Source organism: Diorhabda carinulata, chromosome X, assembly GCF_026250575.1.
Source record: "Diorhabda carinulata isolate Delta chromosome X, icDioCari1.1, whole genome shotgun sequence".
Taxonomy (NCBI): Eukaryota; Metazoa; Arthropoda; class Insecta; order Coleoptera; family Chrysomelidae; genus Diorhabda; species Diorhabda carinulata.
Window position 1 is genome coordinate 2,844 of NC_079472.1, and position 66,358 is coordinate 69,201.

At 29.9% G+C, this 66,358-nt stretch overlaps 1 long non-coding RNA gene across 1 annotated transcript; it reads right to left on the minus strand.

The window, feature by feature from the left end:
* Positions 1 to 34,860: 34,860 nt before the first annotated feature.
* LOC130902643 (uncharacterized) lies at positions 34,861 to 56,962 on the minus strand. The gene is made up of 4 exons (XR_009060445.1): positions 56,742 to 56,962; positions 54,989 to 56,305; positions 44,904 to 46,603; positions 34,861 to 39,882 (listed from the first exon to the last, which is right to left on the minus strand). It is a non-coding gene; the product is annotated as an uncharacterized LOC130902643 (long non-coding RNA).
* Between the last annotated feature and the right edge of the window lie 9,396 nt (positions 56,963 to 66,358).

Sequence of the window (66,358 nt, forward strand, 5' to 3'; positions counted from 1 at the left end):
CTAACCTAACCTAACCTAACCTAACCTAACCTAACCTAACCTAACCTAACCTAACCTAACCTAACCTAACCTAACCTAACCTAACCTAACCTAACCTAACCTAACCTAACCTAACCTCTAACCTAACCTAACCTAACCTAACCTAACCTAACCTAACCTAACCTAACCTAACCTAACCTAACCTAACCTAACCTAACCTAACCTAACCTAACCTAACCTAACCTAACCTAACCTAACCTAACCTAACCTAACCTAACCTAACCTAACCTAACCTAACCTAACCTAACCTAACCTAACCTAACCTAACCTAACCTAACCTAACCTAACCTAACCTAACCTAACCTAACCTAACCTAACCTAACCTAACCTAACCTAACCTAACCTAACCTAACCTAACCTAACCTAACCTAACCTAACCTAACCTAACCTAACCTAACCTAACCTAACCTAACCTAACCTAACCTAACCTAACCTAACCTAACCTAACCTAACCTAACCTAACCTAACCTAACCTAACCTAACCTAACCTAACCTAACCTAACCTAACCTAACCTAACCTAACCTAACCTAACCTAACCTAACCTAACCTAACCTAACCTAACCTAACCTAACCTAACCTAACCTAACCTAACCTAACCTAACCTAACCTAACCTAACCTAACCTAACCTAACCTAACCTAACCTAACCTAACCTAACCTAACCTAACCTAACCTAACCTAACCTAACCTAACCTAACCTAACCTAACCTAACCTAACCTAACCTAACCTAACCTAACCTAACCTAACCTAACCTAACCTAACCTAACCTAACCTAACCTAACCTAACCTAACCTAACCTAACCTAACCTAACCTAACCTAACCTAACCTAACCTAACCTAACCTAACCTAACCTAACCTAACCTAACCTAACCTAACCTAACCTAACCTAACCTAACCTAACCTAACCTAACCTAACCTAACCTAACCTAACCTAACCTAACCTAACCTAACCTAACCTAACCTAACCTAACCTAACCTAACCTAACCTAACCTAACCTAACCTAACCTAACCTAACCTAACCTAACCTAACCTAACCTAACCTAACCTAACCTAACCTAACCTAACCTAACCTAACCTAACCTAACCTAACCTAACCTAACCTAACCTAACCTAACCTAACCTAACCTAACCTAACCTAACCTAACCTAACCTAACCTAACCTAACCTAACCTAACCTAACCTAACCTAACCTAACCTAACCTAACCTAACCTAACCTAACCTAACCTAACCTAACCTAACCTAACCTAACCTAACCTAACCTAACCTAACCTAACCTAACCTAACCTAACCTAACCTAACCTAACCTAACCTAACCTAACCTAACCTAACCTAACCTAACCTAACCTAACCTAACCTAACCTAACCTAACCTAACCTAACCTAACCTAACCTAACCTAACCTAACCTAACCTAACCTAACCTAACCTAACCTAACCTAACCTAACCTAACCTAACCTAACCTAACCTAACCTAACCTAACCTAACCTAACCTAACCTAACCTAACCTAACCTAACCTAACCTAACCTAACCTAACCTAACCTAACCTAACCTAACCTAACCTAACCTAACCTAACCTAACCTAACCTAACCTAACCTAACCTAACCTAACCTAACCTAACCTAACCTAACCTAACCTAACCTAACCTAACCTAACCTAACCTAACCTAACCTAACCTAACCTAACCTAACCTAACCTAACCTAACCTAACCTAACCTAACCTAACCTAACCTAACCTAACCTAACCTAACCTAACCTAACCTAACCTAACCTAACCTAACCTAACCTAACCTAACCTAACCTAACCTAACCTAACCTAACCTAACCTAACCTAACCTAACCTAACCTAACCTAACCTAACCTAACCTAACCTAACCTAACCTAACCTAACCTAACCTAACCTAACCTAACCTAACCTAACCTAACCTAACCTAACCTAACCTAACCTAACCTAACCTAACCTAACCTAACCTAACCTAACCTAACCTAACCTAACCTAACCTAACCTAACCTAACCTAACCTAACCTAACCTAACCTAACCTAACCTAACCTAACCTAACCTAACCTAACCTAACCTAACCTAACCTAACCTAACCTAACCTAACCTAACCTAACCTAACCTAACCTAACCTAACCTAACCTAACCTAACCTAACCTAACCTAACCTAACCTAACCTAACCTAACCTAACCTAACCTAACCTAACCTAACCTAACCTAACCTAACCTAACCTAACCTAACCTAACCTAACCTAACCTAACCTAACCTAACCTAACCTAACCTAACCTAACCTAACCTAACCTAACCTAACCTAACCTAACCTAACCTAACCTAACCTAACCTAACCTAACCTAACCTAACCTAACCTAACCTAACCTAACCTAACCTAACCTAACCTAACCTAACCTAACCTAACCTAACCTAACCTAACCTAACCTAACCTAACCTAACCTAACCTAACCTAACCTAACCTAACCTAACCTAACCTAACCTAACCTAACCTAACCTAACCTAACCTAACCTAACCTAACCTAACCTAACCTAACCTAACCTAACCTAACCTAACCTAACCTAACCTAACCTAACCTAACCTAACCTAACCTAACCTAACCTAACCTAACCTAACCTAACCTAACCTAACCTAACCTAACCTAACCTAACCTAACCTAACCTAACCTAACCTAACCTAACCTAACCTAACCTAACCTAACCTAACCTAACCTAACCTAACCTAACCTAACCTAACCTAACCTAACCTAACCTAACCTAACCTAACCTAACCTAACCTAACCTAACCTAACCTAACCTAACCTAACCTAACCTAACCTAACCTAACCTAACCTAACCTAACCTAACCTAACCTAACCTAACCTAACCTAACCTAACCTAACCTAACCTAACCTAACCTAACCTAACCTAACCTAACCTAACCTAACCTAACCTAACCTAACCTAACCTAACCTAACCTAACCTAACCTAACCTAACCTAACCTAACCTAACCTAACCTAACCTAACCTAACCTAACCTAACCTAACCTAACCTAACCTAACCTAACCTAACCTAACCTAACCTAACCTAACCTAACCTAACCTAACCTAACCTAACCTAACCTAACCTAACCTAACCTAACCTAACCTAACCTAACCTAACCTAACCTAACCTAACCTAACCTAACCTAACCTAACCTAACCTAACCTAACCTAACCTAACCTAACCTAACCTAACCTAACCTAACCTAACCTAACCTAACCTAACCTAACCTAACCTAACCTAACCTAACCTAACCTAACCTAACCTAACCTAACCTAACCTAACCTAACCTAACCTAACCTAACCTAACCTAACCTAACCTAACCTAACCTAACCTAACCTAACCTAACCTAACCTAACCTAACCTAACCTAACCTAACCTAACCTAACCTAACCTAACCTAACCTAACCTAACCTAACCTAACCTAACCTAACCTAACCTAACCTAACCTAACCTAACCTAACCTAACCTAACCTAACCTAACCTAACCTAACCTAACCTAACCTAACCTAACCTAACCTAACCTAACCTAACCTAACCTAACCTAACCTAACCTAACCTAACCTAACCTAACCTAACCTAACCTAACCTAACCTAACCTAACCTAACCTAACCTAACCTAACCTAACCTAACCTAACCTAACCTAACCTAACCTAACCTAACCTAACCTAACCTAACCTAACCTAACCTAACCTAACCTAACCTAACCTAACCTAACCTAACCTAACCTAACCTAACCTAACCTAACCTAACCTAACCTAACCTAACCTAACCTAACCTAACCTAACCTAACCTAACCTAACCTAACCTAACCTAACCTAACCTAACCTAACCTAACCTAACCTAACCTAACCTAACCTAACCTAACCTAACCTAACCTAACCTAACCTAACCTAACCTAACCTAACCTAACCTAACCTAACCTAACCTAACCTAACCTAACCTAACCTAACCTAACCTAACCTAACCTAACCTAACCTAACCTAACCTAACCTAACCTAACCTAACCTAACCTAACCTAACCTAACCTAACCTAACCTAACCTAACCTAACCTAACCTAACCTAACCTAACCTAACCTAACCTAACCTAACCTAACCTAACCTAACCTAACCTAACCTAACCTAACCTAACCTAACCTAACCTAACCTAACCTAACCTAACCTAACCTAACCTAACCTAACCTAACCTAACCTAACCTAACCTAACCTAACCTAACCTAACCTAACCTAACCTAACCTAACCTAACCTAACCTAACCTAACCTAACCTAACCTAACCTAACCTAACCTAACCTAACCTAACCTAACCTAACCTAACCTAACCTAACCTAACCTAACCTAACCTAACCTAACCTAACCTAACCTAACCTAACCTAACCTAACCTAACCTAACCTAACCTAACCTAACCTAACCTAACCTAACCTAACCTAACCTAACCTAACCTAACCTAACCTAACCTAACCTCACCTAACCTCACCTAACCTAACCTAACCTAACCTAACCTAACGGGAAAAGAGGGGAAAAGGAAAAGGGGGAAAAAGGAAAAGGGGGAAAAAGGAAAAGGGGGAAAAAGGAAAAGGGGGAAAAAGGAAAAGGGGGAAAAAGGAAAAGGGGGGAAAAGGAAAAGGGGGAAAAAGGAAAAGGGGGAAAAAGGAAAAGGGGGAAAAAGGAAAAGGGGGAAAAAGGAAAAGGGGGAAAAAAGGAAAAGGGGGAAAAAAGGAAAAGGGGGAAAAAGGAAAAGGGGGAAAAAGGAAAAGGGGGAAAAAGGAAAAGGGGGAAAAAGGAAAAGGGGGAAAAAGGAAAAGGGGGAAAAGAAAAATTTGGAATGTTTTTTTTTTTTTTTTTTTGGTTGGACTTAACAAAATATTTAAATTCAGTTTGGAAAAAGTGGACTTTGAACTTTGGAAAATAAAATTGACTCGCTTAAAAAAATAATGAATAAATTAGACTTGAAACAGAAGGGAAAAGGGGGAAAAAAAGGAAAGGGAAAAAAAAAAGGAAAGGGAAAAAAAGGAAAGGGAAAAAAAGGAAAGGGAAAAAAAGGAAAGGGGAAAAAAGGAAAGGGAAAAAAGGAAAGGGAAAAAAGGAAAGGGAAAAAAGAAAAGGAAAAGGGGAAAATTGAAAATTTGCCATGTTTTTTTTTTGTTTGGTTGGACTTAAAAAAAAAATTAAATTAAATTAAATCTTAGTTGAGAGAAAAAAAATTCACAAAATAAATTTAAATTATGAATTTAAATAATTTATAAATATAACTCATTATTTCCCAACTTGACTGACAAAATGTGACTTCAAAATAAAGTTTTTGAAATTTGTCCTAAGGAACAAAATAGACTTTTTTGTAATAAAAAAATTTCAAATTTGTTTTCGAAACAATAAAAAAATAAAAAAGGGGCCTTGGAAAAAGGTGTGAACAAAAATGGATTTCACAATTTTTTTTCGTATTGTAAAAATTTCAAGGTTGGTTTTGGAAGAAAAAAAAAACACGACAGGTACCTCACAAAAAAACTATCTCATCATCAAAAATGAGTCGTGGGGCGCGTGAAATTTCTATCAACAATCCCTTCCGCTCATATATATCAACTGCTATTTTTTATTTTACGCCGAATTTCATTTCTAGTCTTTTCAAAATCCTTGATTGATGAAAAGATGTGCTTCTGGTATTAAGCCTCACAAAACTATCTCATCAATCGAGTTCTTTTAATCTTAAATAATTGGATGAAAAATTTGACTAAAGTTTTTGAAATTTGTCCTAGGAAAGAAAAATTATTTGTATTTAAAATTATAAATCAAGTTGGAAAAATAAGTTTAACTTTGAAAATAATTTGATTTGGAAACAGGTTAGGGAAATGGACGTGGAAAATAAAAAAAATTTTATTTAGATTAGACGAGGTTAGGTTAGGTTGATTTTTTTTAATAAACCGGCGAGGTTAGGTTAAGTTAGGTTTTAAATTAGAATCTAAAAATACTATCTAAAAACTGCTAAAGTAAATCAAAAATTCTCATTTCTAAATGTGGGAGAGAAAATTTTCAATGAACAGAATCAAAAAATGTTTAAACGGCGAGGTTAGGTTAGGTTTTAAATTCCAAGACTCAAAAAAAAGACTTAAAAAAAAAATACTGAAACTGCTAAAGATTTATCCAAAAATTCTCATTTCTAAATAGAATCTACTTGAAAGGTGAGAAGAAAAAAAAAATTCATTTTTTATTTTTATTAAAAAAAAAATATGCTAACGGGCGAGATTTGGTTAGATTAGGTTTTAAATTGTAACACTAAAATAAAATCTGAAACTGCTAAAGAAAATCTAAAAATCCTTATTTCTAAAGAGAATCCTAAAGATACGAGCTAAAGACAATACGAACTGCTAAAGATAATCTAAAAAATTCTAAGGACTAAAGAATATCTAAAAATTCTATTTGCTAAGAAAATCTAAATTCTAAGGACTAAAGAAAATCTAAAAAATCCAAGGACTAAAGAAAATCTAAAAATTCTAAGGACTAAAGAAAATCTAAAAATTCTAAGAACTAGTGAAAATCTAAAAATACTAACTGCTACAGAATATCTAAAATCTAATTGTTCTAAATGTAAAATTCTAGTTATTTATATAATCTATTTGCTAAGAGAATCTAAATTCTATGGACTAAAGAATATCCAAAAATTCTAAAGACTAAAGATAATCTAAAAATTCTAAGGACTAAAAGAAAATCTTAAAATTCTAAAGACTAAAGAAAATCTAAAAAATATTGACAACTGCTAAAGACAATCTAAAAAATTCTAACGACTAAAGAATATCTAAAAATTCTAAGGACTGAAAGAAAATCTAAAAATTCTAAAGACTAAAGAAAATCTAAAAGTACTGCTAAAGACAATCTAAAAAATTCTAAGGACTAAAGAATATCTAAAAATTCTAAAGACTACAAAAAATCTATGAATTCTATTTGCTAAAGAATATCTAAAAATTCTAAAGACTACAAAAAATCTATGAATTCTATTTGCTAAAGAGATGCTAAAAACAATCCAAGACTAAAAACAAACATGCCCAAGTCTAGAGAAAATATTCTTAAACGTCAAAGAAAATCCCAAAATTCAAGAATATCAAAGAAAAATGTACATATCAAAAAATTATATAAATTATAAATTTATACAAGTATTAGATTAGGTTAGGTGATTTTCGATTAAAACATTCAAGAAAATTTATTCTCACAAATGTTTTTGAATCTCAACTAACAAAATTCATCTTTCTATATAAATAAAATAAATTTTGACAAATGTTTCAATTTTCAAAATAAACCGGAATTGTATCGAACCAATTAAGCAACACAAGACACAAAGCACGACGCCGTACAAACACAACACAACACTGATTTCATTCAGACTCCATCCAACTCGCATTCTATTTATTCAAACTAATATTTTATATCAACTCAATATTAAATTGCAAAATATGTTATGTTAAATAAAGTGTAGTTAAATAAAATAGATGGAAGAATTATTATTACGAGTTTCAATTGAGGCGCAACCTCGTGTACCATTTTATTTATTTTCTACAACCAAATTCCTGAAAAGTCAAAACTTCTCCCAAATACTAAATAAATATTTTTCAGAGTTTCCATATTTTCTGTGCGAAAAACCAAATAATAAAACCAAAACAAATATTTGACAAATTGGAAATAAATTAAAGTCTCAACGTATTTTTTATTGAAATTTATTTCAACAGTGAGCTGTTTGTTAGCTTCGCTTCTACTCTCCCGTCCTAGAGGCTCGAAAGAGTAGCAAGTTACTGAGCCACTCCACCAACTTCAAGGTCTTACAGCTCCCAGGAGTGGACCTAACCTAAGCTTACATTAATCAACTAACTATAAACATATTTACAAATCATTAAAGTCAATTTCCTAGCTCTTACAATAAAACTAAAAAAATTACATCATCACATAACAACATAAATATAACATAACACTTCACTTCAACTCCTGCTGCCTCCTTAGCCATTACACAAACTTCCGGGACGCTAAAACAAACAAAAATTAATACAACTCTTTCAATAACTTTTCAAATAAAGCTAATAAAATTTATTCCATTACCTAATTAATATTTTGTCCATAAAATTGTTCAAGTAAACACTTACCTTCAAATTAAACACAACACTTTAGTAACTTTACGTTAAAAATTAGTAGTTAGTAGTTGGTTTTCGCACAGAATGGTGAAGAATTCAATGGAAAGATAAAATCAAAAACATTAAAACACTCAACTCTCAATAGTTACAATTTGTTGCAACAAGTTCTTACCTTAAAGTTGACGAAATAGATTTGATATTTATATTTTTCTTTGATATTCTTGAATTTTGATATTTTCTTTGACTTGAGCATGTTGTTTTTAGTCTTGGATTGTTTTTAGAATCTCTTTAGCAAATAGAATTCTTAGATTCTCTTAGCAAATAGAATTTTTAGATTTTGTTTAGTCTTTAGAATTTTTAGATATTCTTCAGTCCTTAGAATTTAGATTCTCTTTAGCAAATAGAAAAATTGGAACACAAATGAAGCAAAACGAGAAACAATGAGAGAGAACATTCTCAGTTGACTGAATGAGGAAATGGAATCACTCCTAGAAGACACAAAAGAGGGATCGAAACAGGAATGTTTGAATTAATTGAAGGGAAAAAAGAAAAATTATTCAGCTGAATGTTTGATCGAGAGGAAAGATGTAGTGCAGGTGATGGTTGAAAAGCAGGTATAATCGGTGAAACCCCACGTACTGAGCCTCACAAAACTATCTCATCAATCGAGTTCTTTTGATCAGACTAAAAAATGAGTCGTGGTGCGCCTGAAATTTCTATCAACAATCCCTTCCGCTCATATATATTAACTGCTATTTTTTTATTTTACGCCGAATTTCATTTTTAGTCTTTTTCAAAAGTCTCTAAGATCGATGAGAGAGAAGTGTGAAGAATAGTACCTAGGACCAATTACCCATATTGCTTTTGTTACATCAATCCTACACGAATCACCAATCCGTATTCCCGATAAAAACAATCAACGTGAATATAATGGAGAAAATTTTGGGATTTACGTACTGGAAACTAATGTCAAAGATGATTTGAGGAGACCCACCATCACAATTGGTTTCAATATAATAAAGAAAAACTTGGGTTTTGCGTATGAGAAAAGGAGGGAGAACCTACAACCCTTAGTTGACTGGGTAGATTAATGAGAAATGGAATCACGCTTAGAGGATACAAAAGAGGAGTCGAAAAAAGAAAGTGTGAATTAATTGAATGAAAAAAAGAAAAATTATTCAGCTGAATGTTTGATCGAGAGGAAAGATGTAGTGCAGGTGATGGATGAAAAGCAGGTATAATCGGTTAAATCCCCGGTACTAAGCCTCACAAAACTATCTCATCAATCGAGTTCTTTTGATTAGACTAAAAAATGAGTCGTGGGGCGCGTGAAATTTCTATCAACAATCCCTTCCGCTCATATATGTTAACTGCTATTTTGTATTTTCATTTTTTAGTCTTTTCAAAAGGCTCTAAGATCGATGAGAGAGAAGTGTAAAACATAATACCTAGGACCAATTATCCATATTGCTTTTGTTACATCAATCCTACACGAATCACCAATCCGTATTCCCGATAAACACAATCAACGTGAATATAATGGAGAAAATTTTGGGATTTACGTATTGGAAACGAATGTCAAAGATGATTTGAAGAGACCAACCAACAATTGGTTTCAATATAATAGAGGAAATCTTGTGTTTTCTGCACGAGAAATGCAGGGAGAACTACAACCCTTAGTTGACTGCGTAGATTAATGAGAAATGGAATCACACCTAGAGGACACAAAAGAGGAGGCGAAAAAAGAAAGTTTGAATTAATTGAAGGGGAAAGAGGAAAATTATTCAGCCAAATGTTTAATCGAGAGGAAAGATGTAGTGCAGGTGATGGATGAAAAGCAGGTATAATCGGTTAAATCCCCGGTACTAAGCCTCACAAAACTATCTCATCAATCGAGTTCTTTTGATTAGACTAAAAAATGAGTCGTGGTGCGCGTGAAATTTCTATCAACAATCCCTTCCGCTCATATATATTAACTGCTATTTTTTTATTTTACGCCGAATTTCATTTTTAGTCTTTTCAAAAGGCTCTAAGATCGATGAGAGAGAAGTGTGACGAATAGTACCTAGGACCAATTACCCGTATTGCTTTTGTTACATCAATCCTACACGAATCACCAATCCGTATTCCCGATAAAAACAATCAACGTGAATATAATGGAGAAAATTTTGGGATTTTCGTACTGGAAACGAATGTCAAGATGATTTGAGAAGACCAACCAGCAATTGGTTTCAATATAATAGAGGAAATCTTGTGTTTTCTGCACGAGAAATGCAGGGAGAACTACAACCCTTAGTTGACTGCGTAGATTAATGAGAAATTGAACCACTCCTAGGGGACACAAAAGACGAATAAAAACAAAAAAATCTGAATTAATTGGAATGAAATAAGAAAAATATTCAGCTGAATGTTTGATCGAGAGGAAAGATGTAGTGCAGGTGATGGATGAAAAGCAGGTATAATCGGTGAAACCCCACGTACTGAGCCTCACAAAACTATCTCATCAATCGAGTTCTTTTGATCAGACTAAAAAATGAGTCGTGGTGCGCCTGAAATTTCTATCAACAATCCCTTCCGCTCATATATATTAACTGCTATTTTTTTATTTTACGCCGAATTTCATTTTTAGTCTTTTTCAAAAGTCTCTAAGATCGATGAGAGAGAAGTGTTAAACATAATACCAAGGACCAATTACCCATATTGCTTTTGTTACATCCATCCTACACGAATCACCAATCCTTATTCTCGATGGAAACTTTCAACGTGAATATAGAAAATATTTGGAGTTTATAGACCAGGAAATGAAACTGAAAAGAAAAGGACTCCTTACAATTTATATAAATGTCAATGATGATTTGAGACTCTCAACTAATTAATTTTGGTTTTATAAAATAAGAGAAATTTTGGGGCGAATGATATATTTGTGAAAGAACGACTACATACTATATCGACTACGTAGATTACCGAGAATATTGGGACGATGGCAATAATAAGATAAGAGAGCCCAACGATTCCAATTTCAGAAGGAAATAAAATTACCTACTTCACGGGGGGATACAAAATTTGAATTAAACAAGGAAATTTTCAATTGATAAAAGTGAAAAGAAAAGAAAAACTCATTCTTCAGTTCAGTCAAAAGTTTTATAGGGACATTTTTTGTCTTTAATTATAATAAACTACTTTTATTTGTCTTGCAAATAAAATCAAAATAAGGAGTATTTTGAGATTAAACATCTCAATTGGTAAGTACATGATTATTGAAATTGGTTTAAAATTGATTAAATTTTGAAATCTACAACATGAAAAATAAAATAAGATGTGCCTCATTCTCCCGGAAATGGAATAATTGATCTAAATTTAAGAGAGTTAATGCTTAGATCCCAAGTACCTACCGGTTATCATAACATTCATCATCAATCTGGGGTATTGATTAGACTAAAATATGTATTTGTTAAAATGAAAAATGAAATCTGGGTATTATATTAATGGCAGTTAATATATATGAGCGATAGAGTATTGATATTAATTTCACGCACCCCACGATTTTAGTCTAATCGATACCTCAAACTGATGACGAATATCATGATGATTTGTAGGCACATAGAAATTCGATCAAGATAAATGTTTTTGAAGACTGAAATGTGAAATGATCAAAATGAGTTCGCTAAAACGTTCATAGATATTTTTTCATTTGTTGTTAAATAGAGATGGAACTGAAGAAAATATTAAGTTATATAGAATAGAGAGCGGCAATAAATATCATAATCAATTTCGAAGATATGATTAATTTATGAAATGAAATTGTAAGAAGTTCTTGAGCCCCAGTAGTAATAAGATTATTTTGAAAACATAAATATATATAGATAGCAACAATACGTATGTCCCATGAAAATGTTCAATATGATGAAATAAGCGGATATTTTGAGTTTTACGTTTACGAGATAATAAGACTGAACTGAAGAACTCTGGAATCGAGAATTTCGGAAAGATTCGAAGCCCTAAATGAATTTGATTAGTTTAAAAATAATACATTTCGAGTATTTCGCACCACAGAAAATAAGAAACAAAAAACGAGACTATGTGTATTACCAACAATTTTGGAAAATTGGCAAAACAATACAATTATTTACTCCCACTTTAGAAACCGGACGCATCGGCACAGCGACGAAATTGGGAACCCATAGTCCAATTCACGTTGCCTCGATCCGATGCGGTATTTCACCGGGCGATGCGAGTGGGTCACATCTACCACATCAATGGAGGATGAAAAGGAAATAATGGGATTGAAAAACACTCCATAGAAAATTGGAAATTTCGAAATATGAAAATTTATATGATATCCTGTAAACATGAATGAATAATAAAGAGAATTTTTAGTTTTTAGCATAGAAAAAAAAATGTTCATTCACGGTTTGCATTCGTAAATCTGTTTTTATGAAATTATTTATTATATGTGATATTTTTGTGTTCAATTAGAAAATCCTTTCTCTTCAGTTTTACCAGTTATATAATACACAACAGTGAATATGAAGGTTTTTTTGACATTGAATCCCTCGATTTATCGGTATATAATAATCTCTGAAATGATGGAACAAATAATAAGAAATACTGAGAATCATAAATCTACTCTACTCTACTTATTTCTACTCTATTCTATTCTACTCTATTCTACTGACATAAAACAACCAAAGTGGCAATCGTTTTCCCCTAACTAGTCTCACCTATCCTATACGGAGTGTATACGAAAGTCGAGACTACATTCCAATACGAAATGTATGAGAAGGATAGAAATTAAAATAATACAGGGTGTAGCTCTAGAAATTAGATATCAATGATTAATGTAGTTGAATGAGGAATTAAACCACTCCTTAGGGACACGATAGACGAATCAAAACAGAAAAATCCGAATTAATTGGAATGAAATAAGAAGAATGAAAAGACGAATCAAAACGAGAAACAACACCCTTAGTAGACTGCGCAGATTTATGAGAAATGGAATCACACCTAGAGGACACAAAAGAGGAGTCGAAAAAAGAAAGTTTGAATTAATTGAAGGGAAAAAAGAAAAATTATTCAGCTGAATGTTTGATCGAGAGGAAAGATGTAGTGCAGGTGATGGTTGAAAAGCAGGTATAATCGGTGAAACCCCAGGTACTAAGCCTCACAAAACTATCTCATCAATCGAGTTCTTTTGATCAGACTAAAAAATGAGTCGTGGGGCGCGTGAAATTTCTATTAACAATCCCTTCCGCTCATATATATTAACTGCTATTTTTTTTAATTCACGCCGAATTTCATTTTTAGTCTTTTCAAAATCCTTGATTGATGGAAAGAAGTGTGAAGAATAGTACCTAGGACCAATTACCCATATTGCTTTTGTTACATCAATCCTACACGAATCACCAATCCATATTCTCGATGGAAACGTTCAACGTGAATATAATGAAGGAAATTATGGGATTTTCGTACTGGAAAAGAATGTCAAAGATGATTTGAGGAGACCCACCAACAATTGGTTTCAATATAATAGAAGAAATCTTGTGTTTTCCACACGAAAAAGCAGAGAGAAAAACAACCCTTTATTAACTACGTAGGTGAATAAGAAATTGAACCACTCCTCGGGGACACAAAAGACGAATCAAAACAAGAGACAATGACAGAGAACAACACCCTTAGTTGACTACGTAGATTAATGAGAAATGGAATCACTCCTAGAGGACACAAAAGAGGAGGCGAAAAAAGAAAGTTTGAATTAATTGAAGGGGAAAAAGAAAAATTTTTCAGCTGAATGTTTGATCGAGAGGAAAGGTGTAGTGCAGGTGATAGATGAAAAGCAGGTATAATCCGTGAAACCTCAGGTACTAAGCGTCACAAAACTATCTTATCAATCGAGTTCTTTTGATCAGACTAAAAAATGAGTCGTGGGGCGCGTGAAATTTCTATCAACAATCCCTTCCGCTCATATATATTAACTGCTATTTTTTTATTTTACGCCGAATTTCATTTTTAGTCTTTTCAAAAGGCTCTAAGATCCATGAGAGAGAAGTGTAAAACATAATACCGAGGACCAATTACCCATATTGCTTTTGTTACATCAATCCTACACGAATCACCAATCCTTATTCCCGATAAAAACAATCAACGTGAATATAATGGAGAAAATCTTGTGTTTTAAGCACGAGAAAAGCAGTGAGAACAACAACCCTCAATTGACTACGAAGATGAATGAGAAATTTAATCACTCCTAGGGGACACGGAAGGCCAATCGCAACAGGAAAGTTTGAATTAATTGAAATGAAAAGAAAAATTATTCAGCTGAACGTCTGATCGAGAGGAAAGATGCAGTGCAGGTGATGGATGAAAAGCAGGTATAATCGGTTAAATCCCCGGTACTAAGCCTCACAAAACTATCTCATCAATCGAGTTCTTTTGATTAGACTAAAAAATGAGTCGTGGTGCGCGTGAAATTTCTATCAACAATCCCTTCCGCTCATATATATTAACTGCTATTTTTTTATTTTACGCCGAATTTCATTTTTAGTCTTTTCAAAAGGCTCTAAGATCGATGAGAGAGAAGTGTGACGAATAGTACCTAGGACCAATTACCCGTATTGCTTTTGTTACATCAATCCTACACGAATCACCAATCCGTATTCCCGATAAAAACAATCAACGTGAATATAATGGAGAAAATTTTGGGATTTTCGTACTGGAAAAGAATGTCAAAGATGATTTGAGGAGACACGCCAACAATTGGTTTCAATATAATAAAGATCTTGTGTTTTCCGCACGAGAAAAGCAGAGAGAAAAACAACCCTTAATTAACTATGAAAGTGAATAAGAAATTGAACCACTCCTAGGGGACACAAATGACGATCGAAACGAGAAAAAATGAGAAAGAGAATAACACCCTTAGTTGACTGCGTAGATGAATGAGAAATGGAATCACTCCTAGAGGACACAGAAAAGGAGTCGAAAAAAAAGTTTGAATTGATTTAACGGGAAAGAGGAAAATTATTCAGCTGAATATTTGATCGAGAGGAAAGATGTAGTGCAGGTGATGGATGAAAAGCAGGTATAATCGGTGAAACCCCAGGTACTAAGCTTCACAAAACTATTTCATCAATCGAGTTCTTTTCATCAGACTAAAATGTGAGTCATGAGGCGCGTGAAATTTCTATCAAAAATCCCTTCCGCTCATATATATTAACTGCTATTTTATATTTTACGCCGAATTTCATTTTTAGTCTTTTCAAAATCCTTGATTGATGGAAAGAAGTGTGAAGAATAGTACCTAAGACCAATTACCCATATTGCTTTTGTTACATCAATCCTACACGAATCACCAATCCTTATTCCCGATAAAAACAATCAACGTGAATATAATAGAGAAAATCTTGTGTTTTCCGCACGAGAAAAGCAGTGAGAACAACAATCCTCAATTGACTACGAAGATGAATGAGAAATTTAATCACTACTAGGGGACACGGAAGGCCAATCGCAACTGGAAAGTTTGAATTAATTGAAATGAAAAGAAAAATTATTCAGCTGAATGTTTGATCGAGAGGAAAGATGTAGTGCAGGTGATGGATGAAAAGCAGGTATAATCCGTGAAACCTCAGGTACTAAGCGTCACAAAACTATCTTATCAATCGAGTTCTTTTGATCAGACTAAAAAATGAGTCGTGGGGCGCGTGAAATTTCTATCAACAATCCCTTCCGCTCATATATATTAACTGCTATTTTTTTATTTTACGCCGAATTTCATTTTTAGTCTTTTCAAAATCCTTGATTGATGGAAAGAAGTGTGAAGAATAGTACCTAAGACCAATTACCCATATTGCTTTTGTTACATCAATCCTACACGAATCACCAATCCTTATTCCCGATAAAAACAATCAACGTGAATATAATAGAGAAAATCTTGTGTTTTCCGCACGAGAAAAGCAGTGAGAACAACAATCCTCAATTGACTACGAAGATGAATGAGAAATTTAATCACTACTAGGGGACACGGAAGGCCAATCGCAACTGGAAAGTTTGAATTAATTGAAATGAAAAGAAAAATTATTCAGCTGAATGTTTGATCGAGAGGAAAGATGTAGTGCAGGTGATGGATGAAAAGCAGGTATAATCCGTGAAACCTCAGGTACTAAGCGTCACAAAACTATCTTATCAATCGAGTTCTTTTGATCAGACTAAAAAATGAGTCGTGGGGCGCGTGAAATTTCTATCAACAATCCCTTCCGCTCATATATATTAACTGCTATTTTTTTATTTTACGCCGAATTTCATTTTTAGTCTTTTCAAAATCCTTGATTGATGGAAAGAAGTGTGAAGAATAGTACCTAAGACCAATTACCCATATTGCTTTTGTTACATCAATCCTACACGAATCACCAATCCTTATTCCCGATAAAAACAATCAACGTGAATATAAAGGAGAAAATTTTGGGATTCTCGTACTGGAAATGAATGTCAAAGATGATTTGAGGAGACCCACCAACACAATTGGTTAGGATATAATAGAGGAAATCTTGTGTTTTCCGCACGAGAAAAGCAGAGAGAACAACAACCCTCAATTGACTACGAAGATGAATGAGAAATTTAATCACTCCTAGGGGACACGGAAGGCCAATCGCAACAGGAAAGTTTGAATTAATTGAAATGAAAAGAAAAATTATTTAGCTGAACGTCTGATCGAGAGGAAAGATGTAGTGCAGGTGATGGATGAAAAGCAGGTATAATCGGTGAAACCCCAGGTATTAAGCCTCACAAAACCATCTCATCAACCTAGTTCTTTTGATCAGACTAAAAAATAAGTCGTGGGCGCGTGAAATTTATATCAACAATCCCTTTCGCTCATATATATTAACTTCTATTTTTTAGTTTTCGCAGAATTTCATTTTTAGTCTTTTCAAAAGGCTCTAAGATCGAAGAGGTAGAAGTGTAAAACATAATACCAAGGACCAATTACCCATATTGCTTTTGTTACATCAATCCTACACGAATCACCAATCCATATTCCCGATAAAAACAATCAACGTGAATATAATAGAGAAAATCTTGTGTTTTCCGCACGAGAAAAGCAGTGAGAACAACAATCCTCAATTGACTACGAAGATGAATGAGAAATTTAATCACTACTAGGGGACACGGAAGGCCAATCGCAACTGGAAAGTTTGAATTAATTGAAATGAAAAGAAAAATTATTCAGCTGAATGTTTGATCGAGAGGAAAGATGTAGTGCAGGTGATGGATGAAAAGCAGGTATAATCGGTGAAACCCCAGGTATTAAGCCTCACAAAACTATCTCATCAATCGAGTTCTTTTGATCAGACTAAAAAATGAGTCGTGGGGCGAGTGAAATTTCTATCAACAATCCCTTCCGCTCATATATATTAACTGCTTTTTTTATTTTACGCCGAATTTCATTTTTAGTCTTTTCAAAAGGCTCTAAGATCGATGAGAGAGAAGTGTAAAACATAATACCTAGGACCAATTACCCATATTGCTTTTGTTACACATCAATCCTACACAAATCACCAATCCTCATTCTCGATGGAAACGTTCAACGTGAATATAGAAAATGTTTGGAGTTTATAGCCCAGGAAATGAGACTGGAAAGAAAAGGACTCCTTACAATTTATGTAAATGTCAATGATGATTTGAGACCCTCAACTAATTAGTTTTGGTTTTATAAAATAGAGAAATTTTGGGGTTAATGATATATTTGTGAAAGAACGACTACGTAGATTACCGAGAATATTGGGATGATGACAACAATAAGATAAGATAAGAGAGCCTAAAGCAAGTCCAACGATTCCAATTTCAGAAGGAAATAAAATTACCTATTTCATGGGGGGATACAAAATTTGAATTAAAACAGGAAATTTTCAATTGATAAAAGTGAAGAGAAAAGAAAAACCCATTCTTCAGTTCAGTCAAAAGTTTTATCGAGACATTTTTTGTCTTCAATTATAATAAACTACTTTTATTTGTCTTGCAAATAAAATCAAAATAAGGAGTATCTTGAGGTTAAACATTTCAATTGGTACATGATAATTGAAAATGGTTTGAAATTGATTAAATTTTGGAATCTAGAACATGAAGACATAAATTAAGATGTGCCCCATTCTTCCGGAAATGGAATAATTGATCTAAATTTAAGAGAGTTAATGCTTAGATCCCAAGTATCTACCGGTTATCATAACATTCATTATCAATCTGGGGTATTGATTAGACTAAAATATGTAAATGTTAAAATGAAAAATGAAATCTGGGTATTATATTAATGGCAGTTAATATATATGAGCGATAGAGTATTGATATTAATTTCACGCACCCCACGATTTTAGTCTAATCGATACCTCAAACTGATGAAGAATATCATGATGATTTGTAGGCACATAGAAATTCGATCAAGATAAATGTTTTTGAAGAGTGAAATGTGAAATGATCAAAATGAGTTCGCTAAAACGTTCATAGATTTTTTTTCATTTGTTGTTAAATAGGGATGGAACTAAAGAGAATATTAAGTTATATAAAATAGAGAGCGGCAGAAAATATCATAACCAATATCGAAGATATGATTAATTTATGAAATGAAATTGTAAGTAGTTCTTGAGCCCCAGTAGTATTAAGATTATTTTGAATACATAAATATATATAAGTAGCAAAACAATACGTATGCCCCATGAAAATGTTCAATATGATGAAATAAGAGGAAATTTTGAGTTTTACGTTTACGAGATAATAAGACTGAACTGAAGAACTCTGGAATCGAGAATTTCGGAAAGATTCGGAGCTCTAAATGAATTTGATTAGTTTAAGAATAATACATTTCGAGTATTTCGCAGCACAGATAATAAGAAACAAAAAACGAGGCTATGTGTATGACCAACAATTTTGGAAAATTGTTAAAACAATACAATTATTTACTCCCACTTTGGAAACCGGACGCATCGGCACAGCGACGAAATTGGAAACCCTCAGTCCAATTCACGTTGCCTCAATCCTATGCGGTGGTATTTCACCGGGCGATGCGAGTGGGTCACATCTACCACATCAATGGAGGATGAAAAGGAAATAATGGGATTGAAAAACACTCCATAGAAAATTGGAAATTTCGAAATATGAAAATTTATATGATATCCTGTAAACATGAATGAATAATAAAGAGAATTTTTAGTTTTTAGCATAGAAAAAAAAATGTTTATTCACGGTTTGCATTCGTAAATCTGTTTTTATGAAATTATTTATTATATGTGAGATTTTTCTGTTTAATTAGAAAATCCTTTCTCTTCAGTTTTACCAATTATATAATACACAACAGTGAATATGAAGGTTTTTTTGAAATTAAATCCCTCGATTTATCTCTGATATGATGAAACAAATAATAAGAAATACTGAGAAACATAAATCTACTCTACTCTACTTATTTCTACTCTATTCTATTCTATTCTAGTCTATTCTACTGAAAAAAACATCCAAAGTAACAATCGTTGTCCCCTAACTAGTCTCACCTATCCTGTACGGAGTGTATACGAAAGTGAAGATCACATTTCGGTACGGAGTGTATGTGAAATTGAGATCACATTCCAATACGGAGTGTTTATTTTATTCCAGTTCGGAGTGTAAACGAAAATGAAGATCACACTCCAGTACGAAGTGTATGCGAAAGACGAGAAATTATAATAATACATGGTGTAGCTAGAAATTAGATACCAATGATTAATATAGATGAATGAGAAAATAAACCACTCCTTGCGGACACGGACACGATAGACGAATCAAAACAAAAAAATCTGAATTAATTGAAATGAAAAGAAAAATTATTCAGCTGAATGTTTGATCGAGAGGAAAGATGTAGTGCAGGTGATGGATGAAAAGCAGGTATAATCGGTGAAACTCCAGGTACTAAGCCTCACAAAACTATCTCATCAATCGAGTTCTCTTGATCAGACTAAAAAATGAGTCGTGGGGCGCGTGAAATTTCTATCAACAATTCCTTTCGCTCATATATATTAACTGCTTTTTTTATTTTACGCCGAATTTCATTTTTAGTCTTTTCAAAAGGCTCTAAGATCGATGAGAGGGAAGTGTAAGACATAATACTTAGGACCAATTACTCATATTGCTTTTGTTACATTAATCCTACACGAATCACCAATCCGTATTCCCGAAAAAACAATCAACGTGAATATAATGAGAGAAAATTTTGAGATTTTCGTACTGGAAACGAATGTCAAAGATGATTTGAGAAGACCAACCAGCAATTGGTTTCAATATAATAGAGGAAATCTTGTGTTTTAAGCACGAGAAAAGCGGTGAGAACAACAACCCTCAATTGACTACGAAGATGAATGAGAAATTTAATCACTCCTAGGGGACACGGAAGGCCAATCGCAACAGGAAAGTTTGAATTGATTGAAGTGAAAAGAAAAATTATTCAACTGAACGTCTGATCGAGAGGAAAGATGTAGTGCAGGTGATGGATGAAAAGCAGGTATAATCGGTGAAACCCCAGGTATTAAGCCTCACAAAACCATCTCATCAACCTAGTTCTTTTGATCAGACTAAAAAATAAGTCGTGGGGCGCGTGAAATTTATATCAACAATCCCTTTCGCTCATATATATTAACTTCTATTTTTTAGTTTTCGCAGAATTTCATTTTTAGTCTTTTCAAAAGGCTCTAAGATCGAAGAGGTAGAAGTGTAAAACATAATACCAAGGACCAATTACCCATATTGCTTTTGTTACATCAATCCTACACGAATCACCAATCCATATTCCCGATAAAAACAATCAACGTGAATATAATAGAGAAAATCTTGTGTTTTCCGCACGAAAAATGCAGGGAGAACAACAACCCTAAATTGACTTCGAAGATGAATGAGAAATATAATCACTCCTAGAGGACACAGAAGGCCAATCACAACAGGAAAGTTTGAATTGATTGAAGTGAAAAGAAAAATTATTCAGCTGAATGTTTGATCGAGAGGAAAGATGTAGTGCAGGTGATGGATGAAAAGCAGGTATAATCCGTGAAACCTCAGGTACTAAGCGTCACAAAACTATCTTATCAATCGAGTTCTTTTGATCAGACTAAAAAATGAGTCGTGGGGCGCGTGAAATTTCTATCAACAATCCCTTCCGCTCATATATATTAACTGCTATTTTATATTTTACGCCGAATTTCATTTTTAGTCTTTTCAAAATCCTTGATTGATGCAAAGAAGTGTGAAGAATAGTACCTAAGACCAATTACCCATATTGCTTTTGTTACATCAATCCTACACGAATCACCAATTCTTATTCCCGATAAAAACAATCAACGTGAATATAGAAGATGTTTTGAGTTCACTCCTCGGGGACACAAAAGACGAATCAAAACGAGAAGCAATGAGAGAGAACAACAACCCTAAATTGACTTCGAAGATGAATGAGAAATTTAATCACTCCTAGAGGACAACAGAAGGTCAATCGCAACAGGAAAGTTTGAATTAATTGAAATGAAAAGAAAAATTATTCATCTGAATGTTTGATCGAAAGGAAAGATGTAGTGCAGGTGATGGATGAAAAGCAGGTATAATCCGTGAAACCTCAGGTACTAAGCGTCACAAAACTATCTTATCAATCGAGTTCTTTTGATCAGACTAAAAAATGAGTCGTGGGGCGCGTGAAATTTCTATCAACAATCCCTTCCGCTCATATATATTAACTGCTATTTTATATTTTACGCCGAATTTCATTTTTAGTCTTTTCAAAATCCTTGATTGATGGAAAGAAGTGTGAAGAATAGTACCTAAGACCAATTACCCATATTGCTTTTGTTACATCAATCCTACACGAATCACCAATTCTTATTCCCGATAAAAACAATCAACGTGAATATAGAAGATGTTTTGAGTTCACTCCTCGGGGACACAAAAGACGAATCAAAACGAGAAGCAATGAGAGAGAACAACAACCCTAAGTTGACTTCGAAGATGAATGAGAAATTTAATCACTCCTAGAGGACACAGAAGGTCAATCGCAACAGGAAAGTTTGAATTAATTGAAATGAAAAGAAAAATTATTCATCTGAATGTTTGATCGAAAGGAAAGATGTAGTGCAGGTGATGGATGAAAAGCAGGTATAATCCGTGAAACCTCAGGTACTAAGCGTCACAAAACTATCTTATCAATCGAGTTCTTTTGATCAGACTAAAAAATGAGTCGTGGGGCGCGTGAAATTTCTATCAACAATCCCTTCCGCTCATATATATTAACTGCTATTTTATATTTTACGCCGAATTTCATTTTTAGTCTTTTCAAAATCCTTGATTGATGGAAAGAAGTGTGAAGAATAGTACCTAAGACCAATTACCCATATTGCTTTTGTTACATCAATCCTACACGAATCACCAATTCTTATTCCCGATAAAAACAATCAACGTGAATATAGAAGATGTTTTGAGTTCACTCCTCGGGGACACAAAAGACGAATCAAAACGAGAAGCAATGAGAGAGAACAACAACCCTAAATTGACTTCGAAGATGAATGAGAAATTTAATCACTCCTAGAGGACACAGAAGGTCAATCGCAACAGGAAAGTTTGAATTAATTGAAATGAAAAGAAAAATTATTCATCTGAATGTTTGATCGAAAGGAAAGATGTAGTGCAGGTGATGGATGAAAAGCAGGTATAATCCGTGAAACCTCAGGTACTAAGCGTCACAAAACTATCTTATCAATCGAGTTCTTTTGATCAGACTAAAAAATGAGTCGTGGGGCGCGTGAAATTTCTATCAACAATCCCTTCCGCTCATATATATTAACTGCTATTTTTTATTTTACGCCGAATTTCATTTTTAGTCTTTTCAAAAGGCTCTAAGATCGATGAGAGAGAAGTGTAAAACATAATACCAAGGACCAATTACCCATATTGCTTTTGTTAAATCAACCCTACACGAATCCACATCAATGGATGATGAAAAGGAAATAATGGTACTGAAAAACACTCCATAGAAAATTGCAAATTTTGAAATGTTTAGAATGTGAGACCCTGAATTGATCAGTAATTTGATTCCTTTTCTTTTGACATTCCAATTACTGTACACTGTCTGAAAAATAAACATAACCGTTTGATCAGACTAAAAATTTATTGAAGAGTAGTGCAAAGGTTTAACTACCCACACATATTGCGTGACTTTATTGACTATACATTAAAAAATTGTTTTGTAGTTTTCCAATAATTTCAAGTGAAATGACGACGCATTTCTATTGAGAAGAAAAATCATTTTATTGAGTAATTAGTTCTGTAGATTCTACCTACCAATTTTGAAAATTTGATTACATACAATATATAATAAAATTCCAAGTCATTATTCTTAAACCCTAGTACTTAGTATTTAAGTTATTTTGTATACATGTTTATTGACATTACTACAATCATCAATCATCCATCAATATTTCAAAGAATTGCTGTGATAATAATAATCAAGTATATTTTACCCTCAAATTAATAATTGAATATTTTTTTATGGTATTTGTAGTAGATTATTCACTGAAATTCAAATAATTACGTATTTGCTAGCTTTCGAATTTCATGAAGAAAAATTTCATGTTGTGATGAATTTGTTAATGACATTTTTAGGCATAAAATGCCGAATCCATTGATATTGTCTGAAATGTCGTTATTCAAATCGAGAGGTCCATATGAATTTTCAAAATATAATAACTGAAAATTAAGTGAAATTCCGTGAATATTGTTATCTAATGCATAAAAAAATAACTTGAAATGGTTCATTTTTTTGAAATGGAGTAATTGAAGTAAGATATTCCCTAGGTCCCGAGTAGGTACCTACCTACCGGTTATCATACCACTCAACATCAATTTAGGGTATTGATTAGACCAAAATATGAATTGGTTGAAATAAATAATGAAATCTGAGTATTACGTAAATAGCAGTTAATATATATGAGCGATAAAATATTGATATTAATTTCACGCACCCCACCCCACGATTTTAGTCTAATCGATACCCCAAATTGATGACGAGTATTGTGATAACTTAGAATAGAAAATCTATAAAGATTAGTTAGATATTAGATTAGTTTTTGAAGAAAAAAATGAACATAAAGGGCTAGTTAAAACTTTGATAGAAATCATTCTATTGGTTGTTGACTTAGAGAGATGGAAATGGAGAAAAAATTTTATTGAGCAAAAAGAAAATAGTTGGGTAAACTCTACGTAAGTACTAAAATGGCATGACCAATTTAGGAAATTTGATTAGAATATGAAATCCAAAATTTTTGCAAGTCGTTCTTCTTCGCAACTACCATTTAAATTATTATTAATACTAATACTAATGTATATTGGCTAATATTTCAATAGAATATCACGTGACTCTAGTGTTTAATTTTCAGTCTGATCGAAACGATGATTGTTATGAATGATCCCCTACCTTTCGATGATATACCTCTGGTGCTTTCATGTTTTTCTTGTTGTTCCTGATGGTGTTTTCTTGTTTTTCTCACTGTTAATGCCACTAAACTACTTAAAATATCTACTAATTACCTTCCAGCTTTTAAATTTTAGGTTTGTGATTGGATGCTATTAACATCAGTATTCAAATTATTGTCAAGAGAAAATGTGTATTACATTACATAGACGTAAATTATCAACTAAACCAACAATTAAAAGTTCAAAATTAGAAAAAAATTATAAAAGAGTTAATTCCATTGAATAGAAAGTAGGATGTCGATTCAATTTTCAATTTTATAAAAAATCGTTCAAGAGATTTTGGATCAATTAATTTTTATGAAGATAGATATTTTGTTTTCATAAGAAATTATTAAAATACAATGGTTAAAACTAAAAAATGCGCACAATAGAAGATTATTGAACTCAAAGAAGTTGATTAATAATATTGGAAACCTGTCAATAATATTTTAAAAGCCAGAAAGTAATTTAATCCTAGCTACCAGTAATCATTAATCTTAAAATCTGAACTAAAAATTCGTATCATGTGTGATAATTCTTAAATACTGTTGATATGTATATATATATATATATGATTTTATATGTGTGGATTCGCACACCGCGATTTCTTTCTGATAGATGCCGATTATAAGATTACTAATAACTAGGATTTAACTAATCTCCCAAGTTCAGCCAATTTCTGTAAACACAAAGTTTTCATTTTTTATTTAATTGGTATAACTAATTGCACGTTAGCATTTTTTTTTTTCAGGAGAAAGTAAAAGAAAACTACTTGTAGTCCAACGAATATATGATGGAGGGAAATAAATAATTTCTGTAAATAAAATTAGCAAAAACAAAGCGGAGGATTCTAATTGAAAAGCAAGACGAAAAGGATGTATAAAATAATGTGATATATTCGAGAAAAAAATAAAAGTATATATGACCGTTTGATAGTTGATAGAATTTACAAATTTCCCACGATTTAATTTCTTGCCCTTATTAATGCATTAGAATGATTATAAGTGTTTTCCAAAGAAATTTTGTTGATACAGCTAAATATTTCCAAGAATATTTTATTAACCGTAAGTTGTGTGTATGGGTATTGTATGGTTGTATGTAAAAAGAAAACTATAAAAATTAATTGGAGAAAAAATTGAAAAATTAATTGGAGAAAAAATTGAATTGAGCGGCTCTCTCTTTAAAAGAATCATGTAGAAAGATAATAGTTTATTATTCGTTATCACTTATCTCATCACTCCTCATCAATCTAGCATATTGATCAGATTAAAATATGAAAAAGTCTTTATTATGTATTTTCAGCACAAATAATAAACGAAAATGATGTTTTTCATAGAGTTGTTGATAGATTGAAAAGGTACAATCTACAATAATCACAACTAATTATTATTAATTGAGAATAATTTGATATGTTTTATGTAAATAGCAGTTAATATATACGAGCGATAGAGTATTGATATTAATTTCACGCACCCCACCCCATTTTAGTCTAATCAATACCCTAAATTGATGAGGAGCATTGTGATAATTCGTATAACTGATTGATATTATCCAAAATAATGGAAGCGAATAAAAGAAATTATTTATTCATTTTAAGATACACAACAAAAGACTATCAGATAGAGAGCTGTCCTTGCTATATATGAGCATAGGGATAGATAAGGAAAGAAACCCAAACAATTAAAACTTTTCTATATAGGTAAAAGAAGGATATAATGGACCAAATTAAATGAATATGAGACATTGATTCTTAATAGGAATTTCACGCTACCCCGACCCCGAAAATAATTGGTAGATATCTACCTATTACCTACGATTATGGTATGGCTGGAACTTGGGAAGTGTTGTGATGACTGATACCTAAGATTTACCTAATCATTTTCCAACTTTTAAATATAGTAATTCAAGTATACGTAATTTCAACTAATTAGAGCTATTTTTAACAAGACAAGTCGGTTGACTTTTGTTTTTGATATAAAGTGGCTAGATCTAGTTATTTCTTAACGTTTTTGAGCGAATAAATATTCACTAATAATATTTCATCTACATATTTTAGAAATATGCTATGCTATCTAATAAAAAACTAGTAAAATTAAACAGGTGAAAAGAATATAATAAAATAATATATAATATAATAAAATGTAATAAAAAGAATGAATTTCAAGTTAAAATATACTTGATTACCTTCTAGGTACTGATCATACCACGTCAATCTGAAGCATTGATTGGACAAAAAATAAAATGGCATTGAAATTTGAATCTAAAGCAAAAAAATTTAAATAGCAGTTAATTTGATATGAGCGTTCTTTTCCTTTCATGTAAAAATCAAGCACAAGAGGATAAACCTCATTACATTCGAGTAGTTCGAGTGTGGTGCGCGCCTCGATTGTAGAGCTGATATTGGTTTGAATTTTGTATTGTTCGGAAAAACGTGCCTTAGTAGCTGATTTCTCAGGCTTGCACTTCTCCAAAGAAAGGAGTTCCGTTAAATTCTAAAGTTCCGGGTGTCTGCAGACGAGCTCGATATTCACGAGCCGCGTCCGTCGTCTTCTTCCTATCCAGTTTAATTATTGATAGAAATTTCACGCACCCAACGAATTATTTCAAGTCTAATTGATGTCTTGGATTGAGTGGTACAATGATGCAATTACTCAGAGATACAAATAGAGTCAAACCGTAATAAACTGCGTATAAATTTTTAAAAGAAAATATCCCATTGAATATTAATGATTGGATAAGGTTTAAATTGAAAATATAAGAAAATGTCAAATCTATTGAAAAGAGGGCAATCATTATGTAGATAATATACGGACGTTGGAAAATAATTAGCTAGCATTCAAGTACCAGTCTCATAAACAACAATGTATGATTCTATTTTATTCGCATTAAAACATTCATAAAAAATTTATAAAGTTACCTAAAAAATATTTTCCTGTTTTACAAAGAGGATGCTGTGTTGAGAAGCAAAAGGAAAGGAGCCATTTCTCAATACGATAGAAAATATTGATGATGTCTCATAAATAATGTCCGTTTCCAATATTCATTTCGTTTGTTGATAAATCATACTAAAAGAAAGCCTTAGTATTCAAAATTAGAGCCAATCGCACCTACTTTATGGTTTTAACCCAACATTCAGCAGGATCCTTGAGAACTTAACATAAAACCTCATACTCATGAAAATCAGCTGTCCACTACATACCTCGGCATAGATAACTCCGCCATCTGGAATAATTTTAAAGTACACTTGTCATCTTTCATAATTCCACCAAACATACAACAAGGCTATTCGCTTGAATCGATCTCTTTTTGCAGCGGGTTCTGGTAATTTTCCTTTGTCTAACCACTGATTTTCACGTTTTGGTTGTTTCGATAAATTCATTTTTCAATCGTAAGAGCAATTTGTCTAAATAATCGATCATCTTTTGCCAAGATAAGGAGCTGTTTATACACATCTATTCGAAGTTTCGCTTGAATATCGGTTATACCTGTAGCACTGTTCCATAACTTTCATAGATCCTAGCCAATGATTTCAAATAACGATATATGATATCTTCAGAAGGCCTAAAGGAACCCGATACTAGCTTAATTTTCTCCTGCTTCTCTTGTAACCAGAATATTCCACGCAAGTGTACAACCTAAACGCGATACGATCGATTTTCAAGTATAAAATCGCCAATAAACAAAGAGAGAGTTATTGAAAACAAACTGGCTACTGCCATTGGTCTGGTCCACTGGTCCATTGGTTACTATACTGACTAGAGCTTCCGGAGTTTGCCAATAGAAAGAAAATCAGGCCAGGCCTTACACCAACATCCAAAATTAATCATTTGTTGCGTCGTATTGTATCAAATCGTACAGCCATGATACTGCAAAGTCTGACAAAAGCCTCAATGTACAAAATAAAAACTCGTCGAAAATCATGACCTCAAATTTATTCCCACTCCGTCACTGATATAAAAATAAATGTCCACAAATATCCAAGATAAGAAATGAAAGCGCCTATGTGCTTACATAGATTTTAGGAAACAAATATTTCGCCAAACTTTAATCGAAAAGGGCAAAATACTTTTTAGATGACTTTATACATTTTTTCATAATCATGCGGATAACACAAAAAAACTTACCTTTTGATCGGGCTGCTAATATACGACGTTGATATCCCTACTGAGACATGTTGATCGCGATAGTGTTCGCGGCACAACACTTTGTTCGATTACTCATTCACTCGATTGTGAATGAATCAAGACCGGTACGCGGGTTGTAACTTATTATTTTATTTTCCAATTTTATATAAATTATGTTGGTACCTACTTTATTAGATCTCCTCAATGATAATCAAGCTTTCAATTTATGTATGTTAAATAAGTTAAATGTTTATATCCAATTTTATTACATCTTGGAAAAGTGATCGATTTGGATGTCGTGTACAAATTTTCTAGAAAAATTTGTTTACCCCGAAAACTTGAAAATATAATAAACAAAAAAATATGTTTAACTTTATCAACTGAAAAATAGTGAATAGTGAAAAAGTTTTTATATAATTTTGAAGTATTAAATATTTGTGTATCCATGTGTAGCTAATTAGAGAAGACTAAATATCAATAATTATATTATTGGTCAATTGTTACTAATTCCTAATCTGAATGATAAAATGGTGTACCCCGCGATTTAATTTCTTGCCTTTATTAATGCATTAGAATGATGATGGATATTTTCCAAAAAAATTCTGTTGTGTGTAAGATGTAAGAAAATTATAAAAAGTAGTGGGAAAAAAAGTTGAATTGAGCGGCACTCTCTTTAAAAGAATCATGTAGAAAGATAATAATTTATTATTCGTTATCACTTATCTCATCACTCCTCATCAATCTAGGATATTGATTAGATTAAAATATGAAAAAATCTTAATTATGGATTTAAGCACAAAAAATGAACAAAAATAATGTTTTTCATAGAGTTGTTGATAGATTGAAAAGGTACAATCTACAATAATCACAACTAATTATTATTAATTGAGAATAATTTGATATGTTTTATGTAAATAGCAGTTAATATATACGAGCGATAGAGTATTGATATTAATTTCACGCACCCCACCCCATTTTAGTCTAATAAATACCCTAAATTGATGAGGAGCATTGTGATAATTCGTATAACCGATTAATATTATCCAATTAAATCGACGCGAATAAAAGAAATTGATTATTTATTGTGAGGTGAACAAATAAAATTTTATTTATCGAGAGACACGATTAGATTGACTTTATCTTGGATGTTGTCAGATATAGAGCTTTGCTTGCTGTATGGATTCTGGGTATTGGAATTGATAAAGATAGAAACCTTAAAAATTGAACATTTCTATTTAAAAGAGGGATATAATGGACCAAATTGACTAAATATGAATAGAAATTTCACGCGCCCCAAGTCTAATACTATTGATAATGTGATTTTACTCCAAGATGCGTGTGATTGTTACCTACAACTTTTCGATTCAGTTTAAAATTTCAATTTCATGATTGTCTTGAAATGTTGAGAATGAAAACCCAAATAAATTCAGATAAAAAGTGATAATTAATCGGAGATTCTTCAAATAATTAATTAGTAGGTCATCATGAATTCTGATTACTATGTAAATAACAATGTGACCATAGGAACGATCGACGACTACGCGCGAATAAACTTTCTATTTCATTTCTAATATGAATCAAATCTTGAAATTCAATGTTCAATAAAGATAATTTAATTTATCCCTCCTTTGTGTCTGTATATTATCTTGTGTGTGTCTGTTTGTGTTCTTGGAGTTGAGACCTTACCACCTAACAAATTTTAAGAGTACGATTCATTACAAAAATTTACTAATCGATCACATTTCCAAGCCTTGAAAATATAAGGAAAAACTGAAAAGTTCCATTGAAAATAAAAAATAATCATGATATAAAAAAATGTGATGAAAGCCAGATAATAATTGAGTAGAAAGTAGATAGATACAGTAAGTTATTCATAAATGCGACAGAGCATTAATAAATCTGTTTCAAGTCAAGAAATAGTTCTTTATAAAAATATTTTTATTTATTTATAAATTTTTAGCTGCGAAATTTTCCATAGTGTGTTTAGCTCGATATCTAGCATCCAACTAATTATTTTTCGGTGAATGTCTGGTGGACGAATCTTAAAAACTTGAATAAAATGATCTGAATTATTTAAGAATTATGTAAGAAACATATCAAGGTTGAAAAATAATTAGCTAGGTTCCAAGTAACTAGTCGAAATTTAACCCTTTATTAGACTAAACCGTAAGAGTGCATCTTTATTTAATATATATATATATGTATGTATATATGGATGCAGTTATTGAGGCCTCAAATTGAATATTGTAATTAATTATCATAAATGCCTAGTTTTGCCATTGGTTGCTTCAGAGACAGATCCTAATGCCTTCTGAGTATATATTTCAAGTTAATCAATTAATGATTGTGTGAATAATAATAAAAGTTTTTAAAAAATTAAAAATGAAAGATTAAATTTGCCAAATCTCTTGAAAAAAATTAATTTTGATTAATAATTAATATTAACGAAATAGTAGGTCCTAAAGAAATCTGTGTGTACTGTGTAAAAAATACCGGTGTGACCTAATACGAGCGGTTGGATTGTTGATAGAAATTTCATGCACCCCACGATTTATTCTCTAGTCTAATCAAAGTCTTGATTGGAAAATTAGTGCGATGATTATTTATTACCAAAAGTTAGTTTTGGAAGGAACAACGCTAACAACTATTACTCTGTCGCAATTATAAATACAGTGCGTGCATAAAAAATAGGACGTGGATCATTTATGAACTTTGTGAATATAAAACAAATTTTCAAATTTATTTCAACATAATTTGAGAGGTTGATTGTTGTTAGAAATTTAATCTGTATAATATAAATCCCAAATTTCTCCAATATTTGAATGACAACTTCAGCTATGTCAGCGATAGGTGGTTAGGTTTCCTCTGCGATCCGCCATATTTCGTCCAAAGCTAATTTTCGGAATTATTTATCACAAGCCGCTATTTATCGTCTTTATCTAATCTTTTAATTAATTCATTATCCTCATTTATATAACATTTCGCGTAAAAAATGCATTAAACAGGTACACCCTCCCTCATTCACGACATTTTTCATCCTTCGACCGTTTTCCAGATTTTATTCCAAGATCCTAGTCACGTTTTTCACGCCACGACATGATAAAAAACTCGTTTCACATGCTATGCCCTACGATAAATGTTACGAAAAATGATTATAAAAAAACTTCCATCATCTTCAAGTCCGCACAATAGAAAAATGGAAACTATAGACCGGCTGAAAACTGCTAACCCTCGAAACGAGACGTCACCAGACGACTATGCACCTACAAATCAAACAAGTACCAGCACCGGCAGCTCAAAATCCAGAATGGCCTGTCAGTAAAGAAACGCAGCATTTCGTCCAAAGTTAATTCTCGGATCAATTAATCACAAGTCGCTATTTATCGTCATTACCTAGCCTTTTAATTAATTCATTACCCTCATTTATATAAAAATAAAACTTACTGCACCCCAATATTTTATGTTATATCCCTAAATTTTTTATGTATAATAACAATGGTCGACAAGAATTTCGTAACACAGGTGAGACATTAATTTTTTAAATGGAAATACCCGTCTAATAATAAAAAAAATATTCATTAATTCCTAATACCTAGGACTTTTCAATTATCCCTATTTTTATTGGCTAGCAGGTACGTAATTTTAGAAAGGGGCGGATAAAATCGGTAAATTTTATGGCCGAAAAAGTACCTGAACTGTATTATTTAGAATAATAAACATAAAAATTAACATTAAAAATTTGTATTTTGTTGAGTTTCATGGTAAGCGGTTCTCTTCTGTTCATAGTGCAAAAAGTGATTATAAAGTCGAAAGGGTCGAGTCAAATGCGCCGCAGTTGCAAAATTTCACATTCACAAATTTTGCTATATTTATGGAGAATTTATGGTGAAATCGCTGAAAGATTTAGCACGTGATAGATTCAAATACATTAGAGAAATTTTTCGCCAGTTGAGCGATGCCAAATTAAGGAAAGGTATTTTTATTGAGCCACAAATAAGAAAATTGCCGGACGATGACCACGCAGGAACTTATACCGTAGAATGTATTTGTTAGTGTAGTGAGGGGACGCCTACAAATCCCTTAGTGCTCGAATGTCATTGAAAATTCATCATCTCTATTCGCGTCTGACATTTTTTACCGAAAATTTGGGAGCTTTCAGTGATGAACAGTGAGGTGAAAGGATCCACCAGGATATTAGAACAATAGGTGATTACGGTTTGTTTTTCAAAAAGAGAAAGTGCAACCCCTCATAAAAGGAAAAAGTAGAGCTAATTGATATTGAAAGGGATTTTTTTTTGAAATTTTTGTTTTCAATACACGTGAAGCATTTTTACTAGATGTAAACTATGAATATTGTCAATATATAAGATTTAAAAAAAGTGAAATTATTTTTTTCAATAAATATTTCAAATATTTTACAAATGAATATGATTCTGAAAATGTAACTTAAAAACATAACTTAAGTGTTACAATTATTTATTTTTTTCATATTTTCCATTTTATCACAATATGTTATTCATATTCTTGTGTTACTTCAAAAATATTTTTTTTGTCGACCATTCTAATTACTCATATTCAGATATATTTTAAACATTTGTAGAAAAAATAGAAACTATAGAAATTAAACTCAACATAGGGAATTTTTTTACCAATCAATCTTGGACGGACAAAATTATAAAAATTAAATTGAACATTTCTATAACAACCACCTCTCAAAAATAAAAAAAAAGATATGAAACATGCGGTATGAGACAATTACTGAATAAAGAGAAAATTTTGAATTTGTAAATTTACTTCTGGATTTGGATACAAGAAAATAATAAATTTTAATAAATTCGAATGATGGTTTAGAGATGTATGTATACTTAAGAAATTTCATAGATATTATAATGAAAAAAATTGTAAGAACTCAAAACGAAGATGACAAGATCTTCTACGGAAATAAAATTTATGCAAGAATACAGTAACAATGAATAACTAATTTCAGAGTAACAATTGAAAATCTGGAATAATTATAAAGTGAAAATTTAACATTTATCCACAAAATTACACTTGAAATCTAAATATAAGAAAATAATTGAAGATTGAAAAAAAATTAAAGAAAAAAAAACAATTTTAAAATATCACAATTCCAGAAATAAAAAAATGAAATAAGTCAAAAAGATAAAAATATATCCAGAATATTATTTGAAAAATAAATTTTATATTCACAAAAATATTAAACATCAATAATACAAAAATGAAAATAGAAAAGACAGAAATTACTTACATTTGTAAATGATGCACTTCACAATTCACAAAAATATTCAAAAGGATTTTGAATAATAAGTTACAACGTAAGCTTGAGCGCCGCGAAAATTTAAGATGGAATGGCATACAATGGATGAAAACGACGTTTATATAACAGAGGCCCTTCTTCCTTCACCCAAACTTTTTTCTCGGCCAATCGAAACAAGGGTTCGAAAGATTTAGCCAATCCCAACAAAGCGATCAGAACATGTTGGGAGGGGCACTTTTCATTCTTCTTAGTATTTTTGTGATGAAAGGTTCAAAATTCTGAACACCAAGACCGTTTGTCCCAAAAATTAATAGAGAATATTAAAATTCTAGCTTTCAAAAATTCAATTTTATAATATTCTACATTGAAAAAAAAAACAGTGTATAATAATTTTATCATTCAATTAAATGTTTCGGAGTTTACATTAGATATTTATCATATCATTTTATATCTTCAAATTTCAAGTTTTCAAGTCGATAATGGAAAAGAAGGATGAAAATTTATACAAATGAAGTAGCTGTCGATATGAAGATTGGGAAACTTAATTTTTCACACAAGTTAGTTTCCTATTTGATGGACTTTGGAAAATTTCCATTTCGCGAAAGGTATTTATTATTATTACATACATACTTTCTTCTGTTAACTTCACCAGAGAATATTAAAAATGAATAGATTCAGTGTTTTTTTAATGATATTAATTAGAAATAATTTACGTTTGAAAATTTTTTCCAAGTGGCTCAATTAATAAAATATTCCATAAAATGATTTTTTTTTCAAATGATTATTAAAAATAAAGAATTTTAGTTTCGAAAAATTCAATGTTATAAAAAAAACGATGTATAACAACTTTGAAAAATTTCTCCAAGTCGCTTATTTGACAAAATAGTCCAGAAAATGATTTGTTTTTTCTCAAATGATTATTAAAAACATGGAATTTTAGTTTCGAAAAATTCAATGTTATAAAAATTTGTTTTAGAAAAAAACGATGTATAACAACTTTGAAAAATTTTTCCAAGTCGCTTATATGATAAAATAGTCCAGAAAATGATTTGTTTTTTCTCAAATGATTATTAAAAACATGGAATTTTAGTTTCGAAAAATTCAATTTTATAAAAATTTGTTTTAGAAAAAAACGATGTATAACAGCTTTGAAATTTTTTTCCAAGTCGCTTATATGATAAAATAGTCCAGAAAATGATTTTTTTCTCAAATGATTATTAAAAACATGGAATTTTAGTTTCGAAAAATTCAATGTTATAAAAATTTGTTTTAGAAAAAAACGATGTATAATAACTTTGAAAAATTCTTTTAAGTCGCTTATATGATAAAATAGTCCAGAAAATGATTTTTTTTTTTCAAATGATTATTAAAAACATGGAATTTTAGTTTCGAAAAATTCAATTTTATAAAAATTTGTTTTAGAAAAAAACGATGTATAATAACTTTGAAAAATTCTTCCAAGTCGCTTATATGATAAAATAGTCCAGAAAATGATTTTTTTTCTCAAATGATTATTAAAAACATGGAATTTTAGTTTCGAAAAATTCAATGTTATAAAAATTTGTTTTAGAAAAAAACGATGTATAACAACTTTGAAAAATTTTTCCAAGTCGCTTATATGATAAAATAGTCCAGAAAATGATTTTTTTTTTCAAATGATTATTAAAAACGATGTATAATAACTTTGAAAAATTCTTCCAAGTCGCTTATATGATAAAATAGTCCAGAAAATGATTTTTTTTTTCAAATGATTATTAAAAACATGGAATTTTAGTTTCGAAAAATTCAATTTTATAAAAATTTGTTTTAGAAAAAAACGATGTATAATAACTTTGAAAAATTCTTCCAAGTCGCTTATATGATAAAATAGTCCAGAAAATGATTTTTTTTTTCAAATGATTATTAAAAACATGGAATTTTAGTTTCGAAAAATTCAATTTTATAAAAATTTGTTTTAGAAAAAAACGATGTATAATAACTTTGAAAAATTCTTCCAAGTCGCTTATATGATAAAATAGTCCAGAAAATGATTTTTTTTTTCAAATGATTATTAAAAACATGGAATTTTAGTTTCGAAAAATTCAATTTTATAAAAATTTGTTTTAGAAAAAAACGATGTATAATAACTTTGAAAAATTCTTCCAAGTCGCTTATATGATAAAATAGTCCAGAAAATGATTTTTTTTTCAAATGATTATTAAAAACATGGAATTTTAGTTTCGAAAAATTCAATTTTATAAAAATTTGTTTTAGAAAAAAACGATGTATAATAACTTTGAAAAATTCTTCCAAGTCGCTTATATGATAAAATAGTCCAGAAAATGATTTTTTTTCTCAAATGATTATTAAAAACATGGAATTTTAGTTTCGAAAAATTCAATGTTATAAAAATTTGTTTTAGAAAAAAACGATGTATAATAACTTTGAAAAATTCTTCCAAGTCGCTTATATGATAAAATAGTCCAGAAAATGATTTTTTTTTCAAATGATTATTAAAATTATGGAATTTTAGTTTCGAAAAATTCAATGTTATAAAAATTTGTTTTAGAAAAAAACGATGTATAATAACTTTGAAAAATTCTTCCAAGTCGCTTATATGATAAAATAGTCCAGAAAATGATTTTTTTTTTCAAATGATTATTAAAATTATGGAATTTTAGTTTCGAAAAATTCAATTTTATAAAAATTTGTTTTAGAAAAAAACGATGTATAATAACTTTGAAAAATTCTTCCAAGTCGCTTATATGATAAAATAGTCCAGAAAATGATTTTTTTTTTCAAATGATTATTAAAAATATGGGATTTTACTTTCGAAAAATTCAATTTTATCAATTTCTGCATAAGAACAAAATAGTGTATAATAATTTTATCAATCAATTTTCAAAGTAATCCACATATCCGTAGTTTACAACATTTTATATTTTTAAATTTCAGGTCCAGTTTGGGAAAGAATGACGAAAATTTATAACAAATGAAATAGTTGTCGATATGAAGATTGGAAAACTTGATTTTTCACACAAGTTTGCTTCCTATTTGATGGACTTTGGAAAATTTCCATTCCGTAAAAGGTATTTATCATTATTACATACATACTTTCTTCTATTAACTTAATCAGAAAATATTAAAAATAAACAGATTCAGTGTTTTTTTTTTAATGATTGATATATATTAGAAATAATTTACGTTTGAAAAAATTTCCCAAGTCAATTCTATAATAAAATAGTCCAGAAGATGTTTTTTTTCTCAAATGATTATTGGTAAAATGGAATTTCAGTTTCGAAAAATTTAATTATGTAAAGTTCTCCATTAGAAAAAACGATATATGATGATTTTATTATTCAAATGTCTATAAGTAAGATTCGAAGTTTACCTTAGATAGTTATATTTTATCTTTTCAAATTTCAAGTCGAAAATGGGTAGGAATGATGAAAATTTATAACAAATGAAGTAGCTATCGATATTCGATAAATTCTTGAGAAAATCTTTTATTTTGCAAAATATATTATTACACGTATACATTCAACTAACTTGAGCAGAAAACGTTCAAAATTAAAAAAGAAACAGGTTCAGTTTTCTTTTTTTAAGGGTTGATATAAATTAGAAACAATTAACGTTTGAATAAATTGTTCACAGTCGATTATAAAATAAAATGTCCAGAAAATATGTTTTTTTTCCGAATTATTATTAGAAAAATGTAATTTTCATTTCGAAAAATTCAATTTTATTAAGTTCTGTATAAGAACAAAATAGTGTATAATAATTTTATCATTCAATTATTATCAAAGTAATTCACAGATCCGAAGTTTTTATTATTTTATATTTTCAAATTTCAGGTTCAGTTTAGGATAGAAAAACGAAAATTTATAACAAATGAAGTAGCCATCGATATGAAGATTGCAAAACGGAATTTTTTACACACGCATACAAGATACAATAATATCACACACATACTTTCAATTTACTCAACTGAAAATACCAAACATAAAAAGACAAATTCATATGAATATTATTCTCCAGATATCTATAAATTTTTTCCATACGATTTTTTTGGTTGTGAAACTTTTCTATCAAATAAAGAACTCAAAAGTAACTTGATTTTCATATCTTTGTAAGCATCAGACAAAAGTTTATCATTGCGTTATAACTTTACTATCATTAGAAAACGAAATCACCCAACCTAATTTAATGTATATAAAAATTTGTACTCACATATGGTCTTCCACGAAGTAGACTTTCCATATCCATTTTCCATATCCATTTCCATATACCAATTTCCATATTGTCCAACACTTTTAAAATCGATTCGCGGCACACCGATACCGAAAATTTCGAATCACTTTTCCATATCGCGGCGGTTGCCTGCCTCATTTATGATCAAATTCCAAAGACATACATCACACAATCATCCCCATAGCACAGACTTGTTAGTCCACTACGTTAGAGCAACCTCAAGCCTGTACTTGTCGTTTCTAGGGAACTAATTTTCCGAAAAAAATTAGCTTAACCCAACAGCCTCGTCCTCATAGTTGAAGAAAATCTCAACAGATTACTTAGAAAGTCATTTGAATGGAAATCACATCTACAAGTTAAACTTAATTAGTTATATAACCAAGAGTATTGAAAAAATTAACAAAAAGTTCGTTAATTAATTAGTTTAAGGAGATTTTCTAAAAACTACAAGTCCTTATTGTACCCGGGGATAACCATGCGATCACACTATATCACATATCACACAAAACATCAAAACAAGAAAGAATAAATTCAAAAATTTGGAAATATAACACATCAAAGAACTGCAAACTCCTCATTGTACCTAGATACCTATAAAAAAATAAATAATTCGTTTCAATTCATATTCAGATGGATTTTTGATATATTGAGCCGCTCTCAATTTTTTTTTTCGAATCTTTTAACAAATTTATCGAAATTAATAACTTTCAAAATTCCATAATTGTTATTTCAAACAATCATCTTCTTTACTCGTTTCCAAACGAGTGGACATTTAACTTTCAAATTTTAATTTATTCCATCAATTTTTACATAAAATTTCAACAGAATCTAATCAATTTTATCAAAGTTATTTGGATAATAATCTCTGTATTTTAAATGGTTTCTACAGACATTTTGGAAAAAAATGTATTGTATTATAATTTCTTGATATTTAATCTAAATTTTAATCAAATTTTTCGAATTAAGTCAAAAATAAAGTGGCTCTGTTTAATAATAGATAGGTAATTATGTAAACGAATTTGAAACGATATCTCCGTACGTTCAAAATGTTCCTGGAATCCTGTATGTCTCATGTATGTAACCATCAACAAATTATCATGGAAATAATTTTCATAGCACACCCAATAAAAAACAAAAAAAAACATTTCGTCTGAAATTAATCTTGAAACTGTTATAAAAATGTTATTTAGACGTGTATGAAAAATTTTAGTATTTTCTTTACAATAGGAAAATTGTTTTACATTTAATTTGTAAAAAATTTATTACATAAAAAATTTAATTTTTTTTTCAGACAGGTTAAGTTTTGGAAAGAAACGTGACACAGAAAAACGATAATAGAAAATAGAATTTTACATCTATATTTATATTCATGATGCAGCAGCATTTCCATTTTAGAAACACATATATTTGTAGTTTGAAATACATATTTGTTATAAAAATTGAAGAAATATGTTTTTTTGTTATTTATCCAACAATCACCTACCTTTTGGCATACCGCTTTATCGATTCGCACACTATATATTTTTCGTTTCGTTAACGGGTTAAAATTTCGCGTCGAATCGCGCACAAACACCTGAAACAAAAAAAAATAAATTCAAACCTTCCATTTTTTAAAATTGTTTGAAAAATAATTTGAACGTTAATACGAAATCAAATAATTATAATACATAGATATTATGTTTTTTTTTTCAAAATTTCCGTTAAGCAATTTATTTAATCTATTTCGATGGACATTACTTTTTGTTATAATGTCTAGTTGAATTAAGTACAGAGCGTTCTTTTATTTACCTACGATTATCATATAAATTTACCCACACCACTCAAAAAACTAAAAAAAAAAACTCATCCTCATTTTTTTAAATTTATGTTTCGCTTGTTCGAAATAATTTCAAATTATGGACCTCAAAGACATCTAATAAAAAATGTTTTTGATACGTTTTAAAATGAACCCCTAATATTCAACTTTTTAGCAGCATTGGCACACCCTGTATATCAATATAATTTTATATCGGATACAAAGAGAAGTAGGCACTTAAAAAAAATGTTTTCTACTGAAATTATTACTGAAAAGTAATGAAATACAACTTTTCAATAAGAGGTGGCACTATTGGGTATTCGACCATCATCAACAGTTCGAAGAGTGTGTTTTTCAATTTTTAGACTTTTCTATTTATATTTTCTTCATAATTAACTTATTAACTCAATAAAAAATATGTTTCTACACTTCGATAGAACTTTAGTTTTAATGAAAAAATAAATTAGTGTGAAAATAGCGGACGCCATCTTCCTTTCAGATTTGTAAATAGGTGACAAAAAGTCGAGAGCCGAGACATATGAAATAGTAGAAATTAATATTAAAATACGCTCAGTATGAGCTTCTCTGTAAAGATGGCGTTGCTAGTGCTAAAAATCTAAACCAAAAATTATTTCATTATTTCTTTAAACTTCTCATAATAGGTAATTGGTTTGTGGTTATTAAATTAAGAAAATCCAAAATTTTGAAAAATAAACCGTCAAAACTGAAAGCTGTGGAAGCTGGAAAGCAAGCTTTGTATTCCAAAAGCATAATACGAATAACCTTCCTAGCCTTCAGATCTGGCATCTTTTGAATCTTATGAAATTATAATATAATTTCATTTATCATCGTGTAGTTTAAAATAAGTGAAAAATTCGTCCCGCTCTTGCTCGCTCGCCGAAAGGAAATTTCCATGATAAATAAAACAAGAAAAATTTCAATAATTTCATTATTTATTGACAAATCTCATAATAATTGGTTCTTGGTTATTACAATAAGAAAATCCTGGATACAATATAAACATCATAATCATTAGAAAATAATAAGCATTCTCAAGATACACCTAATAAGTAACACAAATGAAATCATTTCAATGAAAACTACGAAACTAACTGAACTTTCATTTCCCAAAATTTAACTTTTGTCAAACTGTTGATGGAATGGGTATCTCAAATTTTTATATTGCCTTTATAATATATAACAATTTAATTTGGTGGAGATTATAAATATTTAAATCCTTTCTTGGTATTCTATTGCAAATGAAATTTTGTTTTACTGTATTTTTCAAATGATAACGCTTTGCAGTAACATTGAAAATATGAAAGATACTGCAGAAAGTTCGTATGAAAGTTTTACATAAAAGAATGTTGTTGCAATCCAAATAGAGTTATAGAATTAATTGATATTTGAAATTGTCCGAAGGAATCTTGAATATTTAAAATAATTTAACTTCGCTATAAAAATTTCTTATAGAATAACCATTGTTTTTCTGAACATATACCTATTGGCTAAAATTACTAATCAGTGAATAGGATTTCATATTATAATACATCTTGAGTGATTTTTTGAAAAAATTGAGAGTATGGAGCACGAAGAGTAATATTGGTGTTGCCGTATATACAGGATGATTAGCAATTATATTTCAAAACATAGTAGTAAAAGAATGACAGTATAATGTTTATGCTGTGATTTGAAAGTTTTTCAAAAATATCATGTGGCCCTCGTTCCTATCTTAGTATCATAAAAAAAAGTTTTCGCATCATTTTTCTTTCAAAAACTTTCAAAAACGAAAATATGGTAAAATTGATCGAAAGACATTTATTGGGTCGACACGTATATTGGAAACTATCTGTAACAATTTTCGGAAAATTCATAAACGAGAGTTTTCTGTGAAGCTCGTTTTAGTTGATTACCACTAAGATTACACCAAATTTGTTTTTCGCGCTACCCCGTATTTGAAACATCATAATATGTTTCGGTTTTTATAAGTAAATATACATTCAAATTATAGAGAAGAAAAATATATAATTTTACATTACGGCAACAATAAAAGTATAATAAAGCTGCGATCCCTCAAATAAGAAAAAGGAAGTCCATCATAAAATAATAAATTCTTTTAACTAAATACCGACATCGATAGAACAAACCTATTGGTATACTAAAAATAATTTTGGGTATTTTTGCAAACTCTGAAACGTGAATTTTTGAACATGAAATTTTGTAAAATAATAAACATGAAAGGATCAAAAAAGGTTCCATTGAACGTGATGTTCCTCTAAAATAAATAAATTTACATTTCGGCACCAATAAAAGTATAATAAAGCTGCAATCCCTCAAAATAAGAAAAAGGAAGTCCATCATAAAATATTAAATTCTTTTAACTAAATACCGACATCGATGGAACGAACCTATACTATATACTAAAAATAATTTTGGGTATTTTTGCCAACTCTGAAATGTGTATTTTTGAAAAAAATGTACAAGACTTTTATTAATGACTATTGAGAAATAGCATTACTTGTGATCGTAATGAGAATACTTTTATTATTGATTTATTGACAATTAATTTGATTTGACATGGATATTTTGGACAGCAGGTCATGTGTATAGGGTGAGTTACATGTTATAATTCAGTTGTTTCTAGTGCACAAAGTGTGCACAAATTCAGAGTTTATTCATAATACGGTGTATACCAAAATTAGTTGAACAAATGAAACATATGAATCACATTTTTGAATTTTACACGGAAACTAAAGTCAACTCTGAGAAAAGTTTCATTTACCATCAAGTTTAAAAACAAAGAATTGAGAAATTTTTAACAATACAACAAAAAAATCACGAGAGGACACAGTTAGGTAATTACAGAGTACCTTATATCAGGGACAACGAGAGAAGAGTCCTTAATTGATTCACAAGAAAAATTGAAAGATGGGCTAAATACTTTGAAGGAATTTTGACTGGAACAGAAAGAACATTGTGGATCTCGTAAAGGAAACAACAATAAAGACATACCAGTGTGTGCAGTAGTACAGAAAAGAATAACATTCTAGCAGAAAAATAGCTAAGAGGTGGTGGAATATGTCCAATATTAAAGAAGAAAGAAACGAGGTGTGATGAAACCGTATTTTCATTAATAGAAATATTTGAATAGTTGTTTAGCTGATATGCTCAACTCTTTGAATACAGAGTGTCCTTGTATGGACAATAATTAGAAGTTCAATGCTGCAATATACAAGAATTTTTGTTTCGAGATTACTTCTATTACTAATAACATTCATTATTTTCAACCATTTCAAAGTTTATCGTCACCCTGTAAATCTAAATAACCGACATATTCTCTAATTTATTCTAGTATCGTATAACCAAGTTATCCTAGTTGTAAATAAGTCATATCTCTCAATCGATACTCCCTGTATATCTATCTATATTATCATTGTATGGAAAAAATCATTAATAAAACAATATAAAGCAAGAGATTTCTTAAATAATATTTCAAACGACGTTTTAAATAATTAGTGATAATTAATACTTATACTATTAAATGGCTATATAAGGAAATGTTGTGAGCAGCAAAGAATAGTAATTTCTTTTTAAAACACTATGTATATACTTTTAATTTTCCTTCGACTATCTTCGTTTTTGGAATTAGTAATTTCATGAGTGATTACAGGTACATGAAAATGTTTCGTGTAGAATTTAGAACAATGTTACTGACTAAAACAATTTCAAGTTTTAAAAGAATGGCTGCATATAAATCAGAACATTTTTGTTAACTTGGTATTATTTTTGATTGTTTATCGAAAATACTGTGAATTGAAAATTTCCCATGGAGGGGGATGGTCCCCATCCCCAAATTAGATGAACAATATCAGAAAATATTCTATTAAACGTTATGTTTCTCAGGAATATCAAAAATCAATTCGAAATGCAAAGTAAATAAGAAATTCTTCCAATAAAAACAAAGGCATCTAAGAAGGGGCTACACGGTCAATTTTCGTTATCAGTAAGAAACCCTCAACATGTATAGTTATTTTGGTATTACCATCGATTATTCCTCTAGAATACAGTGATTTCAAAATTTCTCATAGTGTAGGGTGGTCCTTATCTCCAAGTTAAATAAACATCCTGAAAGGATTCTGTTGAACGTTATCTCATATATATAAAAAAAATATTCGAAATATTAAGTGAACAAGAAATTCTTGGAACAAAGACAAAGGCATCTAAGAAGGGTCTGAACGGTCAATTTTCGTTTATTAGTAATAAACCCTCAACATGTATAGTTATTTTGGTATAACTTTCGATTTATCTAGAATACTGCGATTTTAAAATTGGATAAAAGGATACTTTTAACAAAAAAAAGGGTGTAATGATGGTCCCTAAAATATATCTAAAATAAACATACCAGACTCCATAGTAGTAAACCATTAAAAACATTAAATTCTAAACAATCTACCTATACCTTAAGAATTTCTTATAGAATAACCATTGTTTTTCTGAACATATGATGGCTAGAATTACTAATCAGTAAGAAGAAATTCATTCAGATTATAAAAATCCTTGAGTAATTTTTTGAAAAAATTGAGAAAATTTTCCAAAATGAGGTTTAATTTTACGATCTTTGAGTATAAATCTTGCTTAGATACTAATTATACAGAGCGTTCATTACTTTTCAATAATAATATTTGAAGATGGTGAAATTATAAAAAAAATTAGTAATTTGAATTATTATGCAAATATTATTGAAGTTTATGATTTAGAGTTAGGGAGTTAATTTGATACGTAAAATGATTTGTACTCACATAACTTTGTCCACATAGGAAAGCCTCCATATCCATTTTCCATTTCCATGATTTCCATCACTTAAAACCGATTCGCGGCACACCGAAACCGATACCGAAAATTACGAATCACTTTCCCATATCGCGGCGGTTGCCTGCCTCATTTTTGATCAATTTCCAAAGACATTCATCACACAATCATCTCATTAACCCAACAGATTTGTTCTCAAAGATCAGGAAAATCTCAACAGATTACTCAGAAAGTCGTTCGAATGGAAATCCCCTTTTTCAAGTTACTTAATTATCTAATTATCATTTATATTGATCAAAAGGATCCATGTACTACTAATTCGAATCAAAGTGAATTTGAGGTGTATTGCAGCAATTATATCATATGATTATCATCATAATTATTCATCAAATAAATTACTGGACTTAAATATGTTACAGTAAACGCTGAAAAGAATTAATCAATCTAAAATAACAACGTCAAGATTTTATTTGATCAATATCATATAATGAGAAAAATTAGCTTTGGTCATAAATATTAACAATCTTCTGTTTGAATGTAAGGGAGTAGTCGAAATTTGCGACATATTCTGAGTAATAATTTAGAGAATAAACTTGCTTTAAACACGAGTGAATTATGAATTTTAAGCTCAAATGAAATATTTAAATTTAACTTTATATTTCAAAAGATCCCTAAAGATTTCGAAAACAATGTTTTGTAAGTTTAACTGGATGTTTGTTAAAACTTTCTGAATGTTAAAAAAGTTATTCAAAAATAAATTCAAACTATTTTTCTTCAATAATTAAAATCTGTAACTGTATTAATCTCAACAATAACAAAAAAAAATTATTTCAATCAAAATTTGATGCAATAATTCGGACCGAAAATTTTAGAAAAATTTGAATAAAAAGTTTTAATAACTGATTTTAGTATTTCGTTCATACGAGGTACATCCACAATGTAAGTTCCTTTTCTAAGTGGCAATGAAAACCTATATTTCGAATAGTCATAGGGGGATGCAAATTTCGACACCTCGACAACTCATTTCCACCGTTTGCTCCGACGTTTTGCCGTTTGATTTAGGCACATGCGTGGAAATTAAGAAACAGAGCAAACTCCGAGGATTACTGTCAAATGGTTTTTGTTTTTTTTTCACGATAATGCCCCATCTCACACTGTGACGTGACATAAAAACCGCTCCAAGAATTTGGCTGGGGTGTGTTTGATCATCCTCCTTATAGGTCGGACCTTGCTCGTTTAAAAAATTTTCGAAACTACATAGAAAATTAGGTTAACAGCATGAAAAATATGTTTTTTGACCTGCACGTATGTTCTTTAATAACCAAATGGAACTTTCTTTGTGGATATACCTCGTATATCATATTGAAATTGTGTTACATTCAATTTTTGGGAAAAATATCAATTTCTCAGCATAAATTTTGGAATAATGGATGGAGAAAAATTTATTTGATTTACAATATTGGAAAATTTCAACGTACGTTCAAATGAATTGAATTATCTAGCAGTACCAAGTAGAAACGTAAAATATGTAGTTTGAAATATTTGTTATGAATAATGGAAAATCATTTGTTTTTTGTTATTTATCCAACAATCACCTACTTTTTGGCAAACCGCATTATGGAACGTGCACTACATTTACCTTTCGTTTCGTTAACGGGTTAAAATTTCGAGTAGAATCGCGCACCAACACCTGAAACAAAAACATGAATTGTAATATTTTTTCTAAATACCCTTGCATTTAAAAATTAAACACTATATTTATAAACAGATTGCCCCTGTATGTTTAATAAATGAAAATTCCGTAACAATATATTCAGGAAAAAACTTTTATTACTTCTTAAATCTGTCAGCCACTAAAATTTTCCCCCTCGTAAATATCAAGTCCACAATTTTTAGATGGTACCCGGTATTATAAATTCAAAGTTATATTACCCAAGATGTAATAATTTATTCGACTTGAGTGAGTTACACATTTTTTTGTAAATGTAAATATATATATATATACTGTGCTTTTCAGATAAAAGTATCCACCTTTAATAACTTTTGTAATACTGGTATTTAGAAAAAATCCAAAAACACGTCAATTTATGTTGGAAGGGGCAAGCATTATGGCTTATTTAAACTTACTGGAAAAGCCACCCCCTCACCCCTAGCAGCATCCCCTTTATTTTCTTAAATTACTTTTCATATTTTTTATGTAAAATTTGGATACTCCTCTTTGAGCTGATTTCAAAAATGTATAATACTTGTAGGTTAAAGTGATTATTTTATGAGAAAAACAATTTTTCTTTTAAGAGCACAAATTTTACTTATTATTTACTTTCACCTTATTTGCCTGTACTAAAATGGGTTGTACAACAGTTCAAACTCTTTAACCTTTTTAACTGTGCTATTTATTATGAAGTTACAATAAGTGTTCAAAATGAACACCATTCACTTCCATACAATGGTATAATCTATTTTGAAATGCCTCTCTGACATTGCTTAATACGGCTGGATTTAATTGTCGACATTCATTTTCTATCCTCTCTCGTAAATCATCCAGAGATTCTGGTTGGGTAGCATAAACTTTTGTTTTTAAATACCCCCATAAAAAGAAGTCTAGGGGTGTTAAATCCGGTTACCTAGGTGGCCACTCCATCATCTGCCCCCTTCTACCTATCCAACGAGCGGGGAATGTTTCGTTTAAAAATTGTCGGACAGGCATAGCATAGTGTGGGGGAGCTCCGTCTTGTTGAAATACCAGTAAATCTTCGGAAAGGTTATCATCATTTTCTATTATTGTTGTAATACGTGGGTCAACCCCTTCCCTGAGTAACTCAAGATATGATTCACCATTTAAATTTCCGTTGATGAAGAAAGGTCCGACAATGTGGTCACCTAGGATACCACACCAAACGTTTAACTTTTGGGGATGTTGTGTATGGAATTCACGCATAATATGTGGATCACTTTCAGCCCAATATCTACAATTATGCCTACTTACTAAGCCATTTAATGACCATGAGCATTCATCAGAAAAGCAAATATTGTTTAACAATTGTGGATTGTTATTGATAATTTGCGTCATTGATTCGCAAAACTCTAGACGACTATCAAAATCATCTTCATTCAACTCGTGCACCAACTTAACTTTGTATGGGTGGTACTTGAATTTATGTAGAACTCGGAAAACTGTAGAAGATGAAACACCGATCGCTCTACTTATTGTTGACAACGATTGGGGTTGTTGAGCCTCTAAGCTGACTTGCCCTAAAATTGCCACTTGGATTGCTTCGTTATTTACGAGTCCCTCTCGCTTATGCACTTTATTGCAAACAGACCCTGTTGTGGTAAATTTCTCCATCAGTTGAATTACATACTTATGAGTTGCATGTCTTCCGTCATGTAATTCGTTAAATATTCTAGCAGCAGCTCTTGCACAATTATTATTTTGGTAGTATAAACCTACAATTTCAATTCTTTCTTGCAAAGAGTAGTTAACTAGAATAAATAGCACAGTTAAAAAGATTAAAGAGTTTGAACTGTTGTACAACCCATTTTATTTAGTACAGGCAAATAAGGTGAAAGTAAATAATAAGTAAAATTTGTGCTCTTAAAAGAAAAATTGTTTATCTCATAAACTAATCACTTTAACCTACAAGTATTATACATTTTTGAAATCAGCTCAAAGAGGAGTATCCAAATTTTACATAAAAAATATGAAAAGTAATTTAAAAAAATAAAGGGGATGCTGCTAGGGGTGAGGGGGTGGCTTTTCCAGTAAGTTTAAATAAGCCATAATGCTTGCCCCTTCCAACATAAATTGACGTGTTTTTGGATTTTTTCTAAATACCAGTATTACAAAAGTTATTAAAGGTGGATACTTTTATCTGAAAAGCACTGTATATATATAATATAATATATATATATATATATATATATATATATATATATATATATATATATATATATATATATATATATATATATAATATATATATATAGGGTATAGGGTGAGTCTTCTGTATTTGAGATTTAAAAAATTCATTTTCGTAGCTATTTAAACATCAATCACGGTTACAATCTAAACTTATCCATATCTCAATTTTTTGAACTTTTTTTTTATTTGAAGAGCTTCAAATGCAAAATTTTTTGAAAATAAAACGTCAAAAGTTAAGGGTATGAAAGCTGCAAAGCAAACTTTGGTATTCCAAAAGCATAATACGAATAACCGTCCTAGTCTTCAGATCTGGCATCTTTTGAATCTTTTGAATTTATAAAATAATTTCATTTATCATCGTGTAGTGTAAAATAAGTGAAAAATTCGTCGCACTCTTGCTCGCTCGCCAAAAGGAAATTTCCAAGAAAAATAAAACAAGAGAAATTTCAATAATCTCATTTATTTCATAATTTCGTCCCATTATGTTTTGACAATAAGTACAATATAAACATCATCATCACAGAAAAAGGCAAACATTTTTATTACACACTATTATAAAAAAATGAAAATATTTCAATGATAACTAAGAAAATAACTGAGGTTTAATTTGCCATGTATCAACTAACTTCTATGGATATATCACCCTATAGTATAATAAAATAAAAAATACTTAGAATGCCGTTTTATTTGAAACAATTCTTAATCTTTTCTTTTCTTTTCGAAACTATAGATTCTGAGAGAAACATAAATACAAATTTGATAATAAAGAAACTATTTTCCGTGTGCTTTACTTCATCACTAAAATCCATCTTATTTTTATACAAACAATCATCTCCTGTATATTATTATTAATATAGTGTATATTAGAAGTACTTGAAACAATAAAATAAAACATTTTAGCAAAACACGAAACTGACTCACACTTTTCATGTCGAGTTGAAAATTTGAACAAATAGAACATTTCGCCTAAAAAAATCATATATTTGTTATGTTCAATTACTTTCGGGACATCCTATTTGCCAAATAAAAATATACAGTAGGTATTGTTTTGCGAAATTTGAGAAAATACCTTTTTGTACTAAAATGTTTATTACCTTGGATTTTATATCTTAGTTTTTCCTACTGCCCAGTTTTCATTGTATTTTTCTAATGATAACGCTTTGCAGTAATACGGAAAATACGAAATAAGCAGCTACAGAAAGTTTATATGAAACTTTTACATATAGGAAATGTTGTTCCAATCCAAATAATTAAAGTGATATAATTAATTGGAAATTGAAATTGTCCAAGAAAAACTTGAATATTTGAAAACACTATTGTAAAATAAGAAAACGCCAAGTATCACCAATCAATAGTCCAAAGTATCCTTAATCTCCCAAACAAAACAAATGTTCATTAAATTTATTGATAATCTACGTATGAGTAGCAAAAAATTTGAATTTCTTTTTAGGACACTAGATAGGTACATATTATATACTTTCAATTTTTCTACGTCTTCGTTTTTCGAATTAGTAATTTCATTAGTGATTACAGGTAGGTACATGAAAATGTTTATTAAGTAAAGAAAGAACATAGAATTTATACAGTGTTAAATTTATTTCAAGTTTCAAAATTTCTGTTTCATTTTTTACGCAGTAATAAATAAAGCCTTTATCAAGTGCTAAATTTTGGATATTACATTTAGAATACGAATTATAAAAGGAAACATCGAGAAGAGGTATATAAGTTTGCTTAAATAAACAAAAAAGGGTGGTTGTAATTGTCAAATCTAAATTCGAAATGTAAAGTAAATGAAAAATTCTTTTAACAAAAACAAAGGAATCTAAGAAGGGCTGCAAAGACAATTTTCGATAGTGGCATTAAGCCCTCGATATAATGTAAACAAACTATTCTACACACTGATAAAAAGGGTTCCAAAACTGCAGGGCACGTGTTGTTTTTCAAATATATTTTACCTCTTGTAAATTCTCGATAACCAATTTAGAAAAATAAATAAAGGATACTTTTAAAAAAAAAAAGGGTGTGTTAATGGTCCGTAAAATATATCTAAAATAAACATACCATAATTAAAATATTTGGAACCCTGAAGTTTCCTTTGGTACAGTTTCTTCAAAAGTAATGTTTTGTAATTATCGAACTTGGTTGGCTTTTATATTCTTTTTCCAATTACTTTCGATCTGCATGCGAAATTCTTTATATATACTAATTAGAATTTGCACATTTAAGCACTTTGGAGAATAAATACTGCGATGTCGATTAAATGCAATGAAAATAACAATCAACTTTGTTGAAAATTCGTAAGAAAATTAAATTATTAGTTTAGAATCAATCAATTTTTATAAAAATATGAAGAAAAATGCTTTAGTTATTCGATTAATAAGAAGAGAAAATAATTTTTTGTGTATAAAATGTGAAAAGCGATTCTAAACAAATGAAGGGGTGATGACAAAAAGTTTATTAAATGAAGAGATAATTTTTAAAAGTAACTATTTCATTGAAAAGTCATTGTTTTCTTCGTGTATTTATCTTACAGAATGATTTGAGATTATTTCCATATTATTTTCTGTAAATTAAAAGTGTGTACAAATAATTGATTCCGCACTAATGCAAAATGATGATAGTCATTAAGAAAATGAACTCATTTTGCACCAAATCGAACATCCCCACTGGAAGAAGAAGATGCTTTATTAAACGACTCAAAAGATCCTCGAAACTTAATTAATTATCATATTGTTTTTCCAAGTTTGTGTTTACCAAGAAAACAATTATATATTAGAGAAGAATTTTTGAGACTTATATTATTTTGGAGAGACGATTCCTAAAAATTTGATAATCAATCCTGCCAAATATGATAGTGAACTATATTCTTTTGGCCAGCTCTGTACAAATTTTAAACCGTCCGAACCCATAATATTTATTACTTTATTATTGTGTTATCTGTACATTTTGAAAGGGTCTTACTGGAAAAATCCACATCTTTACCTAATACAGCCATAAAAACGGAATAAGCAATAAAACATCTGGTCCACAGAATATTTTTTCAAAACGGCGTTATGGATCATAACTATAGAAGCTTATGACATTTTTTACAAAGTATTAATATTAAATATAAACTAATTTATTTACAAATTCTAACAAAAATGAATTTTGATATTGCCATGTCTTGATACTTGGACAACTTGTTTTATAATTTTGAATATACTCAAAAGAAAAAGATATTTCGATTAAATATAGATGAAACTGAAATTCACCACTCTTTGAATACAGAGTGTTCTTGTGTGAACAATAATTAGAAGTTAAATGCTGCAAGATACAAGAATTTTTGTTTCGAGATTAGTTCTAGTACAAATAACATTCATTATTTTCAACCATTCCAAAATTTCTCGTCACCATGTAAATCTAAATAACCGACATATTTTCTAATTTATTCTAATATCGTATAACCATATTACACTAACCTTCTCTCTTTCTAAACTGCTACTCCATGTATAAATTATTATTATTATATGTGAAAAATCAATCAATAAAATCGTAGCTTTCGATAAAATGTAATTAACTGCATTCACACAAACTTTAGATGGATAATTCTTGTTGATTTTACATAGAGAGAATTAAATCTTACCTATATCAATAAGAAAATAGTTTTTACTTAACAATCTAAAATGATATTAGACGAAATTTGACGAATAGAAAATTTACATGTCTGCCCGAATTAGTAACAATGTCAAAATTTCATTTTTTGAATAATTAAATGCATTGTTTAAAGTTATTGACGTCAACATTGGTAGTCAAAAACAAGTCTAGACATTCACAAAGAATTCAAAAGGGGTTAACGAACTTGATTATGTAATGTTTTGATTTATTAAATAATAAGTAATTAAATATTACCGATATATAAAAGAAAATAGTTTTCACTCCATAATCTGAGGCCAAATGACAAGAAATATTTTAGGTAGTAAATTTAAAATCAAATGAATAAGACAAAAAATCATTCACCAATTCACAAATGAGGAAATCACCATCTTGGTAGTTAATAATTTTCCGGGTATCCATAATTTCCACAACACAATTTTGTATTAAATTACGAAAAATTCTTTATCGGATTATTGTAAACACGCCAGGAATACGAACATCAAAGAAAAACAAATCACTTTTAATGTTTATTTTTAATCCGTTTCACGAAAATTTTAAATTAAAAACTATTTTCTATCGATATACTGAAAATTTCCAAAGTTTTCAATAAAAATTTTCAACATTAGTCACATTTTTAAAACTAGAAATTTCGTTAATTTTTAGAGAATTAGAGAATTATATCTTACCTATATCAATAAGAAAATAGTTTTCACTTAGCAATCGAAAACAAAATTACACGAAATTTTACAAATAGAAAATTTAGCATCAAATATGTCTGCCCGAATTTGTAATACTGTCAAAGTTTCATTATCTAAATAATTAGTTAAATGCATTGTTTAAAGCTTGTGACGTCAACATCACAGTGCGCAAGTCAAAAACAAGTCTAGACATTCCCAAAGAATTAGAAAGGGGTCAATGAACTTGAAGATGTAAAGTTTGATTTATTAAATAATAAGTAATTAAATATTACATATTTTGTTATATAATTTCCATATTGAATAAAGTATAATTTTTAATAATATTTCTAAGAAAGTTTTGAATAATTAGTGATAATAGATATAATACATACAATAAAATATGGCATAGATTTAATTATTACAATTCACAATAACTTAATATTATTAAATGACTATATAAGTAGAGGTTATGGGCAGCAAATAATAGTAATTTCCTTTTGGGAATCTGTATACTTTTAATGTTTTACGACATACCTACCTTCGGTTTTCGAATTAGTACTTTCATTAGTTATTACAGGTACATGAGAATGTTTCTTAATTAAAAAACGTAGAATTTAGAGCAATGTTACTGACTAAAACAATTTCAAGTTTCAAAAGAATGGCTGCATATAAATCAAAACATTTTTGTTATCTTGGTATTATTTTTGATTGTTTATCGAAAATACTGTGAATTAAAAATTTCCCATGGAGGGGGGTGGTCCTCATCCCCAAATTAAATAAACGATATTAGAAAAGATTCTATTGAACGTTATGTGTCTCAGAATAATCAAAAATCAATTCGAAATGCAAAGTAAATAAGAAATTCTTCCAAAAAAAATATAGGCATCTAAGAAGGTGCTTCACGGTCAATTTTCGTTATCAGTAAGAAACCCTCAACATGTATAGTTATTTTGGTATTACCATCGATTATTCATCTAGAATACAGTGATTTCAAAATTTCTCATAGTGTAGGGTGGTCCTTATCTCCAAGTTAAATAAACATCCTGAAAGAATTCTGTTGAACGTTATCTCATATATATATATAAAAAAATATATTCGAAATATTAAGTGAACAAGAAATTGTTGGAACAAAGACAAAGGCATCTAAGAAGGGTCTGAACGGTCAATTTTCGTTTATTAGTAATAAACCCTCAACATGTATAGTTATTTTGAACGTAATCTCATAAATGCCAAAAATAAGATTGAAATGTAAACACACAATTCTTCGAACAAAGACAAAGGCATCCAAAAAGGGTATGCACGGTCATTTTTTGTTATCGGTATTAAACCCTCGATATAATGTAAACAAACTATTCTACAAACAGATAAAAAGGGTTCTAAAACTGCACCGCACGTGTTGTTTTTCAAATATATTATACCTCTTGTAAATTCTCGATAACCAATGTAGAAAAATAAATAAAGGATACTGTTAACAAAAAACAGGGTGTAATGATGGTCGTAAAATATATCTAAAATAAACATACCAGACTCCATAGTAAACCATTAAAAACATTGAATTCTAAAATCCCTAAGAAAGAATTCATTCAAAATTATAAAAATCCTTGAGTAATTTTTTGAAAAAATTGAGAAAATTTTTCAAAATGGGGTTTAATTTTACGATCTTTGAGTATAAATCTTGCTTGGATACTAATTATACAGAGCGTTCATTACTTTTCAATAATAATGTTTGAAGATGGTAAAATTATAAAAAAAATTAGTAATTTGACTTACTACGCAAATATTATTGAAGTTTATGATTTAGAGTTAGGGAGTTAATTTGATTCGTAAAATCATTTGTACTCACATAACTTTGTCCACATAGGAAAGCCTCCATATCCATTTTCCATTTCCATGATGTCCATCACTTAAAATCGAATCCGCGGCACACCGAAACCGATACCGAAAATTACGATCACTTTTCCATATCGCGGCGGTTGCCTGCCTCATTTTTGTTCAAATTCCAAAGACATTCATCACACAACCATCTCATTAACCAAACAGATTTGTTCTCAAAGATCAGGAAAATCTCAACAGATTACTCGGAAAGTCATTTGAATGGAAATCACATTTTCTAGTTACTTAATTATCTAATTGTCATTTATATTGATCAGAAGGATCCATGTACTACTATTTCAAATCAAAGTGAATTTGAGGTGTATTGCAGCAATTATATCATATGATTATCATCATAATTATTCATCAAATATTTACTGGACTTAAATATGTTACAGTAAACGCTGAAAAAAGTTAATCAATCTAAAATAACAAAATCAAGATTTTATTTGATCAGTATCATATAATGAGAAAAATTAGCTTTGGTCATAAATATTAACAATCTTCTGTTTGAATCTAAGGGAGTAGTCGAAATTTGCGACATATTCTGAGTAATCTGAGTAATAATTTAGAGAATAAACTTGCTTTAAACACGAGTGAATTATGAATTTTATGCTCAAATGAAATATTTAAATTTAACTTCACTTTTCAAAAGATCCCTAAAGATTTCGAAAACATTGTTTTGTAAGTATAATTGGATGTTGGATGGAAATTAAGAAACAGAGCAAACTCCGAGGATTACTGTCAAATGGTTTTTGTTTTTTTTCTTACTTTCATCTCGTTCAAAGTTGAAACGAGCCGGAGAACAGGGAGAAGGCATACAAAAACAAGTGTTTAAAAAATTTTCGAAACTACATAGAAAATTAGGTTAACAGCATGAAAAATATGTTTTTTGACCTCCACGTATGTTCTTTTATAAACAAATGGAACTTTCTTTGTGGATATACCTCGTATATCATATTGAAATTGTGTTACATTCAATTTTTGGGAAAAATATCAATTTCTCAGCATAAATTTTGGAATAATGGATGGAGAAAAATTTATTCGATTTACAATATTGGAAAATTTCAACTTACGTTCAAATGAATTGAATGATCTAGCAGTACCAAGTAGAAACGTAAAATATGTAGCTTGAAATAGTTGTTATGAAGAATGGAAAATCATTTGTTTTTTGTTATTTATCCAACAATCACCTACTTTTTGGCAAACCGCATTATGGAACGTGCACTACATTTACTTTTCGTTTCGTTAACGGGTTAAAATTTCGCGTAGAATCGCGCACCAGCACCTGAAACAAAAACATGAATTGTAATATTTTTTCTAAATACCCTTGCAATTAAAAAAGTACAAAAAAATTATGCAAATAGATTGTGTTCCCTTTATTTATTCACGTCAAACCATTCAATCAAACACTATATTTATAAACAGATTGCCCCTGTATGTTTAATAAATGAAAATTCCGTAACAATATATTCAGGAAAAAACTTTTATTACTTATTAAATCTGTCAGCCACTAAAATTTTCCCCCTCGTAAATATCAAGTCCACAATTTTTAGATGGTACCCGGTATTATAAATTCAAAGTTATATTACCCAAGATGTAATAATTTATTCGACTTGAGTGAGTTAGTTATAAATGAAAATTATATCAATAAAATCAAATTTTCAAAATGAACTTCACAAAAAATATCCGAGTTGCAAGCAAAAAAGTAAAAAATCACCCACCTAATCAAATTTGTCGAATTCGCCTTCGTGGTTTTCAAGTTAAACAAAATATAACAAGAAAATTTCTCACGGAAAATTACTTTTTCACTAAATTTGCGATTCTCAAATCGAAATCCTTACAAAATTATACAAAATCATTCTCACTATAACGATATTTTAAAATAAAATTATGTTCGCTTTCGAATTCCAATTATACAAAAAATTCCTTTTTTGTTTCAAAACTTGATTTTATTAGTTGTTTACAACTAAAAGTTTTAAGATTTTTTGTTATTTAACAGAAGAGAGGCCCACAAATTATATATTTCGGGTTTCGAAATATATTTTTTATAAAACTTTATTTTTGAATATTTGAATGAATACAATTAATCTCAAGATCGAACTAATTATAAACATTAAATATCATCGAATTGTTTACAAACATCTTATTTATAATAAAATAGTGCTGATACATGTTTACGTTATTTGATATAAAAATAGAATAAATGCTGATAGATGTTTATCATATTTGATACAATGGTATTGTTTTAAAAATGTCCTTCAGGAATTCTTCGCATGTAACTCACATTATTTTATTTCTGAAATTACTTTTACCAATTATGATATACAGGGTTTTTCTCAACTATTTGTATTTAACAATATAATATTAGAGAAATATCAATCATTTAATTATATGTTTTCTAGTAGTTTTCCGAAAAAAATTCCGTTCTTACAAACACATTTTTTTGTAAATATTTTGCAAAATAGATTATATATATATATATAGGGTGAGTTTTCTGTATTTGAGATATAAAAAATATTCATTTTCGTAGCTATTTAAACATCAATCACGGTTACAATCTAAACTTATCTACAGGACGTCCCCAAAATAATCAATCAAATCAAATAGACGATCTTTAACTAATTATAGAACCTTTCTAAAAGGATTCTGATATCTCATGATATCAAATTAATTTTACCAATTCGTGTATAAAAGTTTTTCATATCTAGTTATTTATTAGTTACACAGAGTGTACCAAATAATAGTTGATGTCATTAAAAATCATATTTTGAAATTATCTCGAACTATACAGATTGTTGCAACCCCTTTACAAACCAAAAATATTAAATTGATAGATGGGAGCCCTTTATAGTATACCGGATTGATCACATTTTTTGAAGAAATGGTAATAATTACGGTTTACAATAAATTTTAGCATTTTTCTTATCAATTTAACGTATAGGGAATACTAAAAAAATTTTCACGAAGATAAATTACAGTGTGATACATTAGAAAGAAGAAATATAATTAGAATTTCAATTTTGGGTTCACTTTGTATATAAAATAACAAATAATTACAATTTAATCGACTACGTTAATATTGCATCTTATTAAGAAAGTCACTTAGGTAAATTCTTTTTCTTAACTTACAATAAGTTACAGAGGGTTCTTTTATTTACCTACCACTCATTTAAATTTGTATACAACTCTCAAAGTACTCAAAAAATTTTAATCTCACTTTCAAAAAATTATGTTTAAAGCCTCAAATACAACTAATAAAAAAATGTTTTTGATACGTATTAAAACGACTCCCTAATACTCAACTTTTTAACAAAATTGGCGCACCCTGTATATCAATATAATTTTATAGTGTAAACAAAGAGAACTAAACGCTTAACAAACAATGTTTCCTAATGAAATTAATATTTAAAAATTAATGGAGCCGTGCTATTCAATAAGAGATGTCACTATTGGGCATTCGACCATCAACCACTGTTCGAAGAGTATGGGATTCAATAATTCAGCTTTTTAGAAGTTTCCATTCATATTTCCTTGATGGTGGACACATTATTCAATAAAAATATGTTTCTTCACTCTGACACAACTTTGGTCTTAATAAAAAAATAAATTGGTGTGAAAATAACGGACGCCATATTCCTTTCAGTTTTGTAAATAGGTGACAAAAAGTCAAGAGCTGAGACATCTGAGACATACGAAATAGTAGAAACTAATATTGAAACGACTTCAGTATGAGCTTCTGTACATAGATAGCGCTGCTAGTACTAAAAATCTAAACCAAATTCACGTTTAGTGTTTTATAAATAAAATAGTGATGCAATTTGCTAATTTGTGTCCCGAGTAAATACTATTGATTTCAAGATAAATTTGCCCCTTTCCATTTTGCAAATTCATTTGAGAGTATTTCTTTACTCGGTTAAATATATACGTAGAAGGAAGTCACCACAGAAATTTCCATATCTCAAATTTTTGAACTTTTTTTTTATTTGAATAACTTCAAATGCAAAATTTTTAAAAATAAACCGTCAAAAGTTAAGGGTATGAAAGCTGGAAAGCAAACTTTGTATTCCAAAAGCATAATACGAATAACCTTCCTAGCCTTCAGATCTGGCATCTTTTGAATCTTATGAAATTATAATATAATTTCATTTATCATCGTGTAGTTTAAAATAAGTGAAAAATTCGTCCCGCTCTTGCTCGCTCGCCGAAAGGAAATTTCCAAGAAAAATAAAACAAGAGAAATTTCAATAATTTCATTTATTTCACAATTTCGTCCCCATTATGTTTTGACAATAAGTACAATATAAACATCATCATAGAAAAAGACAAACATTTTCATTACACACAATTATACAAAAATGAAAATATTTCAATGATAACTAAGAAAATAACTGAGATTTAATTTCCCATGTATCAACCAACTTCTATGGATATATCACCCTGTAGTATAATAAAATAAAAAATACTTAGAATGCCGTTTAATTTGAAACAATTCTTAATATTTTTTTTTCTTTTCTTTTCTTTTCGAAACTATAGATTCTGAGAGAAACATAAATACAAATTAATGGTAATAAAGAAACTAAAAGTTACTATTTTCCGGATAATAATGTCTTTACGATTGCACGAAATTTCTCTGCCTACTGAAAATCCAAATAAAAAAAACTCAATTTAAAGTCTCAACATTGTAGTTGTGATATCTCCAAAAAAAAAGGTGGATTGAAAAAATGTTTCATCACTAAAATCCATCTTATTTTTATACGAACAATCATCTCCTATATATTATTATTATTAATATATGTAGATTAGAAGTACAGAAGAAACAATAAAATAAAACATTTTAGCAAAACCTAGACACATGGTAATTTACACAAAATTTGAACAAATAGAACATTTTGTCTAAAAAAAATCATCATATATTTGTTATGTTCAATTACTTTCGGGACATCCTATTTGCCAAATAAAAATGTACATATCGTACGTCTTCGTTTTTCGAATTAGTAATTTCATTAGTGATTACAAGTAGGTACATGAAAATGTTTTTTAAGTAAAGAAAGATCGTAGAATTTATGCAGTGTTAAATTTATTTCAAGTTTAAAAATTTCTGTTTCATTTTTTAAGCAGTAATAAATAAAGCCTTTATCAAGTGCTAAATTTTGGATACATTCAGAATACGAATATCAAAAGGAAACATCTAGAAGAGGTATATCAGTTTGCTTAAATAAACAAAAAAGGGTGGTTGGTTTTCGAAGATATATAATAATTTCAGTATCAGATCTTGGAATAAATAAAAAGTAGGTAGTAGAGGGTTATTTTTCAATAACACATTTATATTCTTGATATAACAAATGTAGCAAAAAAAGTAAATTCTTGGAAAGATAAAGAAAGGGTCTGAGAAGGTTCCACAATTTATCAAAATATCGATCGTAAATATTACATTTGGACTATAAAATAAACATAAAATTTTAAAAATAGAATAACAATCCCTCGAATGATATTGAAATATCAACCCTAAGAACTATCTTCTACCTACCTACGAATTATTGTACCCCGAGAATCTCATACAAGAAATTAAATAATTGAAAAGTGAATATTGAAAGTTTTGACTGAACAGTTTTCAAAATGCAAATCAGTCACCTGCAAAACATTCTTGATAATTTCATTTGCTCAAAATTTTTTCTATTCTATTTGATATTGAAGCAGCTAAGCACTAAATTCAAACAACAAATTATTTTCTCTTTCCTATACCTACCAATTATTGAACAAGACGAACAAATACCAGAAAAAAAAATATTTGAAATCTTCATTTGGAAAGTTTTCTATGAAACAGAAAACTCAATTATTAGTTTAGTAACAACCCTTTAGCTAATTATGTATTGAGTATCTATCAATAAAAAAAATATGTGAAAAACGATTAGATTAAGTTTGTTTTATTAAAAGATTCCCAGTTTAATGCGCTTAAAATTTTAAAGTTCCAAAAGAATAGCCGCATATTACCAATATATAAAAGAAAATAGTTTTCACTTCATAATCTGAGACCAAATGACAAGAAATATTTTAGGTAGTAAATTTAAAATCAAATAAATAAATCACTCACCAGTTCTCAAATGAGGAAATCACCATCTTGGTTAATAATTTTCCGGGTATCCATAATTTTCACAACACAATATTGTATTGAAACACGGAAAATTCTTTTAATGTTTATTTTCAATCCGTTTCACGAAAATTTTAAAATAAAAACTATTTTCTATCGATATACTGAAAATTTCCAAAGTTTCCAATAAAAATTTTCAATATTAGTCACATTTTTAAAACTAGAAATCGAAAGATTTTTTTGTCGTTATTAATTAAACAGATCCGGTATCTCTGTATTTTATTTATCTAATAATAACTATTTTGAACTACAATCGAAATAAGGTATTTTAATATTAATATCTATATATATATATATTTTTATATGAAAAAACACATTACAGTTGAAAAGATTTGACGTGAACAATAATTGCGTCGACTTACAAAGATGGCCGACAAGCTGTCTAGACAGACAAGGGTCAACGAACTTTTAATGATATATTTTAGATTATCGTTTGTTTAATGTTTATAAGTAAATCAATGATTTACACAATTTCAAATTATCTAAAGAAAATGCTTAATTTTAATTACTTTGAAAATATTACAAAAATAATAAAACCTTAGCATTCCATAAAATGTAATACAATGAAATCGTTCATTTTCCTGGAAACTTTAATTGGACAAATTTAGTTAATTTTTACATAAAGAGAATTATATCTTACCTATATCAATAAGAAAATAGTTTTCACTTCACAATCGAAAACAAAATTACACGAAATTTTACGAATAGAAAATTTTGCATCAAATATGTCTGCCCGAATTTGTAATACTGTCAAAGTTTTATTATCTAAATAATTAAATGCATTGTTTAAAGCTTGTGACTTCAACATTCACAGTGCGCAAGTCAAAAACAAGTCTAGACATTCCCAAAGAATTCGAAAGGGGTCAATGAACTTGAAGATGTAAAGTTTGATTTATTAAATAATAAGTAATTAAATATTACATATTTTGTTATATAATTTCCATATAAATTAGTGTTTTCAAAGATAAAATAAATAAAGCAATATAAAGCAAGATATATTTTTAATAATATTTCTAAGAAAGTTTTTAATAATTAGTGATAATAGATATAATACATACAATAAAACATGGCATAGATTTAATTATTACAATTCACAATAACTTAATATTATTAAATGACTATATAAGTAGAGTTTATGGGCAGCAAATAATAGTAATTTCCTTTTGGGAATCTGTATACTTTTAATGTTTCACGACATACCTTCGTTTTTCGAATTAGTACTTTCATTAGTGATTACAGGTACATGAAAATTTTTATATTAATTGAGGATCGTAGAATTTGAAACAATGTCACTGAAATTTATTTCAAGTTCCAAAAAATTAGCTGCATATGTATAAAGACCAAATCAAAACATTTTTGTTGTTTTGATATTGAGAATAGAAATTAGATAAACGATATCAGAAAAGATTCTATTGAACGTTATATTTCTTATAAATATCAAAAATCAATTCGAAATGTGAAGTAAATAAGAAATTCTTCAAACAAAGACAAAGGCAAGTAAGAAGGACCAGCACGTGTAATTTTTCGGAGTTTCCAGTAATAAACCCTCAATATTTATATTCTATTATTTTAATTAATTATCGAGAATACTGGAAATTTCTTATAGTGTAAGGTGGTCCTTAACTCCAAATTAAATAAAACAATTAGAGACCATCGCAGTGAACGTTATTTTTCCTTACGCCATATCTACGTTTTAGAATTAGTAATTTTATTATTAATTACAGGTAGGCATATGAAAATGCTTATTAATTGAAGAACCAAGAATTTAAAACAATGTTATTAAGATTTATTTCAAGTTTCAAAAAATAGCTGCATATGTATAAAGTACAAAACTAAATATTTTTGTTATCTTGTTATCGAGAATTCTGTGATTCTAAAATTTTCAGTTCTTATGGTGTAGGGTGGTCCTCATCTCCAAATATATTTCCTATGAATATCGAAAATAAATTTGAAATATGAAGTAAATAAGAAATACTTCCAACAAAGACAAAAGCATCCAAGAAGGCACGGTCAATTTTCGTTATCGGTATTAAACCCTCAACATGTATAGTTATTTTGATATTTATTACGAGTATGTATCTAGAATAATGTGATTTTAAAATTTCCCAAATTTGGACAAACTAGACAAATTAGACAAACATTCACAAAAAATTCTGCCGAACGTTATTTCATATACATAAAAAATATATTCCAAATAATAGGTAAACAAGAAATTCTTCGAACAAAGACAAAGGCATCCAAGAAAGGTCTACACGGTCATTTTTCGTTATCGGCATTAAACCCTCGATATAATGTAAACAAACTATTCTACAAACTGATAAAAAGTGTTCTGGAACTGCACCGCACGTGTTGTTTTTCAAATATTTTATACCTCTTGTAAATTCTCGATAACCAATGTAGAAAAATAAATAAAGGATACTTTTAACAAAAAAAAGGGTCTAATAATGGTTCATAAAAGATTTCTAACATAAACATACCAGAATTAAAATATTTGGAACCCTGAAGTTTTCTTTGGTACAGTTTCTTCAAAAGTAAAGTATTGTAGTTATCAAACTTTGTTGGCTTTTATGTTCTTTTTCCAATTACTATCGATCTGCATTCGAAATTCTTTATATACTTATTAGAATATGCACATTTAAGCACTTTGGAGAATAAATACTACGATGTCGATTAAATGCAATGAAAATAAAAATCAACTTTGTTGAAAATTCGTAAGAAAATTAAATTATTAATTTAGAATCAATCAATTTTTATACAAATATGAAGAAAAATGTTTTAGTTATTCGATTAATAAGAAGAGAAAAGAATTTTTAGTGTATAAAATGTCAAAAGCGATTGTAAACAAATGAAGGGGTGATGACAAAAAGTTTATTAAATGAAGAAATAATTACTAACAGTAACTGTTCCATTGAAAAGTTATATTTTCTCCGTGTATTTATCTTACAGAATGATTTGAGATTATTTCCATATCGTTTTATGTAAATGAAAAGTATGTACAAAGAATTGATTCCGCACTAATACAAAATGATGATGGCTATTAAAAAAATGATCTCTATTTCCTCCGAAATAAACACCCCCACTTTGTAACAGAGCTGCAATAATATAATCAACGATTTTCTCTAAATTGGATTTGAATGGAAGAAGAAGATGCTTTATTAAACGACTCAAAAGATCTCCAGTTTGTGAATCCTCGAAATTTGATTAATTATCATATTGTTTTTACAAGTTTGTGTTTACCAAGAAAACAATTATAAATTAGAGAAGAATTTTTGAGACTTATATTATTTTGGAGAGACGATTCCTCAAAATTTGATAATCAATCTTGCCAAATATGATAGTGAACTATTTTCTTTTGGCCAGCTCTGTACAAATTTTAAACCATCCGAACCCATAATATTTATTACTTTATTATTTTGTTATCTGTACATTTTGAAAGGGTCTTATTCGAAAAATCCATATCTATACCTACTACTACAATAAAACATTTGGTTCACAGATGTGAGAATATTTTGTAGAAAGGGTGTAATGGACTATAACTATAGAAGCCTACGACATTTTTTACAAAGTAGTAATATGAAATAATATAAAATAATTTAATTACAACTTTTAAGAAAAATGATTTTTCTAATTGCCGGGTCTTGATACTTGGACAACTTGTTTTATAATTTTGAATATACTCAAAAGAAAAAGATATTTCGATTAAATATAGATGAACCGAAATTCAGCACTCTTTGATCACAGAGTGTCCTTGTATGAACAATAATTAGAAGTTAAATGCTGCAATATACAAGAATTTTGGTTTCGAGATTACTTCTAGTACAAATAACATTCTTTATTTTCAACTATTCCAAAATTTCTCGTCGCCCTGTAAATCCGAATTAGTAACAATGTCAAATTCCATTATTTAAATAATTAAATGCATTGTTTAAAGTTATTGACGTCAACATTCGCAGTCAAAAACAAGCCTAGACATTCACAAAGAATTCAAAAGGGGTTAACTTGATGATATAACGTTTTGATTTATTAAATAATAATTACATAATTAAATATTACCGATATATAAAAGAAAATAGTTTTCATTCCATAATCTGAGACCAAATGACAAGAAATATTTTAGGTAGTAAATTTAAAATCAAATAAATAAGACAAAAAATCACTCACCAGTTCACTCAAGAATTTTCTGGGTATCCGTGATTTTCACCACACAATATTGTATTGAAACACGGAAAATTCTTTTAATGTTTATTTTCAATCCGTTTCACGAAAATTTTAAAATAAAAACTATTTTCTATCGATATACTGAAAATTTCCAAAGTTTCCAATAAAAATTTTCAACATTAGTCAAATTTTTAAAACTAGAAATCGAAAGTTTTTTTGTCGTTATTAAACAGATCCGGGTATCTCTGTATTTTATTTATCTAATAATAACTATTTTGTACTACAATCGAAATAAGGTGTTTTAATATTAATATCTATATATATTTTTATATGAAAAAACACATTACAGTTGAAAAGATTTGACGTGAACAATAATTGCGTCGACCTACAAAGATGGCCGACATGCTGTCCAGACAGACAAGGATAAACGAACTTTTTGATGCTATAATTTAGATTATCGTTTGTTTAATGTTTATAAGTAAATCAATGATTTACACAATTTCAAATTATCTAAAGAAAATGCTAAATTTTAATTACGTTGAAAATATTGAAAAAAAAATTAATAAAACCTAAGCTTTCGATTAAATGTAATACACTGAATTGGTTCATGTTCCTGGAAACTTTAATTGGACAAATCTCGTTAATTTTTACATAAAGAGAATTATATCTTACCTATATCAATAAGAAAATAGTTTTCACTTAGCAATCGAAAACAAAATTACACGAAATTTTACGAATAGAAAATTTAGCATCAAATATGTCTGCCCGAATTTGTAATACTGTCAAAGTTTCATTATCTAAATAATTAAACGCATTGTTTAAAGCTTGTGACTTCAACATTTAAAGTGCGCAAGTCAAAAACAAGTCTAGACATTCCCAAAGAATTAGAAAGGGGTCAATGAACTTGAAGATGTAAAGTTTTGATTTCTAAATAATAAGTAATTAAATATTACATATTATGTTATATAATTTCCATATTGAATAAAATAGTGTTTTCAAACATAAAATAAATAAACCGATATGAAGCAAGAT